General features: G+C 42.4%; 2 protein-coding genes across 2 annotated transcripts; one reads left to right on the top strand and one right to left on the bottom strand.

Annotated features, from left to right (window-relative positions):
• Window positions 1–18402: 18402 nt before the first annotated feature.
• Window positions 18403–29936, bottom strand: LOC111958353 (centrosomal protein of 44 kDa). The gene is made up of 12 exons (XM_070437241.1): window positions 29834–29936; window positions 28843–28941; window positions 24790–24937; window positions 20576–20722; window positions 20278–20373; window positions 19994–20076; window positions 19854–19941; window positions 19520–19729; window positions 19167–19230; window positions 18907–19025; window positions 18669–18706; window positions 18403–18539 (listed from the first exon to the last, which is right to left on the bottom strand). Exons 1-12 carry the CDS (start codon window positions 29899–29901, stop codon window positions 18491–18493), a joined length of 1209 nt encoding a protein of 402 aa, XP_070293342.1. The 5' UTR covers window positions 29902–29936; the 3' UTR covers window positions 18403–18490.
• On the top strand, window positions 29099–45821 carry fbxo8 (F-box protein 8). Its single transcript, XM_023979586.3, is given in 8 exon segments — window positions 29099–29315; window positions 34043–34455; window positions 35253–35379; window positions 36261–36379; window positions 36448–36644; window positions 43050–43075; window positions 43077–43127; window positions 43129–45821. Coding segments are annotated over 7 exon segments (1044 nt in total). The 5' UTR covers window positions 29099–29315; window positions 34043–34051; the 3' UTR covers window positions 43249–45821.
• The last annotated feature ends 12602 nt before the right edge of the window (window positions 45822–58423 follow it).

The following is a 58423-nucleotide window of genomic DNA, read 5'->3' as shown; positions in this document are numbered from 1 at the left end:
GTACTTGAATGGCGTGGTACGCATGATGTATTCATCACACCTGTTCAAGGTTTACGGGTGGGATGAAAAATTTGCCCCATCATTGTAATTATAAAAAATCAATGAACAGCTCGTCTGGCTAAGGGGGTGGGTTCTAGACCATCCTATCAGCCAATAGGGATGTGTGTGTAAATTATTGTTGTGTTGTTTCCTAATGCCCACAAATCAGACTGAGCATTTTCAAGTGTCCAAGGAGGCGCAGGGAAGTAAATTATTCAAAGATATATTTGGAGTTTATTTTCATAAAATAAGCACAGTGATATTTAAGAAATGTCATTAAAAGTTGGCTCAAAAATGTCAAAAGGTGTAAAATACTGAGGAAATTACCCAGACCTTAGCTTTGAGAATGCATAGAAATCCAGGGTGTTTAAGAAAATGCTCCTGGCGAAAGGGTTGTTATAATACAACATTGCACTTGTCATATTCCGTCGGAATACAGCCATGACTCGCTGTTGTCTTGGGCTCCTGCCTGTGCCATTCAACACCCTACATCACTCATCCAGAACGCGCAGCCTCTGGTGTTCAACTTTCCCAAAGTCTTCGTCCGACACCATGCCAGGCTCCTACCGCTCTCTCCACTGGCTTCCAGTTGAATGCTCGCATCCGCTACAAGACCATGGTGGCTTGCCTACAGGAGCTGTGATGGGGGAACGCACCTTCCGTACTCTTCATGGCTCTGATCAGGCCCACACCCAAACAAGGGCATCATGCGTTCAATCCACCTGGGCCCTGCTCGCCTCCCTACCTCTGAGGAAGTACATTCCGCTCAGCCCAGTCAAACTGATCGCTGCTCTGGCACCCCAGATGGTTGGAACACACTCCCTCACACGCCAGGTAGCGGAGTCAATCACCACTTCCGGAGACACTGAAACGCCCTCTTAAGGAATACCTAGGATAGGGATAAAGTAATCCTTTCTAACCCCCCCCCCCCTTAAAAGATGTTAGATTGCACTATTGAAAGTGGTTGTTCCACTGGATATCTAAGGTGAATGCCACAATTTGTAAGTCGTCTGGATAAGAGCGCTCTGCTAAATGACTTAAATGTAATGTAAATTGCCTCGCTCATGTCCCAGGTACAAACAGGCGTCCTTTGTTCACTGAACTTATCCACATTCTGAATTAAAAGACAAAAGTGTATTTTGTCCGTCTACTGTGTCCGTATTGTGACCAATTTCCTGGTCTCTGCCTGTATGCACATTATTTGACAGATATTCTTTCAAATAATTGAATTATCTATTTTAACAAACACATTGACGCCATAAGCCAATGGTGCCACCTGTCAATGATGTAGAGGCCGAGTATAATGATGATTTCACTGTTGCAGGATCCGGTCTACACTTGTAAGAAACAGATGTACAATGGCGTCCCTGACTACCTCTGGAGGTGGTCGAGATCTGATCACAATCTGTTCATCTCTACAACTGATCTCGCCTCTCTGGAGGTGGTCGGAAGATCTGATCACAATCTGTTCATCGTCTACAACTGTGGGCACTGTCAGAATGTGGACAAGATCAGGACAAAGGTTAGAACCRGGTATAAACAGGGCTTTTGAGAAGTATGGCTCAATGATTAATTAGATATTAAGAGAGAGGTTTCTTTCCACAGTGCAGCCCTTGATGGGAATATGGCCCTTTCAACATGCACCAGTGGGAATTGAACTCACAACGATGTTGTTGGTGGGAGCTCCACACTCTTACCCACTGAACCAGACGGGACCTTTTTTAAGGTTGGCAAGACAATTGGACAGACGAAAGCAAAAGCTCCACCTCAGTTTACTCAGATACACTGATTGGAAAAGCCTTGACGGGTGTAAACAAAATGGTGGAAGCCCATCGTTAGGCTGGCTTTCACCAGAGGGATATGCTATAAAGCAGCATCAATGAGTTAGCCAGCTAGCTAATTTGCCTAAATCTTCTTTAAAATTATTTTAATTTTTAAATAAAACTTGAAATTGGCATGGTCTAATTGACTCGACAACCAATAACACATATCCAAGTTAAATAAACCAGAAAATAAATAGTTATTTCTGGTTGTTTATCAAGGTTAGCTGGCTAACTCATTGATCCAGCTTTGTAGTGTACCCCTCTGGTCGGTTCTTACAGATCAGTGAAATGAATGAGGAGAGAGGACAGGCCTTTTAGTCCATGCAGAAAGAGCTAAAGCCTCACAGTGATACTGGTCGCGTTCCCCTGCTCAGACGTTGCATGCATCCTCCGATGGCCGAGTGCCATGTAAYCAACTGTGCAGTCGGGCACCAGTTTGCTATAACACATGATGTGTTTAGCTGATACATAAAATACCTATCCAGGCGTTGTAAGATCTGGCATTCGTCGACAACGCCTGGGGAGAGGAACGCGCCCATTGTAGGAAGTAGGAGACAGAGCCCTCTAGTGATCTTCTAGGCTGTACACCTGCACCTGCATGGATCCACAGTGAAGATTTATCATCACATGAAGAACCAAGCCTCTTTACCTGAGTCAAAGGTGAGTTTTAAGTTCTTGTTTACCCATAGACTCTTTGTTATTCTTACAGTGACTCGTGTTGACTTTTTATACTCTGGAAATGCTTTTTTTAGATCTGGTTCATTGACAAATATTGAGCAACAAGATGACTACTGTCTATGAAGAAACTCATGTGGAGGGTAAACCCATAGAGCTAGATAGAGGACTCATCTTTATGTCTGTGCCATTATAGAATCTATGTGACAGCATGGGCAGCGCCATTGAGGCTACAACCCATAAGAATCGCCACCCAGTTGACTACACTGACTACTTAAAATGGCAACAAACAAAAAAACATGATGGAAGCCCCCATGCTAAACTGGCCTTTTGGCATCTAGAGGCCTCTATCATTCTCTATGGGTAAACCCCTTGAGGATCAGACATCTAGTTTCATCTAGGGAATCCTGGTGAAAACCAGTGACACAATGACTGCTATCTTGTAGGGTAACCCCCACAACATGCCAGAGAATACAATAATTGATACATTTGATAACAGGCAGTAAGAAAGACCAGAAACATTTCAACCATCCTTCATACATTTAGCCATAGTGTTTCTTTCAATATTGTGTCACGCAACACAATGTCCGCATAAACAAAATGCATAATGTTTATGTCAACTTTAGCATTATGTTAGTCTTGTGTAAGCACTATGATGATTACTTTACAGTAGTGTCACTGGCAGTTCAACACGTGATTTATTAAAACATTTTGTCTGCACATTATTTTGAGATTTCCGTAATTTAGTGATATGATCTTTTAATGTCTGGGCTTTGTAATGCAGTGTGTGTTTGCGTGTCTTTGTTGTATTACTGTGAAATAGGTGCATCAGCTTGACCTTGTGTAAAGTACTGTGACTAGCCAGGACTGAGACAGATGGGTAGAACACACTAGGAAAATCAGTGGTGTAAAGTACTTAAGTAAAAATACTTTAAGTACTACTTAAGTCGTTTTGGGGGGTCTGTACTTTACTTTTAATATTTTTGACAACTTTTACATTTACTTCAGTACATTCCTCAAAAAGAAAAGGTACTTTTTTACTCCATTCATTTTCCCTGACACCCAAAAGTACTTGTTACATTTTGAATGCTTAGCATGACATGAAATTTGTCCAATTCACGCATTTATCAAGAGAACATCCCTGGTCATCTCTACTGCCTCTGATCTGGCGAAGTCACTAAACACACATGCTTCGTTTGTAAATGATGTCTGGCTGTTGGAGTGCGCCCCTGGCTAAAATGGTGCTGTCTGGTTTGCTTAATACAAGAAATGTGGAATAATTTATACGTTTACTTTTGTACTTAAGTATGAGAAATTACATTTATGTTTGATACTTAAGTATATTTAAAACCAAATACTTTTAGACTTTTACTCAAGTAGGATTTTACTGGGTGACTTTCACTTTTACTTGAGTAATTTTCTATGAAGGTATATTTACTTTCATTCAAGTATGAAAATTGGGTACTTTTTCCACCACAGAGGAAAAGTGGTATCCCACTGGGCACAGATGTCAATTAAACGTCTATTCCCATTGGTTCAACGTAATTTAATTGAAATGACGTGAAAACAACGTTGGTTCAACCAGTGTGTGCCCAGTTGGATCCCACTTTTCTGGACACATAGAACTAGCACACAACAACATGGGGACTTTCTCTCCTGTAAGGTTCTCGTGAACTCCTGTGACTCATTGCTTATGTTGTCTGAGGAGAAAATGGCACAGTGGAAATGACTTATGGTTGGGTCACCGCTGCCAAAATTGATTTCCCTATTCTATTTTTGACTATGATGATTCTCTTCATTTCAACCAACTACTGTTACTGTTCGGTCAAAGCAGCATGTTCTGGCAGCATGTGTTCAAAAATAAAAAGTGATTTACACATAAGTTATTGATATCAGCAGGACTACACCAGACTCATGAAGCAAACTGTTGCCTTGTGCTGTGTAAGATTGGCTACTAATTGGTGGTGGACGGATGGTGCCTGTGTGAGAAGGTTAGGCTGCAAACACAGACAATACCTACCAGACTAGAAGGTCACTGACGCTGCCATTTAATCTGATTGGCAAACGTCAACAGAACCAGTCAATCAACAAACTCCCTTCACGGTCTGAATAGAACGCCCTTTTAACCCATATAAGCCAACACAATATTTTGTCAGTATTCCTATGGAGCGTGTAAAGCAGAAAATTATCAAATTCCTGTTGCATAGTAATTAAGCTGACTCCGAGGATGGTGTGGTATTAGTGGCTCTGCTTTAGAGAACTGAAAAGCAACCAAAAGGTCAAAGGTTGTAGAGAAACAATATGAGTATATATGTCTGGAAGTCGAGCCGTCAACTTTCCCAGCAGTGTTGCTTTCGCAAGAATGATATGACAACATGGAGCACATGTAGCAATGATGATTGACAGCCAGGGATAAAACTAGTCACTCAAAAATAACGGCCCAATTTAAAAGAACACGCGTCCATTGAAAATATCCTTAGGCTCTAATTACTGGCTACCCCTTAGAAAAAGTGTGAGAGACATTCTCATTCGTTCATGGAAGTTTACTCCTTTACCCTCTGTTTATCATTTAAACTGCATTACATGACGCCTTGCTTCAGAATTGTCTAGATGTTTACGGAACCGTGTGTGACCTTGTCCTATCCTCTGCCGTGGTTGATTGGTTATCGACCACAGGATGTAGTTATTGTTTTGGAGGGGTTCGGAACCGATTTAAGATAAGAACTACAAAAGGTTAGTTAATATGTTCTTGACAAACTATGGTGGGAACGAAAGAGAGAGTACAACTCCCTGCCAACTCCCAGTGTTGCTCGGGGTTGAGATATCGTTAATGTAAACAGAGGCAGAACGGCTTACATTGATTCAGCATTCTATAAAAACTCTGCAAACCCTTTGCTCGGCGAGATAGTCTTGTGTTATTTATTCTCTGAACAGCTTTTATCCCAGCCATGTTTTTAAACCATGATGACTGGCCTGTTGCCACAAGGTCTGACAATCCGGCTGGCCTTTGCAGCAGATGCTGTTTCTGTTTCACACGGTCATGATAGAACAGATATATTTGATTCGTTTTTCCTGGACAAATACAGTTGAAGTCGGAAGTTTACATACACTTAGGTTGGAGTCATTAAAACAAATTTTTCAACCACTCCAAAAATGACTTGTTAACAAACTATAGGTTTAGCAAGTCGGTTAGGACATCTACTTTGTGCATGCCACAAGTAATTTTTCCAAGAATTGTTTACAGACAGATTATTTCACTTATAATTCACTGTATCACAATTCCAGTGGGTCAGAAGTTTACAAACACTAAGTTGACTGTGCCTTTAACCTGTCTAGCCCCGGGATTCCGCTAGCGAAACTCCGCCCACATTCCACTGAAAAGGCAGCGAGCGAAATTCAAAAAATATTTTGTAGAAATATTAAACTTTCACACATTAAAAAGTCCGATACAGCAAATGAAAGATAAACATCTTGTGAATCCAGCCAACATGTCCGATTTTTAAAATGTTTTACAGCGAAAACACCACGTATATTTATGTTAGCTCACCACCAAATACAAAAAAGCACAGACATTTCTTTCACAGCACAGGTAGCTTGCACAAAACCAACCAAACTAACCAAGAACCAACCAAACTAACCAAGAAACAACTTCATCAGATGACAGTCTTATAACATGTTATACAATAAATCTATTTTTTTGTTCGAAAAATGTGCATATTTCAGGTATAAGCATAGTTTTACATTGCAGCTACCATCACAAATCGCACCGAGCAGCCAGAGTAATTACAGAGACCAACGTGAAATACCTAAATACTCATCATAAAACATTTATGAAAGAATACATGGTGTACAGCAAATGAAAGACAAACATCTTGTGAATCAGCCAATAGTTCAGATTTTTTAAGTGTTTTACAGCGAAAACACAATATAGCATTATATTAGCTTACCACAATAGCCAAAAACACAACCCATTTTCAGCAGCAAAAGTTAGCGATCGTAAAAAAACAGAAAAGATATATAATTTTTCACTAACCTTGATAAGCTTCATCAGATGACAGTCCTATAACATCAGGTTATACAATACACTTATGTTTTGTTTCGACAATGTGCATATTTAGAGCTGAAATCCGTGGTTTATACATTGTGAAAATGTAGCAACTTTTTTTCCAGAATCTCCGGATATATTTTCTGACACTCACCTATTCTGACCAAATAACTCATAATAAACTTTCACTAAAAAATACATGTTGTACAGCAAATGATAGATACACTAGTTCTTAATGCAATCGCCGTGTTAGAATTCTAAAATAACTTTAGTACGACATACAGCTTACGTGATAGCGAGACAGCGCCCAACATCTGGGCGGAAAATAATAGTAAACATTTTCCGACAGAAATACGAAATAACATCATAAATGGGTCCTACTTTTGGTGAGCTTCCATCAGAATCTTGTACAAGGGGTCCTTGTCCAGAATAATCGTTGTTTGGATTTAGAATGTCCCTCTTCGTCTGTTGAATTAGCAACCAAAACTAGCCAAGAGGCGCGAAGCTGTCCATCGTCACCAACGCAGAGAACGGAACACGCCAAAACTCCGAAAAAATGTCAAAATCTGATAAAACTTATATTGAAAAAAACATACTTTACGATGATATTATCACCTTTATCAAATAAAATCAAAGCCGGAGATATTAGCCGTCTATAACGAAAGCTTTTCAGAAGAATGCTGATGTCCTTTCCGCGTTCCTGAACAAAGGAAATTGGGTCATGTCATTCCAAGACCTCTCTTTTGACCATAGATATAGCTAGACTCCCCCATTTCACCTCTCACTGCCTATTGACATCTAGTGGAAGGCGTATGAAGTGCATGTTATGTCATAAATTTCAAGCAAATTAATAGGGAGGCCCTGGAACAGAGCCTCGATTTCAGATTTTTCACTTTTGACAGGAAGTTTGCTGCAAAATGAGTTCTGTTTTACTCACAGATATATTCAAACGGTTTTTAGAAACTTGAGAGTGTTTTCTATCCAATAATAATTATAATATGCATATTGTACGGCAAGAATAGAGTACGAGGCCGTTTAAATTGGGCACGATTTTTCCCCAAAGTGAAAATAGCGCCTCTATCCTCAACAGGTTTTAAACAGCTTGGAAAATTCCAGAAAATGATTCATGGCTTTAGAAGCTTCTGATAGGCCAATTAATTTACATCATTTGAGTCAATTGGAGGTGTACTGTGGATGTATTTCAAGGCCTACCTTGTAAACTCAGTGTCTCTTTGCTTGACATCATGGGAAATCAAAAGAAATCAGCCAAGACCTCAGAAAAAAAGTCTGGTTCATCCTTGGGAGCAATTTCCAAACACCTGAAGGTACCACGTTCATCTGTAAAACAATAGTATGCAAGTATAAACACATGGTCCACGCAACCGTCCTACCGCTCGGGAAGGAGACACGGTTCTGTCTCCATAGATCGATGAACGCACTTTTGGTGTGAAAGGGCAAATCAATCCCAGACAACAGCAAAGGACGTGTGAAGATGCTGGAGGAACAGGTACAAAGCATACTATATAAGTAAAACTAGCCTTATATCGACAGCAAGGAAGAAGCCATGGCTCTAAAACGCCATAGAAAAAGCCAGACGACGGTTTTGCAACTGCACATGGGGAAAAGGATGGATACTTTTTGGAGAAATGTCCTCTGGTCTGATGAAACAAAAATAGAACTGTTTGGCCATAATGACCATCGTTATGTTTGGAGGAAAAAGGGGGAGGCTTGCAAGCCGAAGAACACCATCCCAACTGTGAAGCACATGTTGTGGGGGTGCTCTGCTGCAGGAGGGACTGGTGCACTTCACAAAATAGATGGCAGCATGAGATGCTAGATGCTCACATTGTATATAGACTTATTTTTCACTGTATTATTGACTGTATGTTTGTTTTACTCCATGTGTAACTATGTGTTGTTGTATGTGTCGAACTGCTTTGCTTTATCTTGACCAGGTCGCAATTGTAAATGAGAACGTGTTCTCAACTTGCCTACCTGGTTAAATAAAGGTGTGGGGAAAAAAAAATAAAAAATAAAAAATGAGGATGGAAAATGATGTGGATATATTGAAGCAACATCTCAAGACATCAGTTAGGAAGTTGAAATTTGGTCGCAAATGGGTCTTCCAAATGGACAATGACCCCAAGCATACTTCCAAAGTTGTGGCAAAATGGCTTAAGGACAACAAAGTCAAGGAGTGGCCATCACAAAGCCCTGACCTCAATCCCATAGAAAATGTGTGGGCAGAACTGAAAAAACGTGTGAGAGGCCTACAAACCTGACTCAGTTACACCAGCTCTGTCAGGAGGAATGGGTCAAAATTCACCCAACTTATTGTGGGAAGCTTATGGAAGGCTACCCAAAACGTTTGACCCAAGTTAAACAATTTAAAGGCAATGCTACCAAATACTAATTGAGTGTATGTAAACTTCTGACCCACTGGGAATGTGATGAAAGAAATAAAAGCTGAAATGAATCATTCTCTCTACTATTATTCTGACATTTCACATTCTTAAAATAAAGTGGTGATCCTAACTGACCTAAGACAGGGAATTTTTACTATGATTAAATGTCAGGAATTGTGAAAAACTGAGTTTAAATGTATTTGGCTAAGGTGTATGTAAACTTCCGACTTCAACTATGTTTTCATCACTGATTTGTGGTGTGTAGTGGGCCAATGTGCCTCTTTTCTTTCTATAGCCTTCTTTACCCAGACTCTGATGCAGGTCCTGCCAACAGTCCACTGTCGTTTGTAGCGTCTGCTCGGGCAGTGACCTCAGCAGCACATTCACAGTGTGAATAGAGTCGCAGTGTTTATTTTTCAACCCCATGTCCGAGTGACCTCCACAGCTCACCTAGTGTGCTCGCTCACAATGATAAGATGTTATTGTAGGACTTCCCATAGCCCTGTGGAAACTGTTTTGATTGGCAATCCAAAGGGCTTTTGGCCCGGGTCCAACTATAACAACTTGGCTTCTATTGGCCGAGAGAGTGAGAAATAAGAGTACATTTGCAATCAATCATTAGATCGAGCGGAGGAAATAATTTTCGGAACAAAACAATGAGAAGAAATAGTGGAGTTAAATTGGAGTGTTAGAAAAACAATCCCCGGCGTGAAGTAGGTAAATTGTCCGCAGGATGACCGGCTTGGAACCGAGACAAATGTTAGGTAAGATAATAACGGAATCTTAATGTGAATCAAATCAGCAATGACTGGATGTTTTTACACAGGGGCCCTAAGCGGGATATGGTTCAGCCATGAAGGTTTAGATAGCTGGCTAGACTAACTTACCTAGCAATCTAATCGACTTCCTGACATAACACAAGAAAAACTGCTAATGCAGTAGCTACCAAATTTTGAAATTGCACGTGGTGTATTCTTCTATGCTATTTTTCAACAGTAAGTTGAGAACTGAGGTCCCCCCCAAAATAGTCCCCCTAGCGGCCGCGGGGCCCTACCTGCAGCGCATAGTCTGCGTATAGGCAGATAACAAAATATCAAAGTCACTTTCCTCATGAGCCCAGGAAAGAGCTGACAAACAATAACTACCACTTACTGTGGACAGTCATGGGGGGGGGGGAGGTCATGGGGAGAATCCGCTATAAGCTAAGTGTCACATTTGATCGCAGGCGTGTGTAAAAGGCACGTCCCTGCCCGGTTTGGGCCCATACATTTCAGTTTTCCCTGCCCGGTTTGGGCCAATACATTTCAGTCTTCCCTGCCCGCTTTGGGCCCATACATTTCAGTCTTCACTGCCCGGTTTGGGCCCATACATTTCAGTCTTCACTGCCCGGTTTGGGCCCATACATTTCAGTCTTCCCTGCCCGGTTTTGGCCCATACATTTCAGTCTTCCCTGCCCGGTTTGGGCCCATACATTTCAGTCTTCCCTGCCCGGTTTGGGCCCATACATTTCAGTCTTCCCTGCCCGGTTTGGGCCCATACATTCCAAGTCCTTCAGCTGCCCGGTTTGGCGCCATACATTTAGTCTTCCTGCCCGATTTGGGCCATTACATTTCGTCTTCCCTGCCCGGTTTGGGCCCATACATTTCAGTCTTCCTGCCCGGTTTGGGCCCATACATTTCAGTCTTCACTGCCCGGTTTGGGCCCATACATTTCAGTCTTCACTGCCCGGTTTGGGCCCATACATTTCAGTCTTCCTGCCCGGTTTGGGCCCATACATTTCAGTCTTCACTGCCGGTTTGGGCCCATATATTTCAGTCTTCACTGCCGCGTTTGGGCCCATACATTTCAGTCATCACTGCCCGTTTGGGCCCTATCCATTTTCAGTCTTCACTGCCCGGTTTGGCCCATACATTTCATCTTTCACTGCCCGGTTTGGGCCCATACATTTCAGTCTTCACTGCCCGGTTTGGGCCCATACATTTCAGTCTTCACTGCCCGGTTTGGGCGCATACATTTCAGTCTTCACTGCCCGGTTTGGGCCCATACATTTCAGTCTTCACTGCCCGGTTTGGGCCCATACATTTCAGTCTTCACTGCCCGGTTTGGGCCCATACATTTCAGTCATCTATACCTGCAGGAGTCATTACAATGACTGATTACTCCAATTAGCCTAGCATGGCCCAAGCACCGGCGGTGCCTGCCATGTCCATCTAATTAGGGGGGGGAAATTAACTTGAATATGGACTGGTGTGAGAGGAGGGAGGAGTGGCGGGGCGCACACAGAGGCATATAGCACCCTCACACACTCAGGACCCTGAAGGAATGTGCCGAGTGCCAGCTCCCTCTTAGATTATCCCTCTTTCTTCCCTCTCTCTTTCTTTCGCTCTGTTTTCTCAGTACTGTTGAGACTGATGAAGGCTGGAGTGGAGGTGCAGATTAAGGTAGATGTGGGGAGCGACAGACAGAGCCATGTGTTCCAAGCAAGGCTAATCAACAAAAGATAATGACACATTCACTATGAACCTATTTTCCTCTCTCTCGCTCTGTCTTAATATCAGCCTCTGGGGCTCTTAGTCTTGAGACACATTGTGATTACATCATGAATCATAGCGGTGGCTAGCGTATTTGTTTTAGAGCAGAGTGAATTGGAACTCTGATGGTTTCTGACTTTCAGTTAAAGCTGTAGCTCAATTGCTAGAGCATGGTGCTAACAAAGCCAAGATAGTGGGTTTGATTCCTGGGACCATCCATATATAAAATGTATGACTGTAAGTTGGTTTGGATATGCTGAATGGCATAGATACTGAACAAAAATATAAACGCATCATGTAAAGTGTTTTATGAGCTGAAATAAAAGATCCAAGAAATGTTTAATACGTACACAAAGCTAATTTCCCTCAAATTTGTTTACATTCCTGTTAGTGAGCATTTCTCCTTTGCCAAGATAATGTGGCATATCAAGAAACTGATTAAACAACATGATCATTACACAGGTGCACCTTGTGCTGGGGACAATAACAGCCCTTCTAAAATGTGCAGTTTTGTCACACAACACAATGCCACAGATGTCTCAAGCTTTGAGGGCAATAGGCATTACTGCAGGAAAGTCCACCAGAGCTGTTGCCAGAGCTGATGAAACTGTGGGTTTGCACAACTGAAGAAGCTGTGGACAACGAACACATTCAAATTTTATCGATGGCAATTTGAATGCACAGAGATACTGTGACGAGATCCTGAGGCCCATTTTCGTGCCATTCATCCACCGCCATCACCTCATGTTTCAGCCTGATAATGCACCGCCCCACATCTCAAGGATCTGTACACAATTCCTGGAAGCTGAAAATGTCCCAGTTCTTCCATGGCCTGCCGACTCACCAGACATGTCACCCGTTGAGCATGTTTGGGATGCTCTGGATCGACGTGTACGACAGCGTGTTCCAGTTCCCGCCAATAACCAGCAATTTCGTAAAGCCATTGCAGCGCGACACAACATTCCACAGGCCACAATCAACAGCCTGATCAACTCTATGCGAAGGAGATGTGTCGCGCTGCATGAGGCAAATGGTTATCACACCAGATACTGACTGGTTTTCTGATCCACGCCCTACCTTTTTTTTTTAAGGTACAGTGTCTGTGACCCAACAGATGCATATCTGTATTCCCAGTCATGTGAAACCCATAGATTAGGGCCTAATTTATTTATTTCAATTGACTGATTTCCTTGTGTGACCTGCAACTCAGTAAAATCATTGAAATTGTTGCATGTTGTGATTATATTTTTGTATATATGGAGGGAAGGGATTTGCTATTGAAACAGCCACTGGTGCTTGACTTACTTACAGATGGTGCTTGACTTACGGTATAATAGGTACAGAGACGTAATATTAGAGCTTTTTATCAGAAATACACTTTGGAGTGAACAGATGGCATAGTTTGTTTATTCCTTGTTGGACAGTAGTAGGTCTTTCTGCTGTAAAAGACACATTCCTTTAGGGTTGAAGAAGCATATCGGTTCACAGTCTAGCCCATAAAACAAGAAAACGTTCAAATTATGACAGCAAATGTTTTTTCTTCTAAAAATTCAATCTAATGCCTTGGAGGGTTGACCGTTTTACTGCAATTCATATTGAACTAAACTGATGACTGAGAAGACAATTGCAAAGAAAAAGACTGATGGAATCAATGGGCTTCGTTCAAAATGAATTAGCCTTGGAGCGCTTCCCTTTATTCAATAAATATCAACATTAGGGAGGGATGGTGTATGTTTGTAGTGAATACACCTCCTCCCCTTCCAAAAGCCCTACAGCTCCGGGTAATTACTTTAAGCTGAAATGGAGCGGCTCTCTTCAACTCTACACAATGCAAGAGATGTGTTTGTTCAGGCAGGAGATCACAACAGTGCTTCATTGTACTCTTTAGTCATGTGTTGTACTCAATTCATAGAACATTATTTTTCTTGGGAGAGGAATTTCTCTTGATAGACTACATACAGCAAGACACAACCACGTAATCCCAACAACAGTCAACACACACAGAAAACACAGGATGCACAGTACAGAACATAAAATTAAAAACCTCACACGCAGCCAGTAAAAACAAGCAGGGTTCAGGGAACAATCTTGAGGAAACATAGCAGTGGAGAAGAAGTGATTAAGGACTTCTCCCCCGGCTTAGCCACATCTGGGTAGGGCAGGTCTCACAGTCGGGCCGCAGCAGTCCTGTAGTAACCCAGACCGGGTGTTTCAGTATGGGGGAGGGTTGGGGGTGGTCCAGGGTCTCCTGTTGGGTTTGGGGGAGGAAAGGAGGGGCGTGGGGGTGTTTTTAAAGGAGTTACATGCTGTTTGTTGAGTCTAAAAGGAGGAATGTGTGGATCTGCCACTTTTGGTTCTCACTCTGTAGGTCTATGATCAGACTTTACTACAGAGACTGTGTGGTCTCGCTCTGCCAGCTGGCACCCCCTGCTGAGCTCCCAGCATCACGGTAAGCTGCTCTACACACACACAAACAAGCAGAGGGAAACATGCACACATTCACAAACAACTAGAGACAGACACACACACCACCTCCACTGTCAGGGCCTCTGATCTACCCATGTTTATGCTGAGCTGCGTCACACACTTACTCCTGACTCACACTGAAAGTCAATAACAATGTTCAGGAACAGTGCCTTGGATTTGCAATAGCAGGCTCTGTTCCAGAATACTAGTGTGTACATCCTTCCAGACAGGTCCCCACATGACCTGGATGTTTCMCCTCTCCAACAGCTTCAGCCAGCTAGAGGCCTGGGAGCTGAGCTAAACAACAGGTAAGAGGGAAGGAGAGGCGGAGGGAGAAAGGTCTGAGAGGTTAGGCTAGCTCTGTTCTAACTTGCTGTCTCTAGAACAAGGGGTCAATGAATGGACCCTCTAGGAATGACCATTCAGATTTATAGGGCAATTTTGCCTCTGGAAACATTCAATCTCACGGAGCACTTTGCAAATATTCAAAGTAGCAGTGAAGGATAAGACAGATGTATTGTTCTCTATACATAGAATGACCACTAGAGGGCAACAATGAAGCATGGATTAATAATGTCAGCTGGAATATACTGTATAGCTGTCTGTTAGTGAACTCTCGTGGTCAAATCTATACATCACACTGTGGTCAGGGAAATAAGAAGAAATAAAGGATCAGCAAAAAAAGGACCAGCAAAAGCACTGCATTTTCTATTGGTGAAATATAAAGATTTGTATGTGAAAATATACAAGCATGAAAATCAAGGCATTTGAACACATCGAACACATTTGCTTTTTGACTCCGTTAAAACATTCGGTAATGGAACATTTATTGGATGTGTTCATCGAAGAAGATGCAATTGGGGGAATAAGTACCCAACTGTAAAGATACCTTAATAGAAACATGACTTGAGTTAAAGTAAAGATACCTTAATAGAACATGACTTGAGTTAAAAGTAAAGATACCTTAATAGAAATGACTTGAGTTACAGCATAATAGATACTTAATAGAAACATGACTTGAGTAAAAGTAAAGATACCTTAATAGAACATGACTTGAGTAAAAGTAAAGATACCTTAATAGAACATGACTTGAGTAAAAGTCATCCAGTAAAATACTACTTGAGTAAAAGACTAAAAGTATTTGGTTTTAAATATACTTAAGTATCAAAAGTAAAAGGTATAAATAATTTCAAATGACTTATATTAAGCAAACCAGAAGGCACCATTACATGTATTTAATGTTTTTACTTATAGCCAGGGGCACACTCCAACACTCAGACATAACTTACAAACGAAGCATTTGTGTTTATGTAGTCTGTCAGATGTTCTCTCGATAAGTGAGTGAATTGGACCATCTTCCTGTCCTGCTAAGCATTAAAAATGTAACTAGCACTTTTGGGTGTCAGAGAAAATGTAGAGTAAAAAGTACATTATTTTCTTTAGAGATGTAGTGAACTAAAAGTAAAAGTTGTCAAAAATATAAATAGTAATGTAATGTACAGATACCCCCAAAAACTATTTTTACTTAAGTACTTTACACCACTGATTGGGGGTTTCCACTTAGAGCAGCAGGAGCTGCTGAAGACTGTCCAAGCTCCATGGACCTTTGTTTGAATGAAGGTTTTTGGTTCAGTTTGATTGAGTAAGTTATGCTCTGACAGAGCTAGGCCTTTTGAATTAGAGTTTGATCATGTTGTGGGCCCCTCGGAACCATGGTTCTAAGCCTCAGGTGACCATCCCTTCGGCGACCGATTTGGTGGTTGTTCAGCCCCAGGGAGGTCCTGGCTTTTGATCCCAGTCCCCAGCTAAGTCTGTCATTAAAAGTCTATATTTTTTGCCTTTAACCTGTCTCTTGAGTGTTTGTACTGTGGCCAATCCTCGATTACACCACAGCTTATGTGGCGCTTATAGGAATCAAAGCCAAATCTCTGGTGTTGCAAGCACCATGCTCCAGCACACTGGGTTGTGCATTTCTTTGGATCCACAACTCTCCTTGGTCATTGTTTTTTTTTTTTATTATGCATTTCTATTATATTTTAGGCCAGGATTCAATTAAAGAGCACTTTGTCAGCAAAGACCACATTCACGGTACAACGCTGCATATGGAAATAAGCATATCAAGAAGCCGATTAAATAGCATGATCATTACACAGGTGCACCTTGTGCCGGGGACAAGAAAAGGCCACTCTAAAATGTGGGGTTCTCAAGTTGAGGGATCGTGCAATTGACATGCTGACTGCAGGAATGCCCAAAAGAGCTGTTGCCAGATAATTTTATGTTTATTTCTCTACCATAAGCCACCTCCAACGTAGTTTTTGAGAATTTGGTAGTATGCCCAACCAGCCTCACAACCACAGACCACGTGTAACCACGCCAGCCCAGGACCTCCACATCCGGGTTCTTCACCTGCGGGATCGTCTGAGACCAGCCACCCTGACAGCTGATGAAACTGAGGGGTATTTCTGTCTGTAATAAAGCCCTTTTGTGAGGAAAAACTCATTCTGATTGGCTGGGCCTGGCTCCCCAGTGGGTGGACCTATTCCCTCCCAGGCCACGCCCCTGCCCACTCATTAGAAATCCATAGATTAGGGCCTAATGAATTTATTTCAATTGACTGATTTCCTTGTATGAACTGTAAAACTCAGTAAAAATCACTGAAATTGTTGCATGTTGCATTTATATTTTTGTTCAGTATAGTTGACAAATTGAAGGTGTGCTAGCTCTGGAAAATATCAAGTACATGAAAGGTCTGGGGATCTCAATGAGGTTTGAGAAATCACTGCTTTATAACATGCCTTGAATTGAATCTCGGCCTGAATGAGGAAAACTTTGAGCAGAATTAGACTTTCTCAAATTATTAATTCCTTGTGTCCTTTCTCCTAGCCTTCTTTTCAAAACGCAATTGATCTTCATACATTGCAGTTCGTACAGGGCCTAGGAGAGCTCTACTATGAGGAGGAAGGATGATTGAACGGGAGCTGGAGTATAGTCCAGTATAGCCAGAGAAGATGGTTCAGACAGGTCTGTTAGTGACCTCTACTGGTCAGGTCCATAGTTCAGAGTGGCAGGGAAATACAAGCAAGTGGATGTCAGTTTAGGCACAACTGCAGAGTAGACGTCAACACACCGTGAGGCTTTATTCAATTTGCGTCGCTGAAGAACTACAGATTGCGTGACAGAAATGTAAAAGGTGATTTCCAATTAAGCTGACATCCAGCGTTTACCGTGACTGTAGTGTTCGCTTACACGGGAACATTGCTTATAATTTCACATGCTGAACTTCCGCTATACGGATTGAATAGAGCCCTCAGATGACGGGTATTCCGACACGCCACCCTGATTGAAAGTAAGGTTACACAAGACCGGGCATTTTACGTAAAATTGTTTGTGCAAATAAAATACAGAATTACAGTACCAGTCTAACCACTAGGCTACCTGCAACACCATCACACCTCCTCCATGCTTCACGGTGGGAACCACACTTTTGGAGATCATCCGTTCACCAACTCTGCATCTCACAAAGACATGGCGGTTGGAACCAAAAATCTCACATTTTGACTCATCAGACCAAAGGACAGATTTCCACCGGTTTAATGTCCATTGGTCATGTTTCTTGGCCCAAGCAAGTCTCGTCTTCTTACTGGTGTGCTTTAGTAGTGGTTTCTTTGCAGCAATTCGACCACGAAGGCCTGATTCACGCAGTCTCCTCTGAACAGTTGATGTTGAGATATGTATGTTACTTGAACTCTGTGAAGCATTTATTTGGGCTGCAATTTATGAGGCTGGTAACTCTAATGAACTTATCCTCTGCAGCAGAGGTAACTCTGGGTCTTCCATTCCTGTGGAAGTCCTCATGAGAGCCAGTTTCATCATAGCGCTTGTTGGTTTTTGCGACTGCACTTTTCCGGATTGACTGACCTTTATGTCTTAAAGTAATGATGGACTGTCATTTCTCTTTGCTTATTTGAGCTGTTATTGCCATAATATGGACTTGGTCTTTTACCAAATAGGGCAATCTTCTGTATACCACCCCTACCTTGTCACAACACAACTGATTGGCTCAAACGCAGTAATAAGGAAAGAAATTCCACAAGAACTTTTAACAAGGCACACCTGTTAATTTAAATGCATTCCAGGTGACTACCTCATGAAGCTGGTTGAGAGAATGCCAAGAGTGTGCAAAGCTGTCATCAAGGCAAAGGGTGGCTACTTTGAAGAATCTAAAATATTTTGATTTGTTGAACACTTTTTTGGTTACTACATGTTTCCATGTACTACATGTATTATTTCATAGTTTTGATGTCTTCACTATTATTCTGTAATGTAGAAAATAGTAAAAACTAAGAAAAACCTTTGAATGAGTAGGTGTGTCCAAACTTTTGACTGGTACTGTATATAATGGATTGTGAACACAAGTCGATATTTATCCATGATAGCTTTATTCATCACTCACATAGTAATCCAGAGATCAATTACAAAAATACATTTTTTTTTTAAAGACCGAATTTACATTGAGGGATCTATACTTCTTAAAAGGTTGGAAGTGTCTTTCATCCTAAAACAAAGGAGAAGAACAAAACGTAATGAAGTTAAACATAAATGCAGTATTATTTTATATACAATAGATGGTGTGTTAGCCTTGGTTAACATTAGAGGGAATACAACATAGATCTACAGCACTTACATGTTGGTTATCCTTTCCAATCTCTCTTTCATATTCTCCTATAGAAAATGAGTCAAGAATGAATGAAAAACAAAGGGATTGATTTAATCCGTATTGTGGAATTTCCATTATATATATATATATATATATATATATATATATATATATATATATATATATATATATATATATATATATATATATATATATATATATATTTATATGTGTATATATACACACTTGTAATATCTGCCATTACCTCTGGGGGTGCCGTTGTCACACAGGGGCTGATGGGATAGCTAGCAGAAGGGGTGGAGGACTGAGGACGCTCACAGCCAGAGTTGTGTAGGAGGCTCTCTGGAGGACTGGGTCTTGACTCTGTAAGGGTATGTGAGCATCAGTTGAACTTTTATATCACACTGGGAATTTGATCTTTCTACTACTATATTTCAGTTGTTGTATATGATGGCCTCATCAATACTCTACTAAGATACTTTTATTGTCAAAATCAGTTCCAACCCGTGACTTCTGTTGCATTATCCACCATGTGATGACTCCAACCTCCATTGATAAGTGACGACTCCTAGAGAGGAAAAAAAACAACCTTGAAAGCTGTACATTTTTCCATCTTTAAATCAGCAAACAGAGATACAGTAGACATTCTGGAATGGACTGACATCATTAGTTCAACATCTGCATCTGCTTCTACTTGTCATTAGATAGAGGTACGGAGAGTTCTTTAGAAGCGCCTCCAGATCGGACAGATGTGGTGTAGAGATCCCTTCCTACCTGGGCCATGGCTGACACACATGCAGACACACAGTATCCAATAATCCCTTTGCAGTGGATAGGGACACACACAAAGAGCCTACCTGGGCCGTGGCGAGGGTCAGTCTGGTCTCCAGCAGTAGCACTCTGCTCTCCAGGTTCTCCCACTGGTGCTTGTCTATAGTGATCCTCCCGGCCGAGGCCTTCTCTAGAAGCTCCAGCCTCTGCTCCAGGGCCGAGAGCCTCCCCAGCCTGGTCTGGACCTGCAGCAGCTGGGCCTCCAGCTCTGCCAGCCTCCCCTCCACCACCAGGTCCTGGAAGGGTGGTCACAATCCAGTCAGTTTGTGTGTGTTTGTGTCACTTTGGTACTGTGTGTTACAGAGAGAAGGGCTGTGTSTGTCTGTGTTTATAATTGTGGAGAAATATGCTGGTAGTCACTGTTTGAGGGACTGTAGGTGCTTGGTTCTGGACCTCCTCCAGTCCCAGCCCCTCCTCCTTTTCCTCAGACTCTTCATTATCTGAGGTTCTACTAGAGGAGACCCAGGAGTCACCACCAATGTGTCTCTCCTTCCTCAGACTCTTCATTATCTGAGGTTCTACTAGAGGAGACCCAGGAGTCACCACCAATGTGTCTCTCCACTAGTGGCCTGCTTAGGGACAACTGTGGGAAAGAACCATCTCACCTAGTCATGTTAAGGCCGGGCCATGTACTCAATGCAGCATTACAATGGACTATTTTATCATTTTAAAATCTTTTATTTAACCTTTATTTAACTAGGATAGCTCAGGCCTCTTTGATAAAGTGGTAGAGAGCTAAACAGGTCTGTTGGTCTACACATCCATGTCCTTGGCAAAGACTTACTGTGGTGGCCATGGGGTTCATTGATTCAGCCTGAAATGGGAGCGCCTCACTTTTGGAGTCTGAACTCGAGGCCTGAAAACGAGGTCTCGGCTTTGGCTGCAACACACACAGATGCAATACATGGACCTTTTCTTTGACCAGGTAGTCTATTGAGAACACATTCTCTATTACAATACAGACATGGTCTGATCAAGAGGGTGCAATAGTTAATTGAACCGTGAATACCGTGTCATCATTATCATGTCTTCGATGATACACTTTGCTCTAGGCTCGTCAAAGCTGAGGGAGACAGACTGACCTTGTTGCCTTTGCTGAGCTCTTTGTGTTTCTGCAGGGCCAAGGCGATGACATCACAGAGGATGCAGGTCTTTCTTTCTGCATAGCCAAACTGGAGGAACTGCTGCTTGGTCAGGACGGGTTTGTAGTGGAAGAGATCCCGCAGTACCTAGATGCGGGTGAACAAATGACAGTATGACACAAACACGGCTGAATTCTCCCTGCTGAAAAATAGTTTCAAATCAAAAATACACCATGTTGTTTTTTCATTCAAACAGTAGAAAATGCAAAGATCAAAACAATATTCATTGAAGATCACTGAAAATGACATTGCAAAGTATCTGGTACAGGGGTTTTCAACTCATTTTGCGCCGGGGGCCACATTCGGTCTTCAAGAAGGTCCAGAGGGTCGCACTGAAAATGTGTTCATTTCTTCGCCATCAAAACGTGCAAAGAAATTGTCCTGTATCCAATGCTTTTGAAACTTTCGATGCTACCCGACTGTCTAGGTTTCATTTAAATGATTATTAGTGAGCTGGACACAGTCAAGAAACGGTATAAATGTAGGTCCATTATATTCTCTACACAGTTTCCATTTGGTTTTAATCATTTTAAAAGTATATAGAGTTCGTTTACCCTTCCAAAAAAGTACGTGTATCCCTTGCCTCGATACACATAATTCACGTGAAACGGGAATAATAGGAGCTGGAACACATATGACAAACCCAAACATTCTATTGATAATTGTAAAACTCACTATAGTTGACAGGAGTTCAGGGAAAGATGGCAGTACGTATGACAGGAGAGCTAAATGAGTGCTTTCCTGTTACACCGACTATAATGCAGAGCAAATGGCTTGTCTTCTCTTTGCACTGTCTTCTGTATGAAATGCTGCTGGTGTGTCGGCCCAATCTGTCTCCCATATGTGTGTGTGTGTGTGTGTGTGTGTGTGTGTCTGTGTCTGTGTCTGTGTCTGTGTCTGTGTGTGTGTGTGCCAGCCAGGCGAAGCAGTGACTGAGCGCCAGCCATCGCTCAGAGCGTCTCGCTCTTCCTTCTCCTTATCGGTTTCCCTCTCCTCTCTCGCCAAAATGAACCGATGCTGTGAGAGACAGATAGCTCGCCTGCGGGCCTCAGCGCTAAGAGAACAGAAGAGGGGATTCTGATCCAAGATGAGAACTTGGACCAACATGGAGTTCCTGTGTTCACCACAGGAATCAGGATTTCATGTGAGCCTTTATAAAAACATAATTGCTCAAGGACGCTGTGCTGCCGACCACCGGTTGCCAGCTGGAAGGAAACACCACCAGAGAGTGTGTTAAATACAGATGCTGCAGATCAGGGCCCGCTCAGTGAAAACCCTTCTGGTTCTGATAGCAGGGTTAACAGAGGCTACAGTACAGCCTCAACAAAAAGACTGAAAAACCCCTGATGCATTTACACAAGTCATTCCTTCCAAGTCCTCGGTTGGTTGTGATGAGAGAGGAGCTGTAATATTAGAACGTGCGATGAAGGAAATGGCTTGGCCTTGACCTGACCAAGCACAATATCATGAAAAAATAAATTCCGACAGTGGAGGCCTATACCTTTTCCCATAGATAAGAATGAATGGAATTCCTAGACTACGTTAAGACTCCATTCATGTCATTTGAGCACCACAGGAATGAAAAGGAATCCCACATGTAGCCTACCTTTTACTTCTACAGGGGAAATCCTGCACTGTTTCAAAAGGACTTTATTGGTAGTGAGTGATGCAATACCAATGTCTTCCATGTGTGTGTATTAGGGGAAAATATTGCGGTTCAGCTCAAGCTTGGAGGGGTTAAACCACAGCAGAGCAGCTGGGTAGACAGCTGTTGGCCTCAGGAGACCCCAAGGAATAAACTGAAGTCACAGTGTGCGGGTCCGTTGCCTGTGAGGAAACAACTGGAAACCCTTTGCCATTTTGAACCATTACGACGATAACTGTGATGTATGAGAGAAGGAATCTAGAGGAGTCCCTGCTATTGGGAGAAACTGTTTTGTGTTAAGGAGACGACACTGCATGGGGCCACATGGGGAGAGTGGTTGTGGGGAGCCTGCTGGGAAAGTAGGACCCAGGAAAGATCCCAGCATGCAGTGAATGAACAGAGCATTAAATCATAGGGAGGGCATGAAGGAACGAGCCAGGGAGATAATACAGTCAACTGGGGAGTGATGCCAATGTGTTTCTCAAACGGATAGGTCTAGGTCTGGATGTGGGATTGCTGCAGGGGGGGATACATTCGAAAACATGATTTCATCACGAAAGATGTTAGTCATTAGAACACAGTGTTTTAGTATTATGCTCTGCATCTTCTTCCTACCATACTAATGGAGACCTATGGAGTAAAACCCCTCCACTGTGCATGATGATACTTAAATACTAAGGCTGTCACAGAAACATGTTAACCTACAGTACCAGTCAAAAGTATGGACACACCTACTCATTCAAGGGTTTTTCTTAGTTTTTACTATTTTCTACATTGTAGAATAAGTCAAGACCTCAAATGGAATCATGTAGTAACCAATATAGATTTTATATTTAACATTTTTCAAAGTAGCTACCCTTTGCCTTGATGACAGCTTTGCACACTCGTGGTATGCGTTTGAGCCAATCAGTAGTGTTGTGACAAGGTAGGGTTGGTATACAGAAGATAACCCTATTTGATAAAAGGCCAAGTCCATATTATGGCAATAACAGCTCAATAGGCAAAGAGAAATGACAATCCATCATTACTTTAAGACATGAAGGTCAGTCAATCTGGAAAAATTGAAGAACTTTGAACGTTTCTTCAAGTGCAGTCGCAAAAACCATCAAGCACTATGATGAAACTGGCTCTCATGAGGACCGCCACAGGAAAGGAAGACCCAGAATTACCTCTGCTGCAGAGGATAAGTACATTAGAGTTTACCAGCCATGGGCCTCCCGAGTGGCGCAGTGGTCTAAGGCAGTGCATCGCAGTGCTAGCTGTGCCACTAGAGATTCTGGGTTCGAGTCCAGGCTCTGTCGCAGCCGGCTGCGACCGGGAGACCCATAGGGCGGCGGGTTAGGGGAGGGTTTGGCCAGCAGGGACGTCCTTGTCCCATCGCGCACTAGCGACTCCTGTGGCGGGCCAGGCGCAGTGCACGCTGACACCAGGTGTACGGTGTTTCCTCCGACATATTAGAGCGGCTGACTTCCGGGTTAAGTGGGCATTGTGTCAAAGAAGCAGTGCGGCTTGGTTTGGTTGTGTTTTGGAGGACGCACGGCTCTCGACCATCGCCTCTCCCGTACGGGAGTTGCAGCGATGGGACAGTTGGATACCATGAAATTGGGGAGAAAAAAAGGATGTAAAAACACACTACTAAAGGACACCAATAATAAGAAGAGACTTGCTTGGGCCAAGAAACACAAGCAATGGACATTAGACCGGTGGAAATCTGTCCTTTGGTCAGATGAGTCCAAATTTGAGATTTTTGGTTCCAACCGCCGTGTGTTTGTGAGACGTAGAGTAGGTGAACAGATAACCTCCGGATGTGTGGTTCCCACCATGAAGCATGGAGGAGGAGGTGCGATGGTGCTTTGCTGGTGACACTGTATGTGATTTATTTAGAATTCAAGGCACACTTAACCAGCATGGCTACCACAGCATTCTGCAGCGATACGCCATCCCATCTGGTTTGGGGTTAGTGGGAATATAACTAGTTTTTCAACAGAACAATGACCCAAAACATACCTCCAGGCTGTGTAAGCACTATTTGACCAAGAAGGAGAGTGATGGAGTGCTGCATCAGATGACCTGGCCTCCACAATCACCTGACCTCAACCCAATTGAGATGGTTTGGGAAGAGTTGGACCACAGAGTGAAGGAAAAGCAGCCAACAAGTGCTCATCATATGTGGGAACTCCTTCAAGACTGATGGAAAAGCATTCCTCATGAAGCTGGTTGAGAGAACGTCAAGAGTGCACAAAGCTGTCATCAAGGCTAAGGATGGCTACTTAGAAGAATCTAAAATATATTTTGATTTGTTTAACACTTTTTTGGTTACTACATGATTCCATGTGTGTTATTTCATAGTTTTGATGTCTTCACTATTATTCGACAATGTGGAAAATAGTCAAAATAAAGAAGCACCCTTGAATGAGTAGGTGTCCAAACTTTTGACAGGTACTGTACACTATTACCCTTAATAGATTTTTTTTTTAAAGAACACAATAGAATCAGTGTGTGGATTTACCTTGTAGATGCAGTCGATAAAACGTAGGTCGTTCTTCCCAGTGAGTTCCACTCCGAAGACCACCAGGTGTTCAGCAAGGTGTGGTGAATAGGAGATGAATGCATAACTCACTATGGGGAGAAAGGCAGAAGGATCCCCTTTGGCCAAGCTGTAGAGATAAAGCATAGATTGCGTTTTACAATGTGTACTACTGTTTTCATATGTATTAGTATCATTTAGGCCTAAAAATATATGACAATAATGCTCTGTTCAGACGTAGACCAATTTTTCAACAAAAAATGTTTTTTGACCAATCAGATCAGCTCTGATAAAGATCTGATTGGTCAAATGAACAATAAGTGGAAGAAAATATGAGCATTGAGCTGCCTGTCTAAACACAGCCCCCAACACACATTTTGACATCAATGGAACCCAAACAAGTTCGATAAAAAAATAGATCCACAGAAAATTGTATTTGAGCCACATCATTTTTAAAATTCCCCACAAGCATATTGTTCTTGATGCTCTTCACTTCAAAAGGAATCCCTGCTTCCCGGCTCATCAGATGTGCAGACTGGGGTCCTCGTCAGAGGGGGACCCACGGCTGGTTAATGTAAAGCATGTTTACAAACCAAGTTATAGTCGGGCAGGGCTCCGTACAACCCCCTCTGCCGCCTGCCGGAAACTTCAAAACAAACCCAGACCATGAACTGTACCCGTGGCTACAGCCCCAATCTGGATGTTTATAGGACTACAGATGTTTAGTCTGTCTTCCAGCCAAATCATTTAGTCTTTGTCGCAAATAGCACCCTATATAGTGCAAAAAAAAAATTTTTAAACAGAGCCTATAGCACACAAGAGTAGTGCACTATCTGGGGAATAGGGTCCCATATGGGACACATACAGTCTCGTGACGTTATCCTACACTACAGAGCAGATTTGCCTATAGCACGAAAGAACATCATACAGACTGTTGATAATATTCATACTTGCAATGTGTTGGCACTTTCAAGCCAAATACTGAGTGTAATGGACAAAGGCCATAGAAAATCAGTGACCCCACAACTTGGATAACGAGCTGGTCAGATATGCTCATGATAACAATGGGATGATTGGAAATTAGGCTCATGGTGGAACAAAATGTTAAATCATGAGAAATGCTACCATATGCACACCTGCCTCTCCTTCAAGGTCTCGTCTGCCCAAAATATTCTTAGATACTGCATGAATGGTTCATATTTAGAATATTTGTAGAATAATAGTGAAGACATCAAAACTACAACATAACACATGTGGAATCATGTAGTAACCGAAAAAGTGTTAAACAAATCAAAATATATCTTATATTTGAGATTCTTCAAAGTAGCCACCCTTTGCCTTGAGGACAGCTTTGCACACTCTTGGCATTCTCTCAACCAGCTTCACCTGGAATGCTTTTCCAACAGTCTTGAAGGAGTTCCCACATATGCTGAACACTTGTTGGCTGCTTTTCCTTCACTCTGCGGTCCAACTCTTCCCAAACCATCTCAATTGGGTTGAGGTCAGGTGATTGTGGAGGCCAGGTCATCTGATGCAGCACTCCATCACTCTCGGTCAAATAGCCCTTAAACAGCCTAGAGGTGTTTTGGGTTATTGTCCTGTTGAAAAACAAATGATAGTCCCACTAAGCCCAAACCAGATGGGATGTTGCATCATACTGATGGCAGAGTCTATGGACCCTGCCTGGTGTCAACAGTACAGGCTGGTTGCAGTGGTGTACCGCCGTCCAATCTGCAGCAACAGCATGACACCATCGCGTCAGCATGTACGAACATCAATGTGTAACGTTTCCGACTTGTAGAATCCATGTCCCGAAGAATTCAGGGTATTCTGGAGGCAAAGGGGGGTCCGACCCAGTACTAGACGGGTGTAGCTAATAAACTGCCCGGTGAGTGAGTATGTACAGTGCCTTCGGAAAGTATTCAGACCCCTTGACTTTTTCCACGTTGTTACGTTTCAGCCTTATTCTAAAATGGATTAAATAAAACATTTTCCTCAGCAATCTACACACAATACCCCATTATGACAAAGCAAAATGTAGAAATGTTTGCAAATTTATTCAAAATAAATATCAGAAATACCTTATTTACATACTGTAAGTATTCAGACCCTTTGCTATGAGACTTGAAATTGAGCTCAGGTGCATCCTGTTTCCATCGATCATCCTTGATGTTTCTACAACTTGATTGGAGTCCACCTGTGGTAAATTCAATCGATTGGACATGATTTGGAAAGGCACACACCTGTCTATATACGGTCCCAAAGTTGACAGTCCATGTCAGAGCAAAAACGAAGTTATGAGGTCGAAGAGATTTTCCTTAAAACTCCGGGACAGTATTGTGTCGAGGCACAGATCTGGGGAAGGGTACCAAAAAAATGTCTGCAGCATTTAAGGTCCACAAGAACACAATGGCCTCCATCATTCTTAAATGGAAAAAGTTTGGAATCACCAAGACTCTTCCTAGAGCTGGCCGCCAAGCCAAACTGAGCAATCTGTGGAGAAGGGCCTTGGTCAGGGAGGTGACCAAGAACCCGATGGTCACTCTGACAGAGCTCCAGAGTTCCTCTGTGGAGATGGGAGAACCTTCCAGAAGGACAACCATCTCTGCAGCACTCCACCAATCAGGCCACCAATCAAACATATTTCAGTTCCTTTTAACGGGGTATGTTAGTAGGTGCCAGGCGCACCAGTTTTTGTTAAGGACTGCAACACTGCTGGGTTTTTCACACTCAACAGTTTCCTGTGTGTATCAAGACAGGTCCTCCACCCAAAGGACATCAGACCAACTTGAAAAAAAACTGTGGGAAGCATTGGAGTCAACATGGGCCAGCATCCCTGTGAAACGCTTGACAACTTGTAGAGTCATGCCCCGATGAATTGAGGCTCTGAGGGCAACTCATTATTAGGAAGGTGTTCTTAATGTTTGGTATACTGCATGTATACTGTATACAGTGAGCTCTAAAAGTATTGGGACAGTGACACATTTGTTGTCGTTTTGGCTCTGTACTCCAATACTTGACGATTTGACTATGAAGTGAAAATGCAGACTGTCAGCTTTAATTTGAGGGTAATTTCATATAGACCCCCATATCAGGGGACCAAAAGTATTTTAGACAAATTAACTTGTGTGTATTAAAGTAGTCAAAAGTTTAGTATTTGATCCCATATTCCTAGCGCGTAATGATTACATCAAGCTGGTGACTCCACAAACTTGTTGGATGCATTTGCGGTTTGTTTTGGTTGTGCTTCAGATTATTTTGTGCCCAATAGAAATGAATGGTAAATAATGTATTGTGTCATGTTGGAGTCAATTTTACTGTAAGTAAGAATATAATATGCTTCTAAAAGCTACAATGATTACAGATAGTTCTGAATGAATCGTAAATAATGATGAGTGAGAAAGTTAGATTCACAAATATCATACCCCAAGACATACTAACCTCTCCCATTAGAATAACAGGGGAGATTAGCATTTGGGGGTGTATGATATTTGTGCATCTAACTTTCTCACTCATCATTATTCACATCTATCTAATAATGATAGCAAAAATGGAGGGACTATGTACAAAAAGTGTTGTCATTTCTAAACGGTTCATACCCTCAAATTAAAGCTGACAGTCTGCACTTTAAACTCAATCGTTGTATCATTTCAAATCCAAAGTGTCAACCCACTGTCCACCAGTCTTGGAACACCTGATGGTCAAATCAGGTGCTGGAGTACAGAGCTAAACAACAACAAAAATGGTCACTGCCCCAATACGTTTGGAGTTCACTATATATCAGAATGGGCGAAAATATGTGGGATGTATTTCTCCAATGTAAGCAAGTAAAAGTGACACAAATGTTCATACATCTCCCGCACTGCAACAAGAGACTGAATAGTGGAGCCATCATGTGGCCATCAACTGAACAACCACAACACAGGTGCCGACAGATTGTATAAACTGGCACCCTCCCTCAAAACATTTGGAAACGTGGCCACAATTGTTTAGTTAGCACTGGCACAATTTTTATCCATGACCTAGCTAACATACCCATTATAGTCGACCTCTCTTGGGTACTTCAGTGCCCGTAGTTGAGAATCCAGCTTCCGAAGACATCCTTTCAAATCACCGGATGACATCATTGTGGACCTTGAAGATGCAAATGACAGACAGGTAACGTTACCACAACAATTCTTCCATGAACTCTTTTACAACGAATGGGTAAATCACCACTAGCTAACTAACATAAACAATATAGCTATGTGCGTGTTGGCTAGGTACTAACACAGCTTGCCAGCAAGTTAAGTTACTTGCTATGGGGTGGGTATAATTTGTGGAACGTTCCAACAGCAATCTGTTCCAAAAACTTCGTAAATGACAAGGTTGCCAACAAACAACGCATACAAAGTAGCATGATCAATTCAACTAGCTGACGAATGGGCATCAACTCACCACGTAGCTTGTTCTTGATATTTGTCCATAGGCTACCAGAGTGAGGACAGACATTTTCCGGAATAAACGTGGTGAGTGAAAAACTGAATTAAATAGCCCACTCCCTACCTGGTATCTCATTCTGCCGCTATACAACTTTGTATGCGTTGTTTGTTGACAACCTTGTCATTTACGAAGTTTTTGGAACAGATTCTTGTTTGAACGTTCCACAAATTATACCCACCCCTTGCTATGTTATAGGCTAACGTTAGATTTTGTTGAGGTGACACGTTGTTGCAGCTACTGAAACATACCATAACACAAAATATAATAAATTACCTTATATTTGAGTAGAAGTACTAGCCAAATTAGCTAGCTAGCTAGCTGGACATGTATTTAGTTTGTTTTGCCCGGGTAAATAACATAATTGCCGCGATTGGTTGCCATGATAAGTGACTCAGAAAAACTAGAAGGAAGATTCATAAAAGCACATTCGTAGCTAGATGGTGCTAAAAATTTTGTGCTAAATGGTGCTAAACTGACTACGACTTATGAAACAAGCTGAACTAACTGTAGTTGAAAGGAAAACATAATTATTCTGCTTAGCTACCTTTGATGTGTTAGAAGAAACAAAGCAATGCACTGCAGATTTTTTGTAAAAATTCCAATGGATTTCATTAGATTCGTTAGACGACTCTGTGTAGGCCGACCTTTTTACTAGAATAATATTTTTTTTAAATATTGTATATATCATAGTTAAGTACCATTCACAATCGTTAGATGGATTTACTCAGTTACAGCTACGTAATTTCCACCAATAACACGGGAAACGTCAAATAAGACAACAGTGCGTGTGAAAAGAGGAGGGCGAAATGAGGAGTTGAAGAAGCCCTATATTGAGTGATAGGGGCAGATTAGGCCTGTTGTCACTTTGTGAGCAGTTTTTCTTTACAACAGCGACGAGAGTGGGTCTTTTTGGACAGCATTTAACGGAGATGGGAGCATCTGGTTACCGGTAGAAGACCCAAAACTATTCACACCAAAGTTGTTTACGTTCTGGACCGTGTATACGTCGCGGCGGCGGTAAAATCATCCATACAATTCAGGTAGGTGGCGCTGGTTACGATGGTCTGTCATCGACAAGACGAGCCTCCCCAATGGCTGGTTGGCTTGTATAATTATATTGAAGAAAGGTGAGGGCTTTAGGTCAATCTAGCTTGATAGTGAAAATATCTATCAGTTGCTGAACATGACTTCAAGTTTGATGTTGTTTACAGCAAGACACTGAACGTGTTTCCAGACCACTGCTGTCTGACTTTGTATGACAGTTTATCCAATTACTGAATTAGACAAACGTCAACAGACGATGGGGCACATAACTCTAATGCTTGACAGAGTATGGTCCCTCTGTTTACCAAGAGACAGTTCTTATTACATGACTACAGGTATGTATTAATGTTCTTCTCAATAGCATAACGTTTGCATTAGTTTGTTAAAGATTGTACATTCAGTAGGCGGCTGATCGGAAATGATTTCTCTGAATCTGTATGCAGCGTCACTTTATTGACTGTACACAGACCATTGGGTACAACATTCTCCGTACACACATGTACAGGTAGGTTACCACCTGTTTTTCCATCACGAATAAGTCAAAACCCACTGTAGATAGTTTCTCATTTTAAACTCAAATTATATGTTCGCAACCACCAGATTCAGTTAAAACACCCCCAAACCCAACTAATTTGAATGCCCCACCCCATGACCCAACTATCAATTTAGACCAACCATATGCCTGTCCTGTGTATTCGCAATACATCAATTCAGCCAATGTGATCACACCGTGCACTGTGCTTTCTCTCCTTTTTAAATGAGTGCAAGTTTGTTTTTTCTACTGAATTATTTGTTCAGAAAATGCTTAAAATAATTGACTAGCAAGCTAGGCTGTCATAAGTATGACAGTAAGATATCAATCCACATTTGAACAAATACACCCTTAGGTCAGTTGACCTATTCCAAACAGTTTAGGCTATGTATCTAGACCTAGTCTAGGCCTACATGTCTAGAAACATGTATGACCTACAGTAACCCTTTCATCATATAACCAGTAGACTCGTGTCAACTTTAAAGATGCAATATGCAGAAATAGCTCTGCCTTTTCCTGGTTGCAAAAATTCTAATAGTTTGCCTAATTTCAGTTTGACAAAATAATCAGTCAGTGTAGAGAATCATTGTACCATCTAAACCGCTGTGAAATATGTTTTCCATATCCAAAAATAGTGTATTTTCAGCTGTTTGAMGCTTGTGTACMAAAGTAAAAGATGCAAAAAATAAACATAACAGGAATCATGGACATAGCTTACAAAGAACATAACTACCACTTTTTAGACTTGCTTTCAATGAGACTGACATATCTAGAAYRCACATTTCTTTGAATTTGRTCARCTTGCCCAAAAAGTTACATATTGTAGCTTTAAGACATTCCCCAGTGTGTTTTTTGAGCAGCCTACAGTCTTAATGCTCCAGCAGCAAGCAGGGAATGCCGAATAACAAGTGCAATGGCATTGCAGCAATGTAGCGACAAGCAGCCTAGGAGCATGCCCACATCACATGGGAAAAAGAGAATTGAGAACATGTGAGGAATTCCGAGGAGTGGGTAGGCTAAATAGGCAGGAATTGAGATTCAGCTGTAGTGACAGGGATGGAAGATTGTAGCCTGATCCCAGATGTGTTAAGACAGCCCAAACAATCACCACAGGAGTTGGCAAGATGGCACAAACAAATCTGGGACCAGGCTATGATTTAGCTCTAAACCATTCTAAGATGCTATTACAAGAGAGAAGAGTGCCTGTAGTGTAAACTGTCTGACATTTTATTTGTCACGTGCCGACTACAACAGGTGTAGACCTTACAGTTTAATGCTTACAAGCTCTTTCCCGAACAATGCAAGTTAAATGAGAAAAAAGGGGAAACAAACGTGTAACAAAAGGACAAGAATTAGAAATTAAGCTACAAACCCACTCACTGACACTGACTGACAGAGAGAGTCGGAGAGAGTTGAATGCATATCACCTAGCGGGTTAACTGAGGCTACTTCTGGTTTATAATATAATACCACGTCAATCTGTGTTGTGGATGGGGGTTTTTTAATGGAGAAAAAACAGGGCCATAGCTGGCATGATAGAGGGTAAATGATAACAGGCTAAATGGTTTAGGCCTTGCCTCAGTTGCACTGTCTCCTGTCTGATGGGGTAAAGGTTTAGATGGCTATAAATGGAAGGGGTAAGATAGTCGTTCCTGGCCAAAGGATTATAAGGGTAAAGATGGAGATGGCAGGCTTGATGCATATAGTAACTACACTGAACCAAAATATAAACGCAACATGTAAATTGTTGGTCCCATGTTTCATGAGCTGAAATAAAAGATCCCAGACATTTTCCATACATTTTCCTTCTTTTTTTTGTGTACAAATTTGTTTACATCCCTGTTAGTGAGCATTTATCCTTTGCCAAGATAACTCATTCACCTGACAGATGTGGCATGTCAAGAAGATGATTAAACAGCATGATCATTACACAGGTGCACCTTGTGCTTGGGACAATAAAAGGCATTTCTAAAATGTGCAGTTTTGTCACATCACAATGACACAGATGTCTCAGGTTTTGAGGGAGCGTGCAATTGGCATGCTGACTGCAGGGATATCCACCAGAGTTGTTGTCAGAGAATTTAATGTTATTTTCTGTACCTCCAACATTGTTTTAGAGAATTTGGCAGTACGTCCATCCGGCCATACAACCGCAGACCACGTGTAACCACGCCAGCCCAGGACCTCCACATCCAGGCTTCTTCACCTGCAGGATCGAAACTTAGGAGTATTTCTGTCTGTAATAAAGCCCTTTTGTGGGGGAAAACATATTCTGATTGGCATGGCCTGGCTCCCCAGTGGGTGGGCCTGTGCCCACCCATGGCTGCACTGCTGCCCAATCATGTGAAATCCATAGATTAGGGCCTAATTTATTTATTTAAATTTGACTAATTTCATTATGAACTGTAACTCAGTAAAATCGTTAATTGTTGCATTTATATTTTTGTTCAGTATATTTCGAAATGGCATGTTGTGCAAAGTCACATTAGAATCTGCCTCGAACCTTTACAGAGACTGTTCCAGAGTGCACTTTCAGGAAGCAATTGCTTTAATTTGTTTCTGCGGACAAACAGCTAGGGTCTGAATCCAGATTAAATTGACCCGTCACGGATGTATCTCTATTTTGTGACAACCGCTGAGCATAGCAGGGTAACTCCAAGATATATTTGCCTACCATCAGCTGTTGCCATGCCAGTGACAAAAGTAACCAGGAAGTAATCCAGTTTCCCAAACATTTAAACAAGATAGCACGATGGCCTCCGTTTTTATATTGGATTGTTAAAATAGGACTTTGGATCAATCAAATGTATTTATAAAGCCCTTTTTACATCAGCAGATGTCACAAAGTGCTTATACAGAAACCCAGCCTAAAACACCAAACAGCAAGCAATACAGATGTGCACAGGAAAATCTCCCTAGAGAGGCAGGAACCTAGGAAGAAACCTAGAGAGGAATCAGGCTCTGGAGAGGTGGCCAGTCCTCTTCTGGCTGTGCCGGGTGGAGATTATAAGAGTACATGGCTATTTAAGGCCAGATTGGATGGCCAGGAAATTCCCAATTTAATGCCTAGTAACTAGACCACTGAGCTACYTCTGTTTGATATTSCTCCTGAGGGAAYMKRTTCCCTATGTGACGCATGCAGACTGTGCTGCCTGTGTTGTCTTGYCTATACACCAGATCCTGCAGATGGGTCAGGGGCTGTGGAGGGTGGCCAGGAACCAGCAGCTGCAGCAGGAGTACGGAGAGCACTGGGACGCTGGACCTGGCCTTGACGGAGATCCCCGGGATTTGGGGATGGAGATGGGGGCTAAYCCAGGCCAGGCTCCCCCCTCCCCCGGGSTGGGCGACCTGGGTGGAGGTCCCCTGCCACCTCAMCCCCACCCGCGGCGCYACCCCCAGCACTGCCAAGGGGCAGACATCTACCAGCTGCTGCGTGCCCRCCGGGGGAAGGAGCAGCAGGGTTTCATAGACCTGGAGATGCTTCCTCCAGAGCTCAGCATCACCATCCTGTCCTACCTGAACGCTACAGACCTCTGTCTGGCATCCTGCGTTTGGCAGGACCTGGGCCACGACGAGTACCTCTGGCAGGGGTGAGTAGTAGACTGGCAGGGTCTGTGGAAGGGAAGCAGGGGTGAGTAGTAGACTGACAGGGTCTGTGGGATGGAGGCAGGGGTGAGTAGTAGACTGACAGGGTCTGTGGAAGGGAGGCAGGGGTGAGTAGCCACCGTGCTTCTACAGGGAGGCAGAAGGAGGCAGAACTTCCTAGCCACCGTGCTTCTACACCTGCATTGCTTGCTGTTTGGGGTTTTAGGCTGGGTGTCTGTACAGCACTTCGAGATATTAGCTGATGTACGAAGGGCTATATAAAATAAACTTGATTTGAGTAGTAGACTGGCAGGGTCTGTGGAAGGGAGGCAGGGGTGAGTAGTAGACTAGCAGGGTCTGTGGAAGGGAGGCAGGGGTGAGTGCAGTTAGAAGGCGTTCAGAATGAATTATTCAAAACTAATGTCACTAATTGTTATTTTGACCAAATAAGATCAGCTTTAAAAAATGTGAAAAGTTCTGATTGGTCAAAAGACAAATTATTGGACAAAATATCAGAATTGGGCTCCCTGTGTGAATGCGGCCAATGAGAAGTGTGCTGCAGGACAGGACCTGATATTCCATTACATATTCATCTATGTTTTTAATTGTCCACAAATCATTCAAATGGTGCTTGCCACAAGTAGGTATAACATTTACCAGGTTCTGTGGGACAATGTGCTTTTTTAATGGTTCAGAGTTGATTGGGTGATCATGTTTCTAATTGCAGTCTTCCCTTTTTCTCTGTCGCTTGCTTGTTCCCTGACTTGCTCGCTCTGTGTCTCTCTCTCTGGCTGTGTCCTAGTTTGTGTAAGTCCACATGGGGTCACTGTTCCATCTACAATAGAAGGCTTCCCTATGGCTTCTCATATAGAAGACTCTACATGATGCTAGATGAAGGCAGTCTGACATTCAACGCTAACCATCAGGAGGTAAGTCATCTCTTTTTCACCTTTATCCCCAATGCCTCGTTCTCCTTTTTAAAGCATCACTTTCCCACTGAAACACTCCGGTTTCCCGGACGTTGATAAAGTCGGCTTAATCTGTTTCCGGGAAATAGTTCCTTTATATATAAGATTTGGCTAGATGTATATGGGCCAATTAGCTTTTTTTCACNTCCCCTATGGCTTCTCATATAGAAGACTCTACATGATGCTAGATGAAGGCAGTCTGACGTTCAACGCTAACCATCAGGAGGTAAGTCATCTCTTTTTCACCTTTATCCCGAATGCCTCGTTCTCCTTTTTAAAGCACCACTTCCCCACTGAAACACTCCGGTTTCCCGGACGTCGATAAAGCCGGCTTAATCTGTTTCCGGGAAATTGTTCCATATATATATATATATAAGATTTGGCTAGATGTATATGGGCCAATTAGCTTTTTTTCACTATGTTATTGATTCTGCATAGATCAGCCTTCCTCACTATATGAAAACCACAAAAAACAATATGATTTAGAAATAGTAAGTACACATTGAACCCACCACACTTCAGCCCACCTTGAAGACAAATGACTACCAGCTAAATGACTTGTTTACTGCTGATGCATACATTCTGAAAGACATCAGCCTTGGAGGTCACTGCAGGTCAAAGCCTGGTTCCCTAGAATCTGTGGAACATTCTAATGGCGTTATTTGGTCTGCCTGTATCGCTAAGTGGATTCGGCTCACTATGGCCAGCCACTTAAAGGGCATGTGATAGCTGTGTGATGGACTGAGATGGTGCTGGGTCTCTTCTCTCCACTCTCCCCATCTAATCCCTCTTTCTCTGTGTGTGTTTCATATTGACTCTCTCTCTCTTTTCCCCCCCAATAGGGTATCAGTTACTTCATGTCCAAAGGCATACTGGTGGACCACCCCAAGGAGCTGGCCAAGTTCATCTTCTGCACTCGCACGCTCAACTGGAAGATGCTGAGGGTATACCTAGATGAGAGGTGGGTTTTCTTCATCGAATTCTCACKGGGCTTTTTTCAAATTCTTATTGGMTTGTCTCTAATTGCAGGAGAGATGTGTTGGAYGAGCTGGTCACKCTGCACAACTTCAGTAACCAGTTCCTGCCTAACGCACTGAGGGACTTCTTCAGACACATCCACGCCCCAGAGGAGAGGGGCGAATATCTGGAGACGCTTATCACCAAGTTCTCCCACCGCTTCTGCGCCTGCAACCCCGCCCTGGTTCGGGACGTGGGTCTCAGCCCAGGTCAGTGCACTGCAGGGAGTTGTAGTTCTAATCTGCAGGGTGTTGAGGGAAGTCGGATGAGTGGAGGGGATTGTAGTTCTGGTGCACGTCATGTTAATTCAGCCTGTGTGAGCGGAGGGAGTTGTAGTTCTACAGGATGTTTAGTTTAGTGGAGGGAATTGTAGTAATAAATTAATTCATGGGAATTGTAGTCCTGACAGGTGTTGAGTTAGAGGCAAGATGTGTGTGGGTGCTGCAATGTTTGTTTTTCTTTTTTTTTTGCCGATGATCTAGACATCTTCCCATGCTACAGAGTGCTCTATCAGTCTTCTAATACAGGACTAGTAAAGGCCCAGCACACTACTTTTGTAAGAGAAATTTATATTTTTATATAAACATATATGGGTCTCCTGAGTGGCACAGCGGTCTGAGGCACTGCAGCGCTAGAGATGTCACTATAGACCCGGGTTCGATCCCGGGCTGTATCACAACCGGCCATGATCGGGAGTCCCATAGGGCGGCACACAATTGTCCCAGTGTCGTCCGGGTTAGGCGAAGGTTTGGCCGGGGGTGGGGGGGCTTTAATTGGCTCATCGCACTCTAGCGACTCCTTGTGGTGGGCCAGGCGCCTGCAGGGTGACCTCGGTCGTCAGTTGAACAGTGTTTCCTCCGACACATTGGTGCGGCTGGCTTCCAGGTTAAGGGGGCATGTGTTAAGAAGTGCGGTTAGTTGGGTCATTTTTCGGAGGACGCATGACACAACCTTCTCCTCCCCGAGCCCGTTGGGGAGTTGTGGTCCCTCCATTTTTGTCCAAGTAATTGGACAATTGGCTGTTCAGCTGTTCCACGGCCAGGTGTGTGTTATTCCCTCATTAGTTAATTTACAGGTAAGCAGATAAAAGGTCTAGAGTTGATTTCAAGTGTGGCATTTGGAATCGGTTGCTGTTAACCCTCAATATGAAGTCCAAAGAGCTGTCACTGCCAGTGAAGGAAGACATCATTAGGCTGACAAATCAAAACAAACCCAGCAGAGAGAAACATTAGGTGTGGCCAAATCAACTATTTGGTACATAATTTTTTTTAAAGAACGCACTGGTGAGCTCAGGAACACCAAAAGCCCCAGAAGACCACCGAAAACAACTGTGGTGGATGACAGAAGAGTTGTTTCCCTGGTGAAGAAAAACCCCTTCACAACAGTTGGCCAGATCAAGAACACCCTCCAGGAGGTAAGCGTATCTGTGTCAAAGTCAACAAACAAGGGAAGACTTCATCAGAGTAAATACAGAGGGTTTACCACAAGATGTAAACCATTGGTAAGCCTCAAACAGGAAGACCATATTAGAGTTTGCCAAAAAAACATCTTAAAAAGCCTGTACATTTCTGGAACAACATCCTATGGACAGATGAGACAAAGATCAACTTGTACCAGAATGATTAGAAGCGTATGGAGAAGGGAAGGAACTGCTCATGATCCGAAGTATACCACCTCATCTGTGAAGTATGGTGGAGGTCGTGTTATGGCGTGGGCATGTATGGCTGCTTCCCTTGTATTTATTGATGTGACTGCTGACAAAAGCAGCAGGATGAATTCTGAAGTGTTTAGGGCTATATTATCTGCTCAGATTCAGCCAAATGCGTCAAAACTCATTGGACGGTGCTTCACAGTGGAGAGGGACATTGACCCGAAGAATATTGCGAAAGCAACCCAATACTATTTTTTAAGGCAAAGAAGTGGAATATTCTGCAATGACCAAGTCAATCAGCTGACCTGAATCCAATTTGAGCATGCATTTCACTTGCTGAAGGCAAAGCGCCCCAAGAACAAGCAGGAACTGAAGACAGCTGCATTAAAGGCCTGGCAGAGCATCACCAGGGAAGAAAACCAGCATCTGGTGATGTCTATGGGTTCCAGACTTCAGGCAGTCATTGACTGCAAAGGATTTGCAACAAAGTATTAACTAATTTAATTTGATTGTTWGTTTGTCCAATTATGTATAAAAATGGTTGTAATTCCTAAATGGTTCATACAATAATTTTGACAAAAGCGTTAAATGAAAGAAAAATCTCCACTTAAAGCACATCTTGATTGTTTGTCTTTATTTTTACTATTTTCTACATTAGAATAATAGTGAAGACATCAACTGAAATAACATGTGGAATCATGTAGTAACCAAAAAAGTGTTAAACAAATCAAAATATTATTTGAGATTCTTCAAAGTAGCCACCCTTTGCCTTGACAGCTTTGCACACGCTTGGCATTCTCTCAACCAGCTTCATGAGGTAGTCACCTGGAATGCATTTCAATGAACAGGTGTGCCTTGTTAATTTGTGGAATTTCTTTCCTTAATGCGTTTGAGCCAATCACTTGTGTTGTGACGACAAGGTAGGGGTGGTATACAGAAGATGGCCCTATTTGGTAAAAGACCAAGTCCATATTATGGCAAGAATTTTAAGACTTGAAGGTCAGTCAATTCTGGAAAATGTCAAGAACTTTTAAAGTTTCTTCAAGTGCAGTTGCAAAAACCATCAAGCGCAACGATGAAACTGGCTTTCATGAGGAACCAGAATTACCTCTGCTGCAGAGAATAAGTTCATTAGAGTTACCAGCCTCAGAAATTGTAGCCCAAATAAAAGTTCAAGTAACAGACACATCTCAACATCAACTGTTCAGAGGAGACTGCGTCAATCAAGCCTTCATGGTCGAATCGCTGCAAAGAAACCACTACTAAAGGACACCAATAAGAAGATGAGACTTGCTTGGGCCAAGAAACACGACCAATGGACATTTGAGTCCAAATTTTAGATTTTTGGTTACAACCGTTGTGTCTTTGTGAGACGCAGAGTAGGTGAACGGATGATCTCTGCATGTGTGGTTCCCACCGTGAAGCATGGAGGAGGAGGTGTGATGGTGTGGGCGTGCTTTGCTGGTGACACTGTTGCTGGCACACTTAACCAGCATGGCTACCACAGCATTCTGCAGCGATACGCCATCCCATCTGTTTTGGGCTTAGTGGGACTATCATTTGTTTTTCAACAGGACAAAGACCCAAAACACACCTCCAAGCTTTGTAAGGGCTATTTGACCAAGCAGGAGAGTGATGGAGTGCTGCATCAGATGACCTGGCCTCCACAATCACCCGACCTCAACCCAAGTGAAATGGTTTGGGATGAGTTGGACCGCAGAGTGAAGGAAAAGCAGCCAACAAGTGCTCAGCATACGTGGAAACTCAACTCTTGGAAAAGCATTCTAGGTGACTACCTCATGAAGCTGGTTGAGAATGCACAGCTGTCATCAAGGCAAAGGCTGGCTACTTTGAAGGATTTAAAATATATTTGGATTTTTTTGGTTACTACATGATTCCATGTGTGTTATTTCATAGTTTTGATGTCTTCACTATCATTCTACAATGTAGAAAATAGTAAAAATAAAGAAAAACCCTTGAATGAGAAGGTGTGTCCAAACTTTTTACTGGTACTATATATTAATTCAGATTTATCAGGTGCTGAAGCACCCCCTGAACATTCACGCGGCTATGGTTAGTGGATGTTGTAGTACTGGCAACAGATGGATTCAACCAGTCTAGACGTAGGTCTGCTTTAGAGGACCAAGCCCTAGAAGACCCAAGTACTGTAAAAGACCCTTTACTCCACTAGGAGCTAAAGGGAATAGGTGATGTCACTGTAAACACCTGACATCGTGCGTCTGTGTCTGTCTGTCTGTCTGGCCTGTTCTGTTGACAGCGGCTGCAACCACCTGCCAGTTTCTGCCACAGTCGAACAACTCCTAATACTGGGTCCATGCTCAACAAATCCCACAGGCTTTAGGTCTTCTCTCATCTGTTGATCTCCCCACAATGCCTTTGTAATTTACTAAGGCCTCTGGTGTTGCACTTGACCCAAGTTGTCCTGTCCTTGTTGCATGACTCAAATGTGTGAAAAATCTTTGTACTAACACTCATCGGTCCCTAAAGCCACAATAATCCCACGGGCTTAAAGTGTTAGGAGAGTGGCTGGAGCGCTCCAGCCAATCACAGGACGGCGTTGTAATAACATCTGGCTCGGTTCTCGGCCGTTCTGCGTCGTCCTGGAGGAGAAGTCGGCTGATTTATTATAAACTTACTGCCGATAGAATTGGCAGAGCAGTAAAGGAGGAGCGGCGATTGTACGCTCTCACACTTTCTCTCGCTCTCTCCCACTCTAAAGAGACCCCCTGTTCAACCCCTCTTAGTCTGCCCAGAACCAAGGCTGATACCCACGCTGTAAGGTCTGAGAATATGAGTAGACACGTCTCTTTCCTTCCCTGTTATGTGTCCTGTCTTAAAGGAATATTATTCACACTTCAGAATATGCATTTATTTTTATTTTTTTGTAGACGCGGCATTATGAAACTATTTTTCTATCTGCCCTTCTTCTTCTGATGCTCTTTTCTGGTCTTCCCTTCACTCTGTCTCCCTGTCGTTTATTATTAAACTCCCACCCACCCTCTCAGCCAAGTGATGACCGCACAATGAACAGAGAAAGTATTGCTGGACTGAGACAGACATCAACTAAAACATTGAGGCTGGCTAATATATTGAATACATGTATATTMCTAAGCAAGATACAATACATATTTTGTTGGCGTGTGTCGAATCTCCATTATTGATCTTAAGTCTAAAATAGTTTTTTAGGTAAACACCATCACTTTAATATATATACACTGCTCAAAAAAATAAAGGGAACACTTAAACAACACAATGTAACTCCAAGTCAATCACACTTCTGTGAAATCAAACTGTCCACTTAGGAAGCAACACTGACTGACAATAAATCTTCACATTGCTGTTTGTGCAAATGGAATAGACAAAAGGTGGAAATTATAGGCAATTAGCAAGACACCCCAATAAAGGAGTGGGTTCTGCAGGTGGTGACCACAGACCACTTTCTCAGTTCCTATGCTTCCCTGGCTGATGTGTTTGGTCACTTTTGAATGCTGCCGTGCTTTCACTCTAGTGGTAGCATGAGACGGAGTCTACAACCCACACAAGTGGCTCAGGTAGTGCAGCTCATCCAGGATGCACATCAATTGCGAGCTGTGGCAAGAAGGTTGCTGTGTCTGTCAGCGTAGTGTCCAGAGCATGGAGGCGCTACCAGGAGACTAGCCAGTACATCAGAGACGTGGAGAGGCCGTAGGAGGGCAACAAGCCAGCAGCAGGACCGCTATCTCCGCCTTTGTGCAAGGAGGAGCAAGGAGGAGCACTGCCAGAGCCCTGCAAAATGACCTCCAGCAGGCCACAAATGTGCATGTGTCTGCCTCAAACGGTCAGAAACAGACTCCATGAGGGTGGTATGAGGGCCCGACGTCCACAGGTGGGGTTGTGCTTACAGCCCAACACCCGTGCAGACGTTTGGCATTTGCCAGAGAACACCAGATTGGCAAATTCGCCCACTGGCGCCCTGTGCTCTTCACAGATGAAAGACAGGTTCACACTGACACATGAGCACATGTGACAGACGTGACACAGTCTGGAGACGCCCGTGAGAAGAACGTCTTGCCAGACTGCAACATCCTCCAAGCATGACCGGTTTGGCGGTGGGTCAGTCATGGTGTGGGGTGGCATTTCTTTGTGGGCCGCCCACAGCCCTCCATGTGCTCGCCAGAGGTAGCCTGACTGCCATTATGTACCGAGATGAGATCCTCAGAGCCCTTGTGAGACCATATGCTGACACATGCACATTTGTGGCCTGCTGGAGGTCATTTGCAAGGCTCTGGCAGTGCTCCTCCTTGCCACAAAGGCGGAGGTAGCGGTCCTGCTGCTGGGTTGTTGCCCTCCTACGGCTCCTCCACATCTCCTGATGTACTGGCCTGTCTCCTGGTAGCGCCTCCATGCTCTGGACACTACGCTGACAGACACAGCAAACCTTCTTGCCCACAGCTCGCATTGATGTGCCATCCCTGGATGAGCTGCCACTACCTGAGCCACTTGTGTGGGTTGTTAGACTCCGTCTCATGCTACCACTAGAAGTGAAGCACCCGCCAGCATTCAAAAGTGACCAAAACATCAGCCAGGAAGCATAGGAACTGAGAAGTGGTCTGTGTCACCACCTGCAGAACCACTCCTTTATTGGGGGTGTCTTGCTAATGCTATAATTTCCACCTTTTTGTCATATTCCATTTGCACAACAGCATGTGAAATTTATTGTCAATCAGTGTTGCTCCTAAGTGGACAGTTTGATTTCACAGAAGTGTGATTGACTGGAGTTACATGTGTTGTTTAAGTGCTCCCTTTATTTTTTGAGCAGTGTATTATTTATTTTATTTACTGGCCCAATGCCTTAACCGCTAGGCTATCTGCCACCCCACAGCTCCATATACAACTTATCTTCATTGGTATGCTTGGTGCTGGGACTTGTTTGACCTCTTCTCCATTCTGTCCATCTCTCCAGATGCGGTGTATGTGCTCTGCTACTCGGCTCATCCTGCTGTCGATAGACTTGCACCGAGCACCGACACGGAACAAGAACAAACAAGATGTCCAAACGCGAGTTCATCCGCAACACGCGCCACGCTGCCCAGAACATCAGCGAGGACTTTGTCGGCCATCTTTACGACAACATCTATCTCATCGGCCACGTGGCGGCCTAACTGGGAAGTGACGAGGAGTGGAAGTCGGTGATACACGAACCAGTGATTGCACTGATGCAGGATACTACTTTGGACAATAGTTGTTGCTGGTCATTCTAAATATAGAGTTCTGTACTGCTAGCAATGATGCTTGTTTCCATACTGGGTGGGAGGCGATCTGTTCTCCGGCTGTAGAGCCAATGGAGACCAAGTAGCGTAGATTTGGCCCGCCCACATGAAGTGAAGAGGCCTAAGACAGGCTAGACGTATATCCAGCACACAAGTAGCATATGAACATATAACCAACTACTTCCATCTTAACCACGCAGAAGTGTAGCTCCAGTATGTTAACGAAGTCAAGAAGAAGTTAAACATATACTTTGAACAAGGACTGAATATTATTACAGCAACAATTAGCAGTTGTGGTTCACATTATACTGTTTTTTGTTTTGTGAATTACTCTAACTATGAGTTTTGAGTTTAATATTCTGGTTTTCTTTTTTTAAATGAATGTTGTTTTTGTTGGAATGTTTTTTTACGATTAGAGGAACTTAAAAGAATGACTAATGGGCTGGTAGAAACTCAACTGCATTTTTGTCCTTAACTTTGTGAGCGGGATTAAATTGGATGGAATTAATATGAATTTCCAAGAGGCACAACAATAATTAATCCAACCACATTTACAACATGAAATCCTTTTATTTTTAGCAGAGAACTTCAAAGGACTAYTTGCGTCCATTCCAAAGTATTTTATGAGTTGTAAAGCAATCGCCATGGGTCATACTCTGAATTGATGTGTGTGGTTGACTCGAATGTCCATGGGAATCTCGGAGTGTCCAATTTTGAGTTTGTAATGTGAACTCTCATCTGCATTCATCTCAGCTGGGTCCTATTAATTAGTGTGCAAAATTGAAAATGTTTTTCGCCTACGGAAGACAAAAATGTTTCTTATTGGACAAGTCCAACTAGTTTCTCAATGTTGCAATCCATTGTCTTCTATTTTGCGCCTAATGAACAAAACACTGGTAATACAGCTCTTGATTTTTGATGGAAAAATAGGTGTCAAAGTTGAGGACAATTGTTCAGTGAGTTTTTACCTCGGCCCAAACTGGGATAGGTAATGTTAGTAAATGAAGTTGTTAGTGTATCTATGTTACTTTATCMTTTTGTTTTGACAAGCATTCTACCCCTTCAGAACAGGCTGGATCACAAATTTACATCCTATTCCCTATGTGTTGCACTGCAGTTGAACAGGGCCCATAGGGCTCGGGTCATAAGCAGTGCACTATGTAGGGAATAGGGTGGCATTTGGGACACATTCCGGCACTGACTCTAGCACCGATGCCTGCGTTTACACAGGCAGCCCAATTCTGATTATATTTTTTCCACTCATTGGTCTTTGGACCAATCAAATCCGATCTTTTCACATCCAGATCTGATTCGTCAAAAGACCAATTAGTGAAGGAAAAAAAAGATTMGAATTGGGCTGCCTGTGTAAACAGCCTAAGTGAAACCACAGATATGAACGTTAATCTTTCCCACCATCCTTTGCGGACTACATTTATCTTGTGATTTGTTTTATGTGTGTGACTCTGGACTGATACCTCTATCATGTTTAAATCTTCCTGTCAATCTCTAATCTATTCTATGACTGCAACCTCTCACTCTTTCTCTCCCTACCTCTCCCCAGTGACTCTAAGGGCTTGATTCTATTTGCTACAAATGTCCAGAAATATGTCATCTAGATCAGACATACCTCTCTGACATGTAGAATAAGGAATCATGTCCTCTCTATTTGTGACATTTCTATATGCAGTGTTCAGTAGATTGCACGTGACCCAGGACTACAAGATTGTTTCTTTTAATGATTACTAACTAGTGAGCACTTTAACCAGGGGGTGTTTTCTGTCCACACTGCTGTCTTCTGAATCCCATATATATATATATATATATGTCACACTTTAGTTCTCATATCTGAAGGACTGTTTGTTTTCTATCTGTTGTCTTAGCCATGCAGTCTTTATTATTAGTTATAGTGCCAATAAACAAAATGTTGAAAATGACAACCACACTGACATGTGAACCTGAGCAGAATAACTACTGTGGTAAATTTTTGCATACAATTGATTAAAACCCATATATTATTTTATTTGCACATGTATAGAGATTTATATAAAAAAWATATTTCATTTTTATGTATTTTAACAAAGATTTTTTTTCTCTCGCATAAGTAGACCTGTTTTTGCACTGACGTTTTGTATGAGCACTGGACTGCATGCAGAGAACTGAGTCTTTGCACAGTTAATGTTCTCCACTACCATGATCAATTTAAGTGAGTTGAGATTATTATTGTAATATTTATGAAATGTTAATTACACTTAGTTTAACAGCAGCAAATGACAGTACAGACTTTATTCTCTTCAATTCCATGTACATTTTAGTTTCTGGTGTGGATTTATGGATTGAGATTTTTATAGACAATTCCTGTTTCAACAGCCTAACAAAACCATTTACATCTGAGATAGGTTGCTGAATGACAACACTGGAAATAAAACATGTCTAGATTGTATACAAATAAAACTGAGAAAATATTCCCCTTGTGTTGAGCTGTGACTATTTCTACAGTGATCATAATGTTTTKATATTCAAGATCGTGACCATTACTGATTCCCCCTTCGACTATGTACGCTATATTTAGGAATTAAGTCCCCTATATACACCTCTCAAACACTGCTCTCAAAACTACCAAACCCCATTTCAAAGCCCCGATCCATAGTGTATATATTAACCATAGAGTTCCTCTGAGCCTGTCAGTGTATAGATAGACAGGAGTAAATCGACTCCAGACACAACATGACYCTCGACCTCTAGCAGAGTGTGCTTTATGTGCTGTAAATGAAAAGCGAGAGCATCACAGGGGCCGTCAGCAGAGAGATACAGGGCCCTTGGAGCTGCATGGGAGAGGGGTCAATCTGAGAAGGTTTAGAGAGTGGTGATGCAATGCGTACCCTGATCCTGTTTAGCTCTCCATAGCGCAGGGAGACACACGGGACCATGTCAGGGAGGGAGAATATATAACTCAACTTTATCTGTCTTCCTCAAACACTCATTTCAGGGCCTATAAAAAACATAGCAATGCCAAATACTAMGCTAAATTGGATGGAGAACTGAAATGGTTCATGATTGAATGTTGGGTAACCTACTTTGGATRATACGATCCWTTGGCTTAAAAATTCATTTAATACCAGCTTCTTCAGTAAAACACATTCGTACTAATTAAGATAGGATTAATAGCCTACCTATCATTGTTGCAACAACCATAGGGTTATTCTACATTGAGGACCTATATCTACAACTGTGCCAAAAGGAGCTCCAAGCGCCTTCCATTACTCTTATTATATAAAAGCAATACTATTTAAGAAAATCCTATATGCAAGTTACATTATTTCATAGGAATCGTCGTGTTTAATTGACTGACATAAATGACTTTCTGATAAGGCAGATTATTAACTTGAGTAAAGCGATTACGCACGAGTTGACCCTGTAAATCAGTCGATGAAGAGCTGTGCCAAACAATCGATTTATGCGCATAGGGAGGTAGGATGGGACATAAGATATAAAAATAAGGATTACAGTTAGTTCACCACACTGACCATAAAATTGTACATGCAACATTAATATGTAGGTGTCTTATTATTATTCTTTATGCACTTTGTAGTAATTTGCAACATTAAATGGAAATTGTGATTGTTTATTATTCTGCACMATTTTTTTTTTATTACACATAACTTATTAGCCTAGCTCATACATGTTCATTTATTGGACCATACCGTTCATTTAATTTAGTCTAGGTGTATCTGAAACTGAAATGTATGATGAAATTAGATTTTTTTTTCTACCTTCTAATGAATAGGCTATATTTGATTCTGCTCTGTTCCCATAGACTAATCAGGGTTTCCGACAGTTGATGCTGTTTATACAGGTAACATTTTTTTTCGGAGTGGCTGACACCGAGGTTGCCTTTCATTTGGAATGATTGATGAAGTCCTTACGGTTCTCCATATTCTGCAGTTTGTCAACACAACTACCTGCTGAGGGAGCGGGACGCCACGCTGTCGCTGCTGAGGCGCGCGGTCTCTGGATGAAAGCAGGAGAAATGTGGGTAGCCTTCGAACCCATAGCCTAGCCTCTATTATAAAACTATACGGTGTAATCTTACTAATAATAACAATAATAATAACAACAATAATAATTGTAATATAACATTTACCAAATTCATATTGTATATTATTGGGGAACAGTAAGCCTATGCTAAAATTAACCTTCAAAATAGGCCATATACAAAATGCAATTTGAGAGTTSAAGATAAACTCTACCTACGTTTACGAATTTTTTTGAAAACGTATAATATCTTTCTGGATAGGTTACGGCGAATKTTGAGTTCCATTTACCAGACTTTTGGTCATGTAAATCAAAAACGGATGCTAATCTGAAAGAAGCCAGGCCTATACTGCACAGGTATAATAAAAGTAACACAAATATAATTGTCATTATTATAGTCTAATAGCCCCCCAAAAAAATATATGAAAAGAAGAAGAATATGGATGGATACGAATATTTAGATTATGGAAATARGYCTATCTACTATTTCGTCTAGTTGACGCCGGCATGATAGGACTACTTTCACTGGTCTCGTACACTTTGGCGAACTGACCATCAAACTCTAACCGTGATCATGCTGGACTTATTATGTTCATCCGAAACACAGCAACCGGCATTTTTGCAATACTGTCCATGACATCACAGTTTGAAAAGAGGCAGGGGGGGGGGGGGGGAATGGCACCGCGTGCATCTCCTTTCATTATTTTGGTATGGAACCACCAATAATGTTTTCTGCCCAAGGTTTTAAATGTGCTTTGGCATCTTTATTGGTGTTACTCTCACGCAAGGCTTCCTCGGRTCCAAATGTCAAGCAGATGCCAAAGTTGGGGATGTTCTTAACAATCTGAAACCGCACCTCCCAATTCAAAGCCCAAACCCAACGCTCTTGGAAATTGGAAATTCGGTTCCCATAGCCTTTATTCTTTTTTTGGTGTAATTTTACAATTTATGGTTTAGGATTATTGGGTTTTTAATGATTTTCTGCTCTTTTTTAWGTCCTAAAATAGATCTCAATCAATGTGACATTGAAATATTGTGATGTCAACAGACAGCAGTTATAGAAAGGCAGGGGTTTTGAGTGTTGGTTTTGTTTACCGATTTGATYCATGAGTATAGGCCTATATTGTCTGCAGTTTGTTTCAAAAGCATGCCAATAACTCAATCTGATTGCAAACGTGCACTGATTACGTTTCGGGAAGTTTTGGTTGGATCCACTAGGCCCCATAACATCCCTGCGCACACGGGGATGTGTCAATAAGGTTTTAAAAGCGTATTAATAAAACTGAAAATGATGGTGAAGATAATTTCAAGAAAACACGTTAACTGGGGTAGTCCTTTGAAATAAATGATTTACCCATCGGCAGTCCCGAAATTATGGTGCTTGCCTTCTGCTTGCCTTCTGTCTCCGGGTCTTCTTTAGTGCTCTTGAGACTCTATTTCCTATCGAAAAAGCATCGAATTGCGATTATTTTAGGGAGTTACCTGGCCTAATAATAATATAATTATTTGCAATAGCACCGTTATAAGATGTATCTAATAAGTTCTCAATACTTAAACAAAGTATTTTGGTTGTAGGGAATACAATTTTTTTTTACGTGATATATAACGAGATGTCCTTATGATCATTCTTTCAACATGATTTTCTATGATGAAAATATTTCAGAAATACATTCTATTATCCTTATGAMATACGTCAGTTCGCGTAAATAAATTAAAAGCAGAAACATTATCACAAACAATATTTCCCCTAACACWYATCAAGTGGCCTTATTGGCCATATCATAAATAATCATGATACAATATTATACTGATATGATTACCTGATATAATTGCTTGTTAGTYCKCTTAAATGTCACATTTGATTTGATCAAGAAACAGTACAAGAGATAACGGACTTTAGTTTTGTCAGAGGTTAAAAGAACTGTAATCTCCAGATGGCCTTCTAATTGAAAATGGGCTGCCTTATTTTGTACTTAAGSTAGCAAATGAAAGACGCAAGAGAACTTGATTTGTATGGCCGTTATGTCATTCATGGGGAAGTCCTTTCAAGGAAGATGGAGGAGTATTGTAGCCCACTGAATGTTTATTTATATAAATGAACGAATCCTACATTTGCTATAGGGTTACATGGATACATATTGTTGTTGGGTGGGGAAGATTAAAGCAATATCCTACCCTTTTTCTGACCTGACAGAGCAGCAGCAAGTTGGTTGCAATTGATACTAATGTCACAGTCCATCCCAAAAACAAAATGGTATAAAAAGTTAGCAAAAATCTGAAATCTTCTAATGATAATGTAAATGTATGTTCTCATAATGAATTACAATATGTCCAGGTGTAGCCGCTGTATACTATACTGGCTATGAAGCCAAGCCAGTGAAGCAACTCATTGTATAATATAAGTCCAGTATATACCATAAGTATATACACCCTAAACATAGCCCCATCTGCAAACAGGGTCATTCTCTCCATATCCCCATACACACACACACACACGCACCCTGTCTCTTGTCCTGCAGCCTAAATTGTCCCTTATTTTCTGGAGTGGACAGAGTCTTCTGGACATCCAACAGCTCTGGACAGCTGTTGTCCAGCTGTGGGGAGTGTCCAGTGACCAAGTCTCTATACCTATCATAGACATCCCATCACAGACACGGCCCATAGGCTGATTCTCTATACCTGTCCTGTCATGGCTGTGCTCTGATGAAGGGGAGTTAGGGAACAGTTGTCTTCTGTTTCGTACAGGGAAGAAGGAAGGAGACTTCATATCCTATTGGAAAGGGTACTTTTCAAAACCTMGGTCTGGCSCTCGACGGCACGCTATAATATTTCGTATTTGATTTATTTCGAATTGAGATTGGGAAGGAATATGGCTGCGAATATGACATGACAATCATTTTCAGCACCAGGACAGTGCTGTCATAGCCATGTACATAACCTAGTTGACAGTTGCAGTCCGTTCTCTCGCCTTATGGTTCTCGTTTCTGAGTCGAATACTCAAAGGTGAGTTCCTGATTCTAAGGCGAGTCCTGAATAAGCCGTTAGGTGACGTAAGTGGCGGGGATATGTTTTATGGGATGTTTCTTTCATGAGACCATATCTCTCTGACAACTTACATTACATTACTGCCTCCCCTCCCCCAAACGACATAAAGATATACTAGGGAGAGCGCCCTGCCTGGACGTGACAGGCTGGGGTGTCTGACACTTGTCAGATTACAAGGAGGGGAGATCAGTGATCACTCTATAGGCTGTTGAGCTGTTGAATGGAACTACTGCTTTAACCTATCTGCTTATACATCCCCATCACATCGCAATCGCTGCGCTGCTACTGTTACTAGATTGGCACTGAGAGATGRAGAATAGAATAGAATGGGCTGGAATGGAATAGAATTGGATAGAATGGGATAGAAAATAATACACCAAAAATATTCACTCATTTGTCCAACATAGCCCACACATTATAACACGCTGGAGTACATTTCCAACATTTGGAAATGAACTCAGCTGTAAATTTGGCAATAAGCTTTAATGGAAGGAGGCCTKCTGTACGACACCAGGCCATTCAGCAGCACTGTGACAGTGTTATAAGATCCTGAGTGCATCTCAGGAAGTGTGGCCCGGGCTTTACTGGCTACGCTATTGAACATTAAAAGCCCACAAGGCATATGAGCGTAATCTATATAATAACCCATAAAGGTTTTCATTKACAGAAAGCCCGCTTGTTTCTCACCTCAGTGTTTATGTCTTCAAATGTAACCTATTCCCTACAWAGTGCACTACTTTTGACCAGGACCCATAGGGCTCTGGATAAAAGTAGCAAACTATGTAGGGAATACGTTGACATTTGGGACGCAMACCAGTGAATTCCATAAGAGTTACATTGTATCAAGCGTCAAAATCTAAACAGGATCTGCTGGGCTGGTTTCCAGCTAGGGGTTCCTAAAAGATCCGACAGGAAATGTGATGGAAACCACTGAAACACAATCTTGGGTTAAAGCTGTTTTCTGGCCTTGCGAGGGTCTAGTTTCTSTACTGAATGAAGAGGCAATAGGTTGGGGGGAAAGRGGGGATATGACTTTCACTGAATTGTCCWAAGTATGCAGTATAAAGACAGAGTACCCTGGCATATTAAAGCAAGGGTGGGAAAGCTACCATAAGGTGTGTACATCACATACACAGATGGGGTGGYACAGACAAACACAGACMAACAGAGTGGTCAACCACATGTTGTGAGAGTTGTTATGAATGGCGTTAGTTATAGTAGGGTGGGTGCCAATGTCCCCACTCTCCACAAGAGCTCATCAACTCCAATGCCCCCTGCTTCAAAGCTCCAGGAGGGAGACCCAGAGATCCAACGAGACCTCGGTTGGGAGCAGCCCTCTGTGGGTATGGAGGGCGCCAGAGCCAGGGTACCGTGCCCTGCTGGGGCCTCGGAGGTCCAGCCCTCAGCCTCTCTAAGGGCCCAGTTCTTCCAGGTTCCTTTGGCCCTCTGGCTAAAATAATATCCAGTGGCTCCAGTCACTGAGCCTGGTTAATGCATCTGTCCAAGGCCTGCAATTACCTGGTCATAACATTACCCCAGCCGTTGCCAGCCAACCAATCAGGGCAGGGCTTCTTTAGGCTTCTAAACAGCGCACWTTTCGCTAATGTCMAGCTGTTTGATCTCTGGGGGTAATATTGCTGAGAGAAACGTATCAGGAGAGAGGAGAGGGGAGAGGCCGAAGAGATGTATTTTTGTCTTCTACCTAGCGCCTATTGTTTGGAGGTATCCACCTTCATCACAGACTGGGACATGCGAGGCATACTACACACACAACGGTGCACGTTTACACGTATACACACACACACAGATAATCATGCATTATGTTTATACACTTTTAGTAAGAAATAAATACTATGGGCATGTGTTCAAAATGTGTTGCTTATAAATCAATCTGACATTTTTCTTTTTTATATGTCAAGTAATTATTCAGCTCTAGTTTTTAGATGTAAGCTCTCCGTTATATACGTGGGGTTTAAAGATCATTCAAATGATCTCATTTCTGTAGGCCTATAGCTGCTCTGTGTTGTGCCTGCATGCTGCCTCTTCATTCTAGTTAATGAAGCATGGACGTTTTGCTTGTTTGTTATTTGTACAAGTCCAGCGTCGTCTATGTACCATGTTTTGCTGCTTTGCCTAAGAGCACTGGTGGTATAGTGCCTCGGTGTCTGCCTACTGAAAAACATAAAAAGGCGCGTGATTAATCGTGCAATTACCAGGGTAATTTTCCCTCTTATCGGCGCCGGACTGCRGAGKGATTTGCTTTATTGACTGGGCTGTCCTTGTTTTCACACATTACTACATTGTAAAAAGTCAAGGTGCGTTAATAAAAGGCAGAGGTGAGCGCTGTGTAATTATAAAACACACACATTTGTAATCCCGAGCCATCAAAGCGGTGAGACGTAATTATAATTACTWTGACAACCGATTATGTTTGTTTTTCAGAATGATTTGTAACGGGTTTTTGATTTGTAATCGATTCGTTTAATCATAATTATGTTAGTCAGAGGTAAATAATCACATTGAGGGGATGAATTGGTGCTTTAAGAAAGCCTAGAGGAACATTTTACTGCCTGGTTTATCATTATGTCCTTTACATAGAAATGAAAATATCCTTGATTTTGACCCACTCAACATGCAAGAAAAATATAGCAAACTCTACTTAAGTAGATCTAGCCTCGGTAAATGAATGTTTGCTTTGAAATGCAATGCAATAAGGCTATATTGATATTGTAGACTACATTGGAACTAAATCTAGGTCAGAATTTTTTTTAAACAAGGTGACATTTATCCAGTTATTCTTTGTAATGATTAATGCGATACGTGTGTGTGTATATATATATATTAATATAGCCTTATTGCGTTTCACTTCAAAGCAAACATATTCATTTACCTGGGCTAGGCTTACTTAAGTAGATTTTGCTAAATTTTTCTTACATGTTGAGTGGGTCAAAATCACGGACGTTATATATTTGGGTCGACTGTTAGAAAAAAATATATAGTGGGTGATTTTCGTTAAAAAAAAAATATGGGTAACAAACGTTGAAATGAAGACATTTACGTTTTTTTTAGATACAGCTTATTGGAGATTGAATGAATGTATCAGTTTCCGTGTGTGTGTGTGTAATGTATATGGTGTACTTTTCCTATAATAGAAAATCTATAGGCCTATCGTCTATTGAAGATTGAGGTATCATCCGTGCAATGCAGACTCTTCCCCCCGTTGTAGCCGGAGTAATCCGCTATACAGGCCAGTCAAGCATCCTCTTTACATAGCCAGAAAAAGCAAATGATTTGATTCAAAGTGACCATGAGTCCTATGGCATTCTTTTCAAACAAGGATTACATCGCCACGAAATCAACGAATAAACTTTTCAAATTAATATTAATCATTAATCCATTAGGAATTGAAAGTCAAAATCATGCTTTCAAAATAACGACAATGAGGAATAAATTCACATAGACAACAATGATGGGTTCAACAATTAGATTAAAACCTTTTACAGTTTCGCGAATTGTACGCAGTTTAGGCTATTTCTATTCCCTTATTTAATTAACTTATTTAACCAGACAAAGCAGAGGCACTACATAGGCTTAGAATACATCATACACAATAACATTCCTAGAACTGTATACATTGCTTCGAGTTGTGCTCTTATAAGATGACGTATGCATGCCACATCGCTGTCTAAATTATGTTATAGGCCGAATAATGAATCGTGTTATTATTTTTAATAAATGAACGACCCATTTTTCACTAGGGTAAAATAAAAACGGTAGGTTGATTCATTTAGAAAATAATGGATTGTAGTATATTTTCCTCTACATATCTCATATTTGCATGCGAAGGGAAATCCTACACACCACGAGCAAGGAATTTTGACACAAAACAGGCAGGAAGAATAACTTAATTAATTCCTGATCACATTTGGTATTGCATAAAAGGCCTTTCTTCAATGAGAGCATGGATTTCTCTCCAAGAGTTTTTGTTTCGTTTTCAGATATTTTCATTATACACTTGCCTGACATATGAATTCAATTCATGACGAGCAAATCTGCACACAATATTAACGCTCTATGTTATTTGCTGTTCTATCCTTCGATGCGTCAAGGACACATTGCAAGAGCTGGTCACAACGATTTTAGACCAAATAATAAGTCAAATAAGAAATCCATTCGCGTAAAATTGGCCTACACTCTTAGAAAAAAGTCCCAGTAGTGATTGCATCATTTTCGCATAAACGAACCACATACACTCTTAGGGAAAAAAAGTTGCGGATAGATCCAAAAAGGCTTCTACGGTTGCTTCATATATGGCACCTCTTAAGGGTTCTATATGGTGCCATGTATGAAGCAAGCAATATAACCCTTTTTGGTTCTATCCGCATTTTTTTTTAAGAGTGTATATGTTTCGTTTATGCGAAAATGATACAATCACTACTGGGACTTTTTTCTTCTGAAGGCGACCGTCTTCTCATCGAATGTGGGAAAACCATCATTGCTACCCGTAAGGTAGACCACACTCTCTCTCTCTCTCTGCACCAAGGCATTGTCCAGGATCACTAGGTGGCGATAGAAACCCCCACTAAAACACAACCTTGTTTCAGAGAAACCTGCCAACCTTTCGCCTCAGTCGAAACAACCAAAACAAAAACATGTCCAAGTGTAAGCAGCATTCAGAAAGAACACAACCTCCCTAATAAACAACATCAATTACTGCTTTTCTCTAGAACATGAGTTCATGCTCTGTAGTTAAYCTGCAGGCCTATTCCAGCTGCTCCTCCAATCAGATCCCACTGGGCACACACTGGTTGAATCAACGTTGTTTCCACGTCATTTCAATGAAATTATGTTGAACAAACGTGGAATAGACGTTGAATAGATGTCTGTGCCCAGTGGGATATCAACCATCCATCAATCCCATCAAGACCTGGKGCGAGTGACTAGAAAGCTTACAGGTTAGAAAAATTTACGTAGCAGGTTAGGATCATTAGGTTAGGGTTAGCTAAAATACAAAACAAATCTACTTTTGACGTCAATTTGACATAAACTGAATCCCATCTAGACATGGCCGCATCTAGCTGAACAGTGAGGGAGACAGTTCTAATCCCCACTGTTGTGCTCTTGAGTCTCTCTCTCTCTATGCTTCTCTTGGCTGCTCTACCAGTCTCTCATCTGTCTTTCACTCTCCCCATCTCTCTACACCTCTTTTCTCTAGAATGGTGAGCGCAGCCAGTCACATCAAACAATCTCTCTCTCTAGATCTCTATTTTATTTAGTCTCTGTATACCTGAAGTCTCTCTCTCTCTCTCTCTCTCTCTCTCCCCCCCCCCCCCCCCCCCCCCCCCCCCCCCCCCCCCCCCCCCCCCCCCCCCCCCCCCCCCCCCCCCCCCCCCCCCCCCCCCATGGGGCCTGAGGTGACCCAGGGTGCCCCTCTCACCCGCTCTGACCGCCTGCRTGGCCCTGTGGGTGGCCGCGGGTCGTAAGGCTGGCCTGGACTGCCACAGGAATGCCCCCGGCTCCAGGCCTTACTCACAGCTGTTGGCATACACTCAGTCCTCTGGCTCAGACCGTCCAGACACACTGTGCACTTTCCCCACATTCCTCCACACGTTGTTCCTCCTCAACCCCAAACTGACTGACGTCTAGTCAACCCCAACGCCAGCCTGGACAACCTAGTCCGTGCCAGACAGAGACATGTGTGGATATTTGTTGCCTGACTGACAAGGGAGACGCACGGTAAGAGGGTTGCAYTCCGCACACAGCATGGAMAACACTGCCCATTGAACACTACAGATGGTGTAGTCAAAGTAACATTAGATACACAAAACAATGGGGGGGAAGAAGGTAATCTTGCAAAAGATTCATTMAATTATAAGCCGACGGAAGGATACTACAACATGACGCGCATTTTGATTACACTCCATCGAGTAATCTAGTAGTTAGACATTTCCCTCATTAAAGATCTTGATTTTTTATCATTAAATTATATTGATACAGTCAGCTAGAGGACTAGAACCCCCATTCTAATCAAGCTCTGTATAAAATCAATCATCCTCCGGTTTCAGTGGCCACAGTTTTACGGCTGCTACAGACGTGCGGGGCCGGAGAAGCTAAAAGTGGAGGGCCTGTACCTGGATTATGTAACTGTTTGAAGTTTCTCCCTCTCAGATGGGCCCTTCAGTGAAAAGACACAATCAAATTGGGCCCCCTTCCCAGTTTAAAGGGACTAGAGTGGGACCACCAACAGCCAGGGAGAGCCAGGACTGGGGCCTGCTTTTATGGCCTAGGTTGGGGCTGGGCTGAGGGGGTTGAGGGGCCGGGGTAGGCTAGTAGCTAGCTGGGAATCCATTTCAGCAATGGAAGTGAAGAGTTGGATAATGGCCTTCTTCCCTCAGGGSTGGCTCGATGCGTTGTAAATCCTAGGAGTCCCGAGTCCCATACACCATTTTACTAGGTGCTTGCCTTGCCTGCTGATGTGAATGGATGAGTGAGTATCCAGTTTCAATTTAAGTTAGAAATAGTAGAAATGAGACTGAAAAAGGGCACTTATAAGGCAGAAGTCTTGTTTTTCGTGCTCCGCAAAGACAAAGGCTTCAAAGAGACATAGAAGGGGAGATCTTAATCCACTTTTCCGCTGTTAATTTGTTTTTTTCTGAGACAATCGGCTTGGGTTGCCCTGCCTGTACCAGAGAGAGAGAGAGAGAGAGAAAGAGAAAGACAGAGATGTTGAAGTAAAACAGAGAGCCGAAAGAACCCTTTATCTCCACCCGTCCTGATCAGTTACTCTCTCCAAAATGGCCGCCCATGTACCACTACCACACACCCCTTCCTCCTTCGAGCTGGCTACCATAGAAACGGGTCATTACCATAGATACAGGGGTCAGACCCGGTATGACCTCAGAGCAACAGGATGCCAGCGGCCAATCACGGGCCTCCCTCACGTCCCTCTGGGTTAGCGGTGGCATAGCGTGAGACGTAACAGATGCTTGCCCTCCTWCACCACTCAGCCACAGCAAGGCAGAGCCTAGCATTTCATCATCCTTCTTCACAGCTCCAATCGCAMAATCCAATAGAAGCATAAGCCACAACCGTCTTGAGTGTTTGGGAGTCTGGCATTTAAAAACAAACAAATGTTGGCCCCAAAACATGCATTGTTTGACCATAAGGACAACACATACACWAATTTTTGCGGAATMAAATCAAATAAGGAAAATGAAGTTGTTGTTTTTTACTTGTCAGACTACAAATCAACCCTGATTGAGTTTCCAACTGCAAAACGTGATGAAACTACACCTCCCATGATCCTCTGTAGTGGCTTCATCATAAACCGTGGTGGTCAGAGTAGCCTAACAACATTGTTGAAAGCTGTGRAGGAGYGGCCAATACTAAACAGAGCTGGTCCCATGGTGTTAGCACCTGGGTGGGCAGGCAACTTTCCCATGTCACGGCGGCCCTCGCCATTCCTGTCACAGCGATTACACGCCCTGTAAAATACTTGAAAYAGTGTCGCATTAGTGAGAATATGTGAATGAGATTGACTGTTCTGCGATAGCCGGGGTTTGCGTTCATGTCAGTGTGKCGTGGCGTGACGCCTACGTGACAGGGACAAGTAGGTGGTGCCACTTCATAACAACAACACTACTTTACTCARCGGMCTGCGGAAATGATGTTTTCCCAGGCGTCTAAACATTATCCTGGTGCCCTGTTTGGACATTTTGAAATCATGGAAATCAGTCACACACATCAGAATTCAACCCTCTAACCCACTTGCTAAACCTTTCTGAATGGGCCTGAAGTAAACTAAATGACCAAAAGTATGTGGACACCTGCTTGTTGAACTTTTGTCCCCACTTTGTTGCTATAACAGCCTCCACTCTTCTTGGAAGGCTTTCCACTAGATGTTGGAACATTGCTGCAGGGACTTGCTTCCATTTAGCCACAAGAGCATGAGTGAGGTTGGGCACTGATGTTGGGCGATTAGGCCTGGCTC

The sequence above is a fragment of the Salvelinus sp. IW2-2015 genome, linkage group LG34 (assembly GCF_002910315.2).
Source record: "Salvelinus sp. IW2-2015 linkage group LG34, ASM291031v2, whole genome shotgun sequence".
Classification (NCBI taxonomy): Eukaryota; Metazoa; Chordata; class Actinopteri; order Salmoniformes; family Salmonidae; genus Salvelinus; species Salvelinus sp. IW2-2015.
Note: the sequence above shows the minus strand (reverse complement) of the source record. Positions and strands in the feature narration are given on the sequence as shown.

Bases quoted from the DNA above. Each gene is read 5' to 3' on its own strand.
- LOC111958353 (XM_070437241.1), bottom strand. From the start codon at position 29,901: ATGAAATCCATTGGAATTTTTACAAAAAATCTGCAGTGCATTGCTTTG. The intron at 24,938-28,842 runs GTATGTTAGCTA...TTATCTCTACAG, and splicing joins AGAGAGGTCGACTATAATGG to CTTGGCCAAAGGGGATCCTT. The intron at 20,374-20,575 runs GTCAGTCTGTCT...TGTGTGTTGCAG, and splicing joins AGCTCAGCAAAGGCAACAAG to CCAAAGCCGAGACCTCGTTT.